Source organism: Haliotis rufescens, unplaced genomic scaffold, assembly GCF_023055435.1.
Source record: "Haliotis rufescens isolate VD_foot unplaced genomic scaffold, xgHalRufe1.0.p SCAF_17, whole genome shotgun sequence".
Taxonomy (NCBI): domain Eukaryota; kingdom Metazoa; phylum Mollusca; class Gastropoda; order Lepetellida; family Haliotidae; genus Haliotis; species Haliotis rufescens.
This window is the reverse complement of record NW_025963857.1, coordinates 28,465,443-28,522,812: the sequence shown is the minus strand read 5'-3', so window position 1 is coordinate 28,522,812 and position 57,370 is coordinate 28,465,443. Positions and strand designations below refer to the sequence as shown.

Here is a 57,370-nt window from a genome sequence, read left to right as displayed (position 1 = left end):
CAACCACATCCATTCCCACATCCAGGCCTTCACTCACAGCAGCTTACGCCAACCACACAAACACACCCGCTCATTCAAACACATCCAAACCCTCATTGACAACCGTTCAATCACATCCGAACCCTTACCCACACCGTCACACATTACCCTCACGCACACCCTGTTTCCCAAACATTCCCTCCCCTGTATCCATTCCCGCATACTAACTCCCTTATCTTCATTATCAACCACGTCCTCACTCGCATCCACATCCTTTCCCGCTTCCACAAAAAAGAAGCATCAACCACGTACAAAGACAACAAAATAACAAACCACTGTCCCATATACACACTCCCAACTCAACAACACACATGCACATACAATTAAACCCGACAATACAAAACACGCATACAGCACAATCTTACGGGCCAGTCACTCATCACAACTCACAGCATATCCATACATCAACCATACAACATAGCAAAACAAGATAGATGATAAGAATTATCACATGTATACAACTACCCAATGTATTGATTTATATCACATTTTCCTCTCCGAAACATTGAGAAGATTAATGCAGCAAGTGGTTTAACTAGATCGTCGCACTGCATTAAGAATACGGTTTGGTCTGCCGGAGACATGGTAATAAACGAGGGGTTAATAAGGGATACGTTCTGCCAAAGATTAAGTCTTAGATCTCTATAACAGTCACACGTTACCAAAAAAGTGAACTTCATCTTCAAAGGTTTGGCCGTTACATAATTTACAGACGCGTTCAGAAACAGGGGTTTTCGGGCGTGTATAACGGTCTCTTTCTAATTCTAACGGTAAAGTTCCACAGCGAAGTTTAGCTTAAGTGCTTCGTCGTGATCTACCCAGAATATGACGTACATAAAATGAAACATTCAGTGTATTTTTAAACATCCAAACGTCCTATTACCTGTAGCATAGCCAGTGTCATTCCAAAGTCCACGAAACCAGTTTTCTCTATCAAGTTCTATCAATTTTTATTTCAAAATTTTGAAATCTATATTACCAATATTAGACAAATCCAAGAATGGTAGCTCCAAAGAACCAAACATTCTTACAACTCTGCTGTCCCAGGACTTTCGGTATGATCAATTTCTGATACGAGCTATAATTCTCTGTGAGGGAGCTGAATTCAACTTCTTCCAGAAACGTACAACTTTAATTTTGTGTTTAGTAATAATCGATGACCAACCCATCTCACCTCTTACGGCCAAATTAGGAGTATTTCTTTCTGCACCCAAGAAAAAGCGACACGCTCTATTTTGGATGGCATTTACTAAATTCTCTGGTTCCCCAAACTGCCGCACCATACGTTAAGATAGGTTGTACAAGATTATCATACAAAGTACTGAAAACATCATAGGTCATTCTTCCAACTAATTTAAATTTACTTATAATTACACTGAGGGCTCTCCCAGCCGATTTAGCGATCTGTTTAGCTGTGAAATTTAAATCTAGGTGTTCCTGGAGCCAAAGTCCCAAATATTTATATGCATTACAAGTTTCAATATTCTCTCCTCCACAATGAAAACTGACACTGGAACGCGTAAAAGGCTGCTGTCTATAATGGACAATTTTAGTTTTTTTGTATTAATTTGAAGACGCACCAATTTTTCAACGCAATTTAGCATTCGTTGTAATGAGTGCTCGTCGTCGGCTATAAGAGCAATATCATCGGCGTATAAGAGTAAACTAAGCATAGAATCATCGCCGATGTCAACACCACTGTGCAGGTCATCAATGTCCTCAGCCAAGTCTTTAATGAACACGGAAAAGAGTGTCGGTGATAACACACAGCCCTGCTTCACTCCACTGTAAACAGGGAAATCCTCTGTCAAGTATCCGTTAACGGACACACAGGATCGAGTGCCATCATATAACGACTTCACTGCAGAGAACACCAAGTTTAAGTAATTTGTACCAAAGACATTCCCTGTTTACTCTGTCAAACGTCTTCATTGCGTCTATATAACATACACATGTAGAGCGTTTTTGAAATTTCCTATTATTAATAACAGAATATAAGGAGCATATATGTTCTTCAGTGTTCCGCTTACTACGGAATCCATTCTGCTCCTCGGCCAAAATACTATAACGTTCAAGCCACTTTGTGGGGCGGCCGGGTAGCCTAGTGGCTAGTCATTTAGGTGACAAGCATCGAGGGGAGGATATTCTCCTGTGTCACAGTTAATTTCAGATTTAATTTTCTGAAAACGAGCATCATTAAACGTATTTAATGGATCATCATTATATATACTGTTGTAACTTAAATTCCAGATATCAAGAACACCCTCCTTGTTTGTGATCACGCTTCTGTCATAAATTACCTCGCATGGGATAGAATTTCGCCTATCACCAGCAATACCTATTTTGCCAATAACTTTCAAAAATTCTCGGCTGTCATGATGTTTATATTTATCAAACAAGCGCTGTTGTTCTTGATGCAGTTTGTCAAAAACTTTCCGTTCAGACGCATATTTCTGTTTTAACATTTTCTTTCTTAAAGATAATTTACTTTTCAACCAATCCTGTTCGGGTAAACAAACAGAATCCCATTTGGATTGGAGGGCCTCACAGCAATAGAGTTTATACATGGATTTACCTTTTGTTTTACTGATATTGCCATGAGAAACAACACCAACATTCCTATCCAGCTCAGAATATATACATGACAAAAACTCAGTACAAGCAGCATTAACATCCCGCTGAACAGACAACTATGTCACTATCTTATGTATTGTCTCTGTTACCATGGCTAAAGCCTCCTCACTCTGGAGAAAGTCAACGGTAATGTTACGTTGATTATAACAATTATGTTTTGGGTCTCCAATCACACAGCCAGAAACATCCTTATGGCTAACTAGTCTGGGAGCTAATACATCACATACAAGCAAGGTGTGGTTGGGAAAACGCCTGGTTCATTCAAACCATTCACAAGAGATGACATTTTGATCACATCTTTAAAGCAAGGTAAGTTTTCATGTGTTGTTACAATATTATCTCCCTATGAACAGCCGTTTTTATCGTAAGTAAAGTCTTGATTCTCCACACGGCCGTTCAACATACACATATTACAGTTTATCAAAAAGTCAAGAAACAGATCACCATAACTATTTTCTTTAATGTCAATAACCATCCGATCACAAACCTCATCGACTCCTTCGATATACTTCATCTTGGTTCCAGTTCTTGAATTAAAGTCTCCACATATGCACATTAGTCTTTCATTTTGGAAAGTTCCCAACAAAGTCTAAAAACATTGTTCTGCGTCATGTTGTCTACTCGACCCAGTGGGAGGCAACTAGCACACGCAAAACACAAGTTTATAAGTATCTGTGCGGGATGTAAGTTTAAACCATATAATATCATCATGGTCAGTGTCTACAATAAAGTGGCTAAAAATTGAGTTTTTAAAAAAAAGGTCCCCGCCCCTCCAGATCCTCGTTTGGCTCTTACTTCAATATCACGCCGGTTCTTCCCGAGTGTATCCGTCTACCACTATATCCTCTCGATGCTTTAAGAAAGTCTCACAAACACCGAAAATATCATAATCCAAATCCCTCAACTATTACTTGATTCCCGTTTGACCATCCTCCACAATTCCTTTCTAACGACAAAAAACAAAGTATACCTATGGAGGTATTTGATGAAAATGGTTCATAACCGAACATAATCGAGAGCCCTCCCACTGGAAGGATTCCTAGAGTAATCTACTTAATAGTGGTTTGACAGGAACGTTTGATGATAGACATTATAGTAATATACAACAACACCTATCTACAGGACAGGAGCTACCTATTAATGATACTAGTGATGGACAACCAGACATAACAGACTTAAACAAAACAATTGATTTGTCAGTAGAGAAGGCTGTTATGAGTATGAAGAAGGAAAAAAGCAACAGGCATAGATGGTGTACCAATTGAAGTGCTTCAGAACCCACACTGTGTTGCCTTGTTCTTGGAACATAAGGGGCACAGGTCAATAATTAACTAAAACTAATTAAGTGTCTTTGTGAGGCGTGTACTTTCTACAAAAATGTACACAATTAGTTTTAGATTTTGAAAATCTAAAACCATTTTCTAATGACCACTTAAGGATTTATGGATCGAAAAAGATAGACACTGCATGTTGTTTGTTTATTATGCCTTTTTTTAACAAATGATTCTAAACGAACTAAATGATCGATAGTTCTTCAGTGTTGTATATGTGTAATGAGATTAAGTACGAAACAAGTCGATTATGGATCAGGCGTTCCATGATTTTGTAAACACCGCTGGTAAATGAAATTGGACGATAATTTGAAGGATCAGTATGATCACGTCCTTAGCATCACGCCACGATGTAGGAAACTTATACATTTCTGCTGAAAAATATAAGCCACATAAATACGTTCAAAACTTGATTACGACTACATCGTCTATGGTGGAGCATGTTAAAGCAATTTACAAAAATTAGATACAATCCATCATTAAGGCCTGAGGCTCTGCCGTGGAGCCGTTCGAATTACTCTATTCATAGTCTGTACGTGAAGGCGGATGAGCCATCCCTTAAACAAGGCCGTTTGAAAGTATCCTTATAATACATCACAAATATATTCAAATCAGTCAAATCCAGGATTTATTTGCACATTTTATCCTATTTGCGAAGATATTTACAATCAGATACTGGTAAACTATCGACAGTGACTGAACGGATGATATAAATCCTGACGGGGTCCCTGCAGGAAACAATTTGAAAGGTCTTGTCAGTCAGACGGTCTAGTCCCCATGGTCCCTAATATGGTGATCTTCCTTTAGTCACTGGCTATATGTAGCCCTTTTTATGTTGTGTTGTTGACTAATACTATATTCTTTTAAAGGTTTGTTATTTAATCTAAATATTATATGTATTATTAATGTATAACGTCTCATCACGATATGGCTGAACTATTGCCGATGTGAAGTTAAATATTAACTCACTCACTCATCTATCATTAATCACTGATATATGCATTTGGATGCAACCACGTACAATGTAGAATACAAAACCGTACATGTATATATCACTGAACATAGAACTAATGTCCTCTTGCAGAATATATATTTTATGGCACACAGATAATGAGTTTCTTTGGCAGACATGGGGAAAGTGCCGCAAGTTTCTTTGACCAACAGACTATCCAAACAGAGCAAAGACACAATGAAGCATGTTGGACCAATGTGACCAATGTGAACATCTGACGACATCGCCACAGAAGGTAGCAATGAGGTGAATTCTAAGTGATGACTGACTGGCCAATCAAAATGAAGAATGCTTGAGTTTATTGATCTCAGAGTTCTAAATCTATTGAAATGGCCGCAAAAACACAACTAGGTCGTCTACTTCGATGACAGACAATCTAATGTGATCACAATCTGATCTTTTACTTCCATGCATACGTCTGATATTAATATATTGCGAAATAAGCGGACTAAGAGTTCAAAATGAAGGGGTTTAATGTGTTGGAATGTCAGTGACAAATTCCCCGGATCAAAATGATCACACGAGGACATGCAAACCATTAGTCGGGGAACACGTACGATTCGGAAAAATGCACCCAGTGCATAAACAAAAGGACGCTGCACGTACTGTACGTGCAGCAGCACCATGAACGGTATTAAAGTGCAGGATTGATTGCCTGGCATCTGCGTCGATCGAACAGTGACAGTTCAACAACATGCCAAGATTAACAGAAGTGCAAAGAAACAACGCCATAGGTCGATTGCAGGCAGGGGAATCTCGATCAGCTGTAGCCAGGGTTTTCAATGAAGCGCTCAGCACCATAACAAGGCTATGGGATCGGTTTTAACCGCATGGGTTCAAAGGTCGGCCAAGGTCGGGACGACCAAGAGTAACCACTCCGGCCCAAGATCGCTACATCCGACTACGCCACCTATATGAAAGGACCACCACGGCCACTCAACCGCATCCCAAATACCCGGACTACGCAGAATCTCCGACCAAACCTTACGAAATCGTTCAAGAGGATCAGGTCTACCAGCAAAACGTCCTGTTCGATGCGTCATTTTGAGTCGACAACATCGTAAACAACGATTCTATTGAAGTCGTCAACACAGGGTAATGCCCCAACTGCGATGGAGAGATGTCTGGTTCAGCGACGAATCAAGATTTCTCCTCCGTCGAGGGGATGGAAGAGCACGGGTAGAACGTTACGCCGGAAACTGCGTACAGTAAGTGGACAGGTTTGGTTGGGGTAGCGTTATGATGTAGGCGGATATCTCTCATCAGGGAAGGACAAGTTTTGTCCATATCCAAGGCAAGCTTACGGCTCAGCGATACATCAACGAAATTCTCCTAACACACGTCCCCCCAATTACAGCGCCAACGGTGTATTCGAGCAGGACAACGCTCGACCGCATACAGCACGGATCACAAGAGCCTGTCTGCACAACAACAACGTTGATGTCCTCCCCTGGCCCTCCAGATCCTCCGATTTGAACCCGATAGAGCACATGTGGGATGAATTGGATAGACGCCGACGTCAACCACAACCCCAGACGTTGCAGCAGTTGGCTTTTGCGTTGCAGGCCGAGTAGGCTACCATTCCTCAGGAATACTCGTCTGTTCCATGGGCAGGAGATGTCAGGCCGTTATCGATTCCAACGGGGGAAATACGCTTTGTTGATGGTAGCTTACCTTCACCTTGGGCTTTCCCTATGTACCGATAACTGAGATGACTACAATCACCAAGTGTTTTCTCTACAACATTTTGGCTCAATACCTTGTACGGTTCCTCGTATATATGTATTTACCTACCTCACACAAATCTGGCTTTGCGTTTCTTGTTTTGAAGAGTATACAATGTTTATTCCTAATACAAGATATTTACCATCCCCAAGCCCACAAACGTAATAATCTCTATATATTAACGGGCATCATCACGGACGCATTTCTGTATACTAAAGGCCATCATCAAATGCGTCTTTCTGTATACTAACGTCCATCGTAACGAGCGTTTCTCTGTATACAGACAGCCATTATCACGCGCGCCCCTCTGTGTATTAACGGCCATAATCACAGACGTCGTTTTTGTACATTAACGATCATCATTGGGGACGTTTTGTGTATTTTAACGGCAATCACAACATGCGCCTCACTGTATACTAATGGACATCATCACGTGCGCCTTTCTGTATACTAACGGACATCATCACGGGTGCTACCGACTATCATCAGGGACGTCTCTTCTCAAGTACACACGAAACTAAATCTTGACCAAAAACGGCCGCCATTTTAATGTTTCACAATGACCTGTGTAAATCTTTTTCAGTCAAAATAATAACACGTGACACACAATGATTTCGTTTTAAAAAACCGTGCAGACAGTTATTTGACATAAGATTTGTCAAGTGGCTTTTTCGAGATATGTTAATTTTCATGTAATCTTGGAAATATATGGATATGAAACCCTTTCAATTTACAGTCTTCTCAACATTATGTTAATGTTCAAAACAACACTTGAGATACATATTACATTTTGTAGCATGCATTTGCCGCCACATCAAGGACCCTGATTTTCATAGAGACCCTTGAAAATATGAGTATCGGGCTCGAAGCAATTAATCCATGTACCTTCGCGGAAGAAATTATTCCATTCCATCATAATTTCATCAATTATACTGAATTTCCCCACTCTAGTCGTAATATTTTAAAAAAAAAACAACTTCAAATTTTACAGCCTAATCACTGTTTTACTATTGTTAATTGAGGGTGTAAATTGAGGACAAGTGTCAGTACTAACCCTGTTAATCACTTGCCTTCAATTGCTTATTGCCGCTTTGAACAGCCGGGCGTGTTCACGGATGTCTTGACAGGCTGATTTGTGACGCGTGAGCAGCTCAGATTCTAACAGTTCGTTATGAACATAAATATTGTCGTTGACAAACTACACATGGGGCCAAAAAGTTAGTTCGCTATATCCGTTTTTTCGTTACAAGCGTCTTCGTTATATCTATCAACTGTATATGGCAAAATATAGAGCAATTGCCCGGGGCCAAAACAAAATTCGTCATATCCGTCAGTTCGTTAAAAGCGTGTTACTTATAAACGTAGTTTACTGTATATTCATTTCAGATATGACTGAAATTCTGATGTACGTCGATACAAGAGCAGATGTTACAGGTACTTCATATGCAATACATTATATGTTCGCTGTGGCAAATTCAAGTTAATTCTTTAGACTGGGTGATGTAATGAATATAGATACGTTCCTGGTTATCTGTGATACATTAGTGTTTTACATGTCTGAGGATGAGGGCACATATAGACATTTTGTGCTGTTTCACCATTTGGCATTTGAGGGGCTAATAAGTCACTGGTAAGTCACAGAAAACCATGGTCTTTCCTGTCTCCGTGTACCATTTCAGCGGTCTCTATACGTAATAGTGGTAAGAATGTCTAAAACTTAAAAGAAAGGGCGACATTGATCTGGGCAATAACACACAACTTTGAGTGAGTGATTGAGTATGGTTTTACGCCGCTTTTAGCAAAATGCCAGCAATATCACGGTGGGATATTCCAGAAATGGGTTCACACATTGTACCCATGTCGCGAATCGAACCCAGGTCTTCGTCGTGACTATCGAACACTTAAACCACTAGCTAGGCTACCCCCCCCCCCTCCCCCCCCCCCCCCCGCTTCCTCACTTCTTTGAAACGATTGTCTGCTTTATGTTATGTACATGTAGTATTAAAATATATTTTCGCCAACTATTTCACTATAAACAACCACGGAGGAGTGACATATGAAAGGAAAAGAGGAGTCTTATCCCCAAATTTCACGTAGATCTTATCAAGGAGGATGTCCAAAATTTCACTTAAGATTTTTCACTTCAGATGCCATGAGCTTTGTTTTGACAAATTGTGGGATTATGGTGAAGTAAATACAATCATTGACATTATAGAACTTGGTTTTTTTCTGAGATTGGGAAACTTAAAACAATCCTTTGCGTTTTTGAGAATCCACATGCTATCAAATCCACTTGTTTCAACAATGCTCTATGCAGGAAGTAATACACGTCCACGGCACGTATTTTGATGTTGGGGAAAATGCGAAAAAAATGAAAAACACGTGCTGCTTGGGCAGCCGAAACTACGAGCACAGTAAGGGTATATAAATGATGCGGACGACATGTCAGACACTCACACTGATAAAAAAAAATACCACAGAAATAACAACTCGAGCGGGCCCTGTGTATGATACAGATGGGAGCCACCAATGCCCACATTGCCAGCACTTTTGGTTGGCCCCGTGTTGCTGTAACAAACCTGATGCAAAGTTACAGACAGACCGGACAGACATAAGGCAGGCCAAAAACCGGCAGACTTAGGGACACTGCGCCCAATGAAGACATGTACTTGCCTACCTTGCATCTCCGGAATCGAATCCTGAGAGTGACGTCATCAGCGATGAATGCCTTAGGGCATACAGTTAGTCGACAGACAGTGGCTGGGCGACTCAGGTCTCAAGGAATTAGGGCTTACGGACATTACAGAGGCCAGCTATTGACAGCGCACCATCGTCATTACAGATTGAAACAACGTGTTTACCGCAGAAGGTGAGAACGAACGGTGGCATGTTGCGTTTAGGAGGTCGTGCCGTATGGTGGAGGGCATGTTATGGTGTGGGGAGAAAATTTATAGGCAGAAGAGAACATCACTGGTAAACTGGTTACATGGATAACATTCTTCGTCCAATTGCCCTACAATTCTACAACAGCTGTCACGTCTTGCCCTTTATCAGCGTGACAACGCCAGACCCCATACAGCCCGAATCTACAGAATTCCTTGCAGCCAACAACGTCAACGTGTTGCCGTGGCCCTTGTTTCTTAGGTACATTTTCTAATTGTATAAACATCGTGTTGTTTAATTCTTGGAATATAAACAGAACCTTGTGGATCCGACCATATAAAGGTCCACACGTTATACATGTATATTGGTTAACTTGAATCTAGATGAATACACAGGTTATTTCCAATGATTTTATAAGGCACTCTGCTGTCAATTTCCAGCGCACTGTTTCTAACATGACACATATATGACCCCAGTCAAGAAAGCTTGTTCGGTACTTCTGTTTAGAAGGGTGCTTTGTGAGTTGGTATATGTCGGACAAAGATGCCTACACAGAGAAATGTGAGCGTTCACTTCGTCAGCTGATGCTGCTATTTAGTGTTACCACAGTATGCCCCTTGTTGTGACACCCAGCTATATCACGACAACTTCATTGTACTTAACTGGCTTCTCTTCTGTTAATCTCACTGGCTTCGTCTTTGTACATTAACTCTATACGATCACCCAGTATTCACCTGACGAAGGGACATGAAGTAGCTCTGAGACGTCGTTACAAAGAACGACAGAAGTAGGTTTTTTTTAAAAGAAGTGTCATGTATTCATGTTCTTCCTACTTCTAAATGCATATCAAAGATTTTATGTTATTGCTGTGATGTTATTACAGTTCGACTTGTCCTGACTCTGAGTGAGTATGGTTTAACGCCGCTTTTAGCAGTATTCCAGCAATATCACGGTGGGGGACACCAGAAATGGGCTTCACACATTGTGCCAATGTCGGGAATCGAACCTGGGTCTTCGGCATGACGAGCGAACGCTTTAACCACTAGGCTACCCGACCGCCCCTGTACTGACTCTGAATGTGCATTTCGAGGAATGAAAAATAAGGAGCAATATTTCGGACATATCACTGTGACTTTTGACAAGACTAGGTTGAAGCTGAACCAGGCACTCGACGTACATCCATGGGGTAGGGTGTCACGTAATGAGTTACTGGGGGACTCTTCTGACCAGTAATCGTCACAGCGGTGTAAAGTATGATAAGCATATAAGGGGCACTCGGATATCATATTGAACACTCAGATTCGGAACACATATATATTTAACACGATGTCCTAATGTGGTGTCACACAGAAAACTCTTATTTGTACATGCACTATTTATTAACAGACGTTTGCGTGTGTCAATGTTTCAGTATTTTCATGTTTGAACATTTATCAAAACAAGTGTTGGAATACGACAACCAATGATAAACCGTGTCCTTATCATTCACGGTTACTCACTAAGTGACAGTATTCCTTTTGGATCTTTATGCTTTATAAAATCCTGACATCGGTATGGAGAGTCAACTAACTTTAGACAGAAAAACTTTTTTTTATTTTCATTCGCATAAAACATTGTCTCCAACATCCACACCATAAGCTTGTCTAAATCACGTTACACACCAACTATATTTCTGTCCAAATTCAATTACACGTGCAACCATTCCTTCTGATTACTGTTGACGACCCATCTTTAGGCATCAATACACAGACACTGAGAGACAATGAAAGCTTAAGGCACAACCGGAATCACAGGCGCCATGTCATCTGCCTCTGTAGTTTCGCCATCAACTGCTGCTTCAATACTACCCTCTTCCTCCCCTTTCTTATGCTCAGTGCCAAGGGCAATCTCCCCACTGTCTGGAGACTCATCAGGTTTATGGTTGTTCTCATGACCTTCACCTTCAGCTGTTTCTCCTCCAGTGGTCAGTCCTTGTCTTTCTGGTACCTCCTCTGCCCCGCTTTTGGGGTTGTTTTCCTCGACTTGTGCATTAAAGTAATACTGGCACGTTGTCCGCCCACCGGCCGAAGGGAGGCAAGCGTAATATTTGCAGCACCTGTTGACAGCGTTGCATTCACTTCCGACTGGTCGACACTAAAAATAAACCAAGAAGTATTTCATTTATATTACAAGTTTATGATATAAGCGAATATGATAGACGAATAACGACATAAGCCGCAAGAATACTCATATTGCTATATTGTTTGATTCATATGATATACATGTAGCTTAGGACAGTGTATGTATTAGAAATCCTGATTACTTGCGTTTAGTGTTGCACTTTCGCTCTGACATTTCCCAATAAAGTATTATCAGTCTTCATATTTTGAATAAACCATTTTATTGCATTGGCTGAGTCATATGTTTCTTATGTACATGTATTTTATTGGAACAGTGTCCCAACCTGGTGATGGATTGTGGGATGTATATACATGCAAAATCCAAGTCCACTTTTCGATTCTGACTATACTGTAAGTACGTGTTTGTGAATGACTATCACATAGTGGTGACATCAGGCGTTCGCGAAAAGGTGGGCATTTCCTGCCCCCATCTTTAGCATCCGTCACAAGCACAGGCAAAGGCAAAGCAAGTCCAGTAAAAACGGGAACATAACAGTGAATTGCATCGGGCATACATTACACAACCACAAGGTTTCAGTATTAATTTAACCCTGGACACATACTCGATGGTCTTTATAACAGGTGTGTATTACGTGATGTTTAGCAAGATAATCCTCCAAATTTATCTTGAAAAAAACCAAATGACATGATCATGATGACGTCAAAACATATCTGCACTTTCTAATATTTATTGAACGATTGAAAGTAAACTTCACGCCATATCGCGAATTGGGAGTTATATGACAGTAAAACGGCATATAAATTCATTATTAAAATCATAAGAAAAAGAAGTAACCTGATTTTAGCAAACATTATTTTTATCTCTCGGCAGTGATACCAAAAGTGGACATATTGTAGCCATGGCTTATATGCTATTCTCGTAATTCCTTAAAATAAAATAAAATTAGTTGTACTGTAGATATTAAAAACATAGTATGTTTATCTCGCTTGAAGACGTGTATTTGACAAGGATTGATAGTGTGAAGCACAGATGCTTTGTGAGCCACGACGAAACGTTCTGATCAACTTAGCATATTGCACCAAGTTATTACATAACTGAAAAATATCAGTGCTTTGGTTATTACTTTCCAGATTTTACTGGAGATAATTTCATGTTACAGTAAACTACGGTTATAACGAACTCAACGGGACTAGTAATTTTAGTTCGTTATAACCGTAATTCGTTATAAGCGTGTTCGTTATAACCGTAGTTTACTGTACAATTAAATGTTTTAAATCTATGTCTTAAAAGGTTATTCTACACCACACGTCATTGCACCCCTGACAACACAACAACCTGTGAAGATGATGAACGACGAACTGCAGGGGAAAGTAATTGTTTCATTGTAACTGCATTGATTTGATCGTGGTCCCATCACGACACTTACCTGTGCGTTATCTGCGCTGCACCTGTACTGACCATTGCTGTATTGACACTGACCATTGTTACAACACGTACGGAATGGATCATTGGGGGTGCAAGTTTGGGATTCAGGAATACACTAAAAGAAAGAATAATGTCATAATTAGTCGAAACGCCGTTTGTTGTTTGACGCTGTTCTCAACATTTCAGCTATTTGACTTCGGCATGTAAATAATTGAGCCTGGACCAAACAGCGCAGTGATTGATGTTATGAGCAACGATCTACGTCGTCTGGGTACGATGACACGCTACCAAGCAAGTTACAGAGCCTGGCCACCCGATCCATTAAGACACACTGACCACAAGTATATCTTGCATGGGTCCAATTAAAATGGGGAACCAGCACGGGAACAGGCGCTGTTATTAAGAAGTGAATGAGTGAGTATACTGTGTGTCCGCTTTAAGCAATATCCCGGCGCGGGAAAACCAGAAACTTGCTTCATACATCGAACCCATGTGGTAAATCAAACCACGGACATTTTGAGTGACAAATCAAAGTTTTCACCACCAGCTGGTATAAGCAAGTCATTTGGCAAGTGTAAAAGAAACATGGCAAAGGAAGATTTTATGCAGTCAACAGTGAGCTGTTGATCCCCTAAACAACACGACTAAAATCTATGGGAAGATATTTAGTAGCAAACCCCCTCTCACGGTGTAACATGTTGTGCGGAATCATAATCGATTTTCGTAATTAAGTTACCTGTCCGTTCCCTGAGCTGCAGGTGAACTGTCCGTTGTTGTACTGACACTGTCCGTTGTTACAGCATGGCATCATGGGGTCATTGGGGGTACAGATCTGGTACTCCGGGACGCACTGAGATGTTGCAATGTTTATTGATTACCTCATATTGATACAGTATGTAGTAGATGATGGATTAGGTGCCCAAATCAAAATACTAAAAGATATATATTTTGTAAATTAATGTGTGATAGAGTGAGTTGGGCTTAACGCCTTCAACAATTTGTGAAAAGCCTCAATATTTCAGCTGCATAATGATAGCCTTGAAATAATCGTGTCTGGACGAATAAAACCAGTGGTTGATATTATGAGTAATGTCACACACTATCGGTGTACGAAGACACGCTACCAAGCAAGTCACCGGGTCTGACCACCCGATCATTTAGTCGCCCTGACAAGAAGCAAAGCTTGCTCGGGTCCAATTACAATGCGGAATCATCACGATGACATGTACTCTCATTGGCAAGTGAATGAATGAGTATAATGTCAGGCCGTTTTAAGCTACATTCCAGCAATTTCCCGGGGCGGGAAAACCAGAAACTGGCTTCAGATATCGTACCCATGTGATGAATCAAACCCGGTCATTTTGAGAGACAAATCAAAGTTTTCACCCCAAAACAACTCGACTAAAATCTATGGGAAGATATCCAGCAGCCAATCATCTCTCACATAATAATATGTTGCATGGAATCGCAATAAAGTCACCTGTCCGTTCCCTGAGCTGCAGGTGAACTGTCCGTTGTTGTACTGACACTGTCCGTTGTTACAGCATGACATCATGGGGTCATTGGGGGTACATATCTGGTACTCCGGTACGCACTGAAATGTTGCAATGTTTAATAATAAGCCTGAATATTGATACAGTGTGTGTGGTGCAGATGATGCATTAGGTGCCCGAATCAAAATATAAAAAAACAGTTATTTTGTCAATTTATGTATGATAGACTGAATTAGGTTTAATGTCTTCAGCAATATTTCAGCAATATGCCAGCAGTATCACGATGGGAGAAACCTGAACTGCGCTTCATTTTATTTCCATGTGGGGACTCAAACCCAGGCTTTCGTCGTACAAAGAGAAACATTTTAATCTCACGGATACCATGCCCACTCCTTTAATATACGTTTGTCACGTGGTGCTTACCCTCCTGAGGGAATATGGCGTCTTTGTTTTATTTTCTTATTTTCATTTCGGGAATGATATATATTTATTTATTTGACTGTCCCGAAAAGCCTCAATATTCCATCTGCCTAATGATGGCCTTGAAATAATCGTGTCTTGACGAAAAGAACCATTGGTTGATATTATGAGTAATGTCAAACACTATCGGGAAACAAAGACACGCTACCAAGCAAGTCACCGGGTCTGACCACCCGATCCATTTAGTCGCCCTGACAAGAAGCACAGCTTGCTCGGGTCCAATTACAATGTAAAATCATCACGATGACATGTGCTCTCATTGGCAAGTGAATGAATGAGTATAATGTCAGGCCGTTTTAAGCTACATTCCAGCAATATCCCGGGGCGGGAAAACCAGAAACTGGCTTCAGATATCGTTCCCATGTAATGAATCAAACCCGGTCATTTTGAGAGACAAATCAAAGTTTTCACCCCAAAACAACACGACTAAAATCTATGGGAAGATATCCAGCAGCCAATCATCTCTCACATAATAACATGTTGCATGGAATCGCAATAAAGTCACCTGTCCGTTCCCTGAGCTGCAGGTGAACTCTCCGTTGTTGTACTGACACTGTCCGTTGTTACAGCATGACATCATGGGGTCATTGGGGGTACAGATCTGGTACTCCGGGACGCACTGAAATGTTGCCATGTTTATTGATTACCTGAATACAGTGTTGTGTAAACGTACATTATGTATAAGGTACCGAAACAAAATATAAAAAATAAAGATTTTTTTTAACTGGTGTGTGTAAGTGAGTGAGTGAGTTTGGTTTAAGCTCCCCTATAACACTATTCCAGGAATATCTCGGCACGGGAAAACCAGAAACTTGCTTCATACATCGAACCCATGTGGTAAATCAAACCACGGACATTTTGAGTGACAAATCAAAGTTTTCACCACCAGCTGTTATTAGCAAGTCACTTGGCAAGTGTAAAAGAAACACGGCAAAGGAAGATTTTATGCAGTCAACAGTGAGCTGTTGATCCCCTAAACAACACGACTAAAATTTATGGGAAGATATTTAGTAGCCAACCCCCTCTCACGGTGTAACATATGCGGAATTATAATCGATTTTCGTAATTAAGTTACCTGTCCGTTCCCTGAGCTGCAGGTGAACTGTCCGTTGTTGTACTGACACTGTCCGTTGTTACAGCATGGCATCATGGGGTCATTGGGGGTACAGATCTGGTACTCCGGGACGCACTGAAATGTTGCAATGTTTATTGATTACCTCATATTGATACAGTATGTAGTAGATGATGGATTAGGTGCCCAAATCAAAATACTAAAAGATATATATTTTGTAAATTAATGTGTGATAGAGTGAGTTGGGCTTAACGCCTTCAACAATTTGTGAAAAGCCTCAATATTTCAGCTGCATAATGATAGCCTTGAAATAATCGTGTCTGGACGAATAAAACCAGTGGTTGATATTATGAGTAATGTCACACACTATCGGTGTACGAAGACACGCTACCAAGCAAGTCACCGGGTCTGACCACCCGATCATTTAGTCGCCCTGACAAGAAGCAAAGCTTGCTCGGGTCCAATTACAATGCGGAATCATCACGATGACATGTACTCTCATTGGCAAGTGAATGAATGAGTATAATGTCAGGCCGTTTTAAGCTACATTCCAGCAATTTCCCGGGGCGGGAAAACCAGAAACTGGCTTCAGATATCGTACCCATGTGATGAATCAAACCCGGTCATTTTGAGAGACAAATCAAAGTTTTCACCCCAAAACAACACGACTAAAATCTATGGGAAGATATCCAGCAGCCAATCATCTCTCACATAATTACATGTTGCATGGAATCGCAATAAAGTCACCTGTCCGTTCCCTGAGCTGCAGGTGAACTGTCCGTTGTTGTATTGACACTGTCCGTTGTTACAGCATGGCATCATGGGGTCATTGGGGGTACATATCTGGAACTCCGGTACGCACTGAAATGTTGCAATGTTTAATAATAAGCCTGAATATTGATACAGTGTGTGTGGTGCAGATGATGCATTAGGTGCCCGAATCAAAATATAAAAAACCCAGTTATTTTGTCAATTTATGTATGATAGACTGAATTAGGTTTAATGTCTTCAGCAATATTTCAGCAATATGCCAGCAGTATCACGGTGGGAGAAACCTGAACTGCGCTTCATTTTATTTCCATGTGGGAACTCAAACCCAGGCTTTCGTCGTACAAAGAGAAACATTTTAATCTCACGGATACCATGCCCACTCCTTTAATATACGTTTGTCACGTGGTGCTTACCCTCCTGAGGGAATATGGCGTCTTTGTTTTATTTTCTTATTTTCATTTCGGGAATGATATATATTTATTTATTTGACTGTCCCGAAAAGCCTCAATATTCCATCTGCCTAATGATGGCCTTGAAATAATCGTGTCTGGACGAAAAGAACCAGTGGTTGATATTATGAGTAATGTCAAACACTATCGGGAAACAAAGACACGCTACCAAGCAAGTCACCGGGTCTGACCACCCGATCATTTAGTCGCCCTGACAAGAAGCACAGCTTGCTCGGGTCCAATTACAATGTAAAATCATCACGATGACATGTGCTCTCATTTGCAAGTGAATGAATGAGTATAATGTCAGGTCGTTTTAAGCTACATTCCAGCAATATCCCGGGGCGGGAAAACCAGAAACTGGCTTCAGATATATCGTTCCAATGTGATGAATCAAACCCGGTCATTTTGAGAGACAAATCAAAGTTTTCACCCCAAAACAACACGACTAAAATCTATGGGAAGATATCCAGCAGCCAATCATCTCTCACATAATAACATGTTGCATGGAATCGCAATAAAGTCACCTGTCCGTTCCCTGAGCTGCAGGTGAACTCTCCGTTGTTGTACTGACACTGTCCGTTGTTACAGCATGACATCATGGGGTCATTGGGGGTACAGATCTGGTACTCCGGGACGCACTGAAATGTTGCCATGTTTATTGATTACCTGAATACAGTGTTGTGTAAACGTACATTATGTATTAGGTACCGAAACAAAATATAAAAAATAAAGATTTTTTTTAACTGGTGTGTGTAAGTGAGTGAGTTTGGTTTTAGCTCCCCTATAACACTATTCCAGGAATATCTCGGCACGGGAAAACCAGAAACTTGCTTCATACATCGAACCCATGTGGTAAATCAAACCACGGACATTTTGAGTGACAAATCAAAGTTTTCACCACCAGCTGTTATTAGCAAGTCACTTGGCAAGTGTAAAAGAAACACGGCAAAGGAAGATTTTATGCAGTCAACAGTGAGCTGTTGATCCCCTAAACAACACGACTAAAATCTATGGGAAGATATTTAGTAGCCAACCCCCTCTCACGGTGTAACATGTTTTGCGGAATCATAATCGATTTTCGTAATTAAGTTACCTGTCCGTTCCCTGAGCTGCAGGTGAACTGTCCGTTGTTGTACTGACACTGTCCGTTGTTACAGCATGGCATCATGGAGTCATTGGGGGTACAGATCTGGTACTCCGGGACGCACTGAAATGTTGCAATGTTTATTGATTACCTCATATTGATACAGTATGTAGTAGATGATGGATTAGGTGCCCAAATCAAAATACTAAAAGATATATATTTTGTAAATTAATGTGTGATAGAGTGAGTTGGGCTTAACGCCTTCAACAATTTGTGAAAAGCCTCAATATTCCAGCTGCATAATGATAGCCTTGAAATAATCGTGTCTGGACGAATAAAACCAGTGGTTGATATTATGAGTAATGTCACACACTATCGGGGTACGAAGACACGCTACCAAGCAAGTCACCGGGTCTGACCACCCGATCATTTAGTCGCCCTGACAAGAAGCAAAGCTTGCTCGGGTCCAATTACAATGCGGAATCATCACGATGACATGTACTCTCATTGGCAAGTGAATGAATGAGTATAATGTCAGGCCGTTTTAAGCTACATTCCAGCAATATCCCGGGGCGGGAAAACCAGAAACTGGCTTCAGATATCGTACCCATGTGATGAATCAAACCCGGTCATTTTGAGAGACAAATCTAAGTTTTCACCCCAAAACAACTCGACTAAAATCTATGGGAAGATATCCAGCAGCCAATCATCTCTCACATAATAACATGTTCCATGGAATCGCAATAAAGTCACCTGTCCGTTCCCTGAGCTGCAGGTGAACTGTCCGTTGTTGTATTGACACTGTCCGTTGTTACAGCATGGCATCATGGGGTCATTGGGGGTACATATCTGGTACTCCGGGACGCACTGAAATGTTGCATTGTTTAATAATAAGCCTGAATATTGATACAGTGTGTGTGGTGCAGATGATGCATTATGTGCCCGAATCAAAATATAAAAACCCCAGTTATTTTGTCAATTTATGTATGATAGACTGTATTAGGTTTAATGTCTTCAGCAATATTTCAGCAATATGCCAGCAGTATCACGGTGGGAGAAACCTGAACTGCGCTTCATTTTATTTCCATGTGGGAACTCAAACCCAGGCTTTCGTCGTACAAAGAGAAACATTTTAACCTCACGGATACCATGCCCACTCCTTTAATATACGTTTGGCACGTGGTGCTTACCCTCCTGAGGGAATATGGCGTCTTTGTTTTATTTTCTTATTTTCATTTCGGGAATGATATATATTTATTTATTTGACTGTCTCGAAAAAGTCTCAATATTCCAGCTGCCTAATGATGGCCTTGAAATAATCGTGTCTTGACGAAAAGAACCAGTGGTTGATATTATGAGTAATGCCACACACTATCGGGAAACAAAGACACGCTACCAAGCAAGTCACCGGGTCTGACCACCCGATCCATTTAGTCGCCCTGACAAGAAGCACAGCTTGCTCGGGTCCAATTACAATGCAAAATCATCACGATGACATGTGCTCTCATTGGCAAGTGAATGAATGAGTATAATGTCAGGCCGTTTTAAGCTACATTCCAGCAATATCCCGGGGCAGGAAAACCAGAAACTGGCTTCAGATATCGTTCCCATGTGATGAATCAAACCCGGTCATTTTGAGAGACAAATCAAAGTTTTCACCCCAAAACAACACGACTAAAATCTATGGGAAGATATCCAGCAGCCAATCATCTCTCACATAATAACATGTTGCATGGAATCGCAATAAAGTCACCTGTCCGTTCCCTGAGCTGCAGGTGAACTCTCCGTTGTTGTACTGACACTGTCCGTTGTTACAGCATGACATCATGGGGTCATTGGGGGTACAGATCTGGTACTCCGGGACGCACTGAAATGTTGCCATGTTTATTGATTACCTGAATACAGTGTTGTGTAAACGTACATTATGTATTAGGTACCGAAACAAAATATAAAAAATAAAGATTTTTTTTAACTGGTGTGTGTAAGTGAGTGAGTTTGGTTTTAGCTCCCCTATAACACTATTCCAGGAATATCTCGGCACGGGAAAACCAGAAACTTTCTTCATACATCGAACCCATGTGGTAAATCAAACCACGGACATTTTGAGTGACAAATCAAAGTTTTCACCACCAGCTGTTATTAGCAAGTCACTTGGCAAGTGTAAAAGAAACACGGCAAAGGAAGATTTTATGCAGTCAACAGTGAGCTGTTGATCCCCTAAACAACACGACTAAAATCTATGGGAAGATATTTAGTAGCCAACCCCCTCTCACGGTGTAACATGTTTTGCGGAATCATAATCGATTTTCGTAATTAAGTTACCTGTCCGTTCCCTGAGCTGCAGGTGAACTGTCCGTTGTTGTACTGACACTGTCCGTTGTTACAGCATGGCATCATGGGGTCATTGGGGGTACAGATCTGGTACTCCGGGACGCACTGAAATGTTGCAATGTTTATTGATTACCTCATATTGATACAGTATGTAGTAGATGATGGATTAGGTGCCCAAATCAAAATACTAAAAGATATATATTTTGTAAATTAATGTGTGATAGAGTGAGTTGGGCTTAACGCCTTCAACAATTTGTGAAAAGCCTCAATATTCCAGCTGCATAATGATAGCCTTGAAATAATCGTGTCTGGACGAATAAAACCAGTGGTTGATATTATGAGTAATGTCAAACACTATCGGGGTACGAAGACACGCTACCAAGCAAGTCACCGGGTCTGACCACCCGATCATTTAGTCGCCCTGACAAGAAGCAAAGCTTGCTCGGGTCCAATTACAATGCGGAATCATCACGATGACATGTACTCTCATTGGCAAGTGAATGAATGAGTATAATGTCAGGCCGTTTTAAGCTACATTCCAGCAATTTCCCGGGGCGGGAAAACCAGAAAATGGCTTCAGATATCGTACCCATGTGATGAATCAAACCCGGTCATTTTGAGAGACAAATCAAAGTTTTCACCCCAAAACAACTCGACTAAAATCTATGGGAAGATATCCAGCAGCCAATCATCTCTCACATAATAACATGTTCCATGGAATCGCAATAAAGTCACCTGTCCGTTCCCTGAGCTGCAGGTGAACTGTCCGTTGTTGTATTGACACTGTCCGTTGTTACAGCATGGCATCATGGGGTCATTGGGGGTACATATCTGGTACTCCGGGACGCACTGAAATGTTGCATTGTTTAATAATAAGCCTGAATATTGATACAGTGTGTGTGGTGCAGATGATGCATTATGTGCCCGAATCAAAATATAAAAACCCCAGTTATTTTGTCAATTTATGTATGATAGACTGTATTAGGTTTAATGTCTTCAGCAATATTTCAGCAATATGCCAGCAGTATCACGGTGGGAGAAACCTGAACTGCGCTTCATTTTATTTCCATGTGGGAACTCAAACCCAGGCTTTCGTCGTACAAAGAGAAACATTTTAACCTCACGGATACCATGCCCACTCCTTTAATATACGTTGTCACGTGGTGCTTACCCTCCTGAGGGAATATGGCGTCTTTGTTTTATTTTCTTATTTTCATTTCGGGAATGATATATATTTATTTATTTGACTGTCTCGAAAAAGGTCTCAATATTCCAGCTGCATAATGATGGCCTTGAAATAATCGTGTCTGGACGAAAAGAACCAGTGGTTGATATTATGAGTAATGTCAAACACTATCGGGAAACAAAGACACGCTACCAAGCAAGTCACCGGGTCTGACCACCCGATCCATTTAGTCGCCCTGACAAGAAGCACAGATTGTTCGGGTCCAATTACAATGCAGAATCATCACGATGACATGTGCTCTCATTTGCAAGTGAATGAGTGAGTATAATGTCAGGTCGTTTTAAGCTACATTCCAGCAATATCCCGGGGCGGGAAAACCAGAAACTGGCTTCAGATATCGTTCCAATGTGATGAATCAAACCCGGTCATTTTGAGAGACAAATCAAAGTTTTCACCCCAAAACAACACGACTAAAATATATGGGAAGATATCCAGCAGCCAATCATCTCTCACATAATAACATGTTGCATGGAATCGCAATAAAGTCACCTGTCCGTTCCCTGAGCTGCAGGTGAACTGTCCGTTGTTGTATTGACACTGTCCGTTGTTACAGCATGACATCATGGGGTCATTGGGGGTACAGATCTGGTACTCCGGGACGCACTGAAATGTTGCCATGTTTATTGATTACCTGAATTCGATACAGTGTTGTGTAAGCGTACATTATGTATTAGGTACCGAATCAAAATATAAAAAATAAAGATTTTTTTTAACTGGTGTGTGTAAGTGAGTGAGTGAGTTTGGTTTTTAGCCTCTATAACACTATTCCAGGAATATCTCGGCACGGGAAAACCAGAAACTTTCTTCATACATCGAACCCATGTGGTGAATCAAACCACGGACATTTTGAGTGACAAATCAAAGTTTTCACCCCAAAACAACACGACTAAAATCTATGGGAAGATATTCTGCAGCAAATCATCTCTCACATAGAAACATGTTGCATGGAATCGCAATAAAGTTACCTGTCCGTTCCCTGAGCTGCAGGTGAACTGTCCGTTGTCGTACTGACACTGTCCGTTGTTACAGCATGGCATCATGGGATCATTGGGGTTACATATTTGGAACTCCGGGACGCACTGAAATGTTGCAATGTTTAATGACTACCTTATATTGATACGGTTTGGTGAAGATGATGTCAATATATAGAAAAAAACATACTTATTTTGTAAATTAATGTGTGAGTCAGGGCAGGAGAAACCAGAACTGAGTTTCACATTATTCCCATGTGGGGAATCAAACCCGGGCTTTCGTCTTGTCGAAGCGAACCACTTAACCACTCTGTGCGTGAAAAATGAATATTAAAGGAGCGGGCATGACAGCCACCATGCCCACTTCTTAAATATTTATTTTTAACGCTGTGCTCACCCTCCTGAGGGAATATGGAGTCTTTGTTTTAATTATTACTTGCATTGAGAGAATGGTATATAGTTACTTGTTTGCCTGTCGTGAAAAGCCTCAATATTTCAGCTACATAACGGTGGCTCTTGAATTATCATGTCGGGAGGAATAAAACCAGTGGTTGATATTATGAATTATGTCCCACACCATCGGAGTTCGAAGACACGCTACCAAGCAAGTAACCGAGTCTGACCACCCGATCCATTAAATCGCCCTGACAAGAAGCACGGTTTGCTTGGGTCCAATTACAATGCAGAATCACTACGGTGATAGGTGTTTCATTGGCAAAGGAATAAGTGAGTTTAATGTTAGGCCGTTTTTAGCAATATTCCAGCAATATTCCGGCTCGGGAGAACCAGGCTTCTTACTTCGTACCCATGTGGTAAATCAAACCAGGTCATTTTGAGTAACAAATCAAAGCTTTCAGCACCAGGTATAATGAGCAAGTCGCTTGGAAAGTGTAAGAGAAACGAGGCAACGGAAGCCTTTAGGCAGCCAATAGTGAGCTGTTGATCCCCCAAACAACACGACTAAAGTCTATGGGAAGATATCCAGCAGCCAATCATCTCTCACATAGTAACTTGTTCCATGGAATCGCAATAAAGTTACCTGTCCGTTCCCTGAGCTACAGGTGTACTGTCCGTTGTTGTACTGACACTGTCCGTTGTTACAGCATGGCATCATGGGGTCATTGGGGGTACATATCTGGTACTCCGGGACGCACTGAAATGTTGCAATGTTTATTGATTACCTTATATTGATACGGTATGGTGTAGATGATGCATTAGGTACCCAAACCAAAATATAAAAAAAACATTCTTATTTTGTAAATTAATGTGTGAGTCACGGCGGGAGAAAACAGACCTGTGCTTCACATTGTACCCATTTGGGGATTCAAACCCGGTCATTGTGAGTGACAAATCAAAGCCTTCACTGACAGTGTTATTAGCTTGGCAAGTGTAAAATAAACAAGGCAACGGATATTTTAAGGCAGTCAACAGTGAGCTGTGATCCCCCAGACAGCATGACTAAAATCTATGGGAAGATGTATAGTTGCAACCCTCTTCATGGTGTAACATGATGCAAGGAATCATAATTGACTTTCGTAATAAGATTACCTGTCCGTTCCCTGAGCTGCAGGTGTACTGACCGAAGTTGTACTGACACTGTCCGTTGTTACAGCATTGCATCATGGGGTCATTGGGGGTACATATTTGGTTCTCCGGTACGCACTAAAATGTTGCAATGTTTAAAGATTACCTAAATATTGATACAATGTGGTGTATTCGTACATGATGTATGAGGCACCAGAATTAACACACACAAACTATTCATATTTTAAAAATTAGCCTGTGAGTGAGTGAGTTGGGTTTCAAGCCGCTTTCAGCAATATTCCAGTGGGAAACCAGAACTGAACTGCACGTTATAATCATGTGGTGAATCGAACCCGGGCTTTCGTCGTAATATGTACACTACATGTAAGCGAATCTTTTAGCCACTAGGCTAACATGCCTCCTTCTTTACTATTCTTTTTTATCACGTGGTGTTTAGACATTTGAAAGAATAGGAATTCCTTGTTTAAATACATATTTGCTTTGAGAGAACAAGAAAACCCATTCGCCACCTTACTTTCATTTTAGAAATCAGTCACAATCTCTATCTTTATTATCAGAACTTCTCACTCTCATGGGTGACATATCATTCGGACGTCTTATTTTAGAATCGGTTATTTCGAACTGGACACAAAACGTAGCATCGGGAGTGAATTGGTCCATGGCATATTGTCAACAAGAATGGAAATATAATACACTGGATATAGTAATCGTTAATGGCAACTTACCTGTCCGTTCCCAGCACTGCACATGAACTGTCCGTTACTGTACTGACACTGCCCGTTGTTACAACACGATTGGAGCGGGTCGCTGGGACTACATCTTTGATTTTCAGGAATACACTAATAAACCCAACAGAAAGCTGAGCTGGTTACAACTTTCCCACATTTAAAATAATGAAAACATGTGAGTGAAATTGTTTATAGTTAACAGTATTCCAACTTTATAATGGTGGTCACTATACAAACCAGGGGTCGATAGCACGATCAACAATACATTCTGTCTGGATACGGTGGTGTTAATGCTCAGCCAATTCACACATCATAACGATTCGGTCCCCATTTTAGTCAAATTTTAAGAAAAGCATTGCAGACTAACGGCTGTTTTAAGACGGACGAACACAGCAGTGTGTGCCGTTTTCATGAGCATATTAGTAATTAGAATGCATGTTGGTGAAACCCTGTTAATCCGGAAGGTACCGTTCTGAGTAAAACCGTTCGAATTATTACATGTTTGGACTTACGTATTATTTGGTAAGACAAGAATGTTTAGTCATTTCGTAAAATGGCTGCGATCTCTAGTCATTTGGATTGCTTGGTTTCACTGTCGTCAGATAATCAAGACTATGTGTCTCACCTGTCCTCCAATGCTGCAGGTGTATTGTCCATTGTTGTACTGACACTGTCCGTTGTTGCAGCATGGCATCATGGGGTCATTAGGGGAACAGGTTTGGTACTCCGGGACACACTGAAATGTTGCAATGTTTAAAGATCACCTGAATATGATACAGTGTGGTGTATTCGTACATGATGATTATGTATCTGAATAAAAACATACAAAATAGACATGTTTTTTTGTAATTCGTGTGTGAGTGAGTGAGATGAGTTAATGCAGCCTTCAGCAATATTCCAGTGGGAAACAAGAACTGCGCGGCGCATTATACCTATGTAGTGAATCTAAAACTGAAACCTGAATGTTTGCGAATGTAGACACGTGAGATCAGATACTAAACAGCTGTAATTATTGAACTAAATTTGTGAAACTATACTTAGTAAAAAAATTTAGGATCATAAATATGTTTTCATTTAATTGTGCTCAGTCTTCACTGCAAAACATATTCCTTAACATACACATGACCCTTGACTTGTTTTGTTGAGTATATTTTCTATTGTTTTATATATATAAACCTGGAACACATTTAAATTTACGGAGCTATTTATTTACTGTTTTGACAAAAGTATTCTTCAAGTTTGTACATGAGCTGTTTTTTTAACAACGCATTTAAATACATTACTTACCTGCATTCACCTGCGCTTTAAATTACAAGTGTGTATATATTTGTAAGTTGAAACAAAACATTCAATGCCGAATACTTCGACCGATATGTTTCATTCATATCATCAGGGAGAATCCTCCGCTTTGTGTTTTGTTTGTAATATATTGGACTGTGCACTCGAATTGCAGGTGCTTTTTTATTTCCCTTTGCTTACCTGATTGGATTCCTGACAGGTAGCAAAGTTAGAACCAGGTTTGTATGTACACTCAGTGTTCCCACAACACCTTATTGATCCGGGTGTGCATAGACTACCACTAGTTAAGCACTGAAATGTATAAGATTGGGTTTGAGACATTGAATAAGAATGTGATTTGGGTTCAACAGCTTAGTGATATCCCGCTTAATCTGGGAGGAAATCCCGGAGGGAAGCAAGTCCTAGACGTTTACCCCTTTGGTGAAACCCACGAGCACTGAATGGTGCTTGCAACTCTAGAAACACAATCGGGGCGAACAGCAATTCGAACCCACAATCAAAGGTTTCTGGCGTGCCAAGGGACGCAAATCTGCAGTCAATTTCGACGCCATGGATGACTGGGCCACTCGTGTCCCCGGATTCAATTTGCAAATGTCTCTGTGGGAATATGGGCGTCGAACGAATTGCAGCCGTCTTCTGCTTGACTCTTTTACTCTAATTTCGAAATCTAGGCAGTGTTAATGGCCAGTTTTTTTCACTTGAGTGTTAAAGGTTTTTTTTGGGATTGTTTGTTGTTGACTTTGACTTTTTGAAGGGAGGGGCAGGCCAATTTATGATCAATCATATTAAATGTCATTGAAGCTTAAAAAACCTTACATATGTGTCATTATAGGCACTTGATACGCACCAGATTGAGAAATTCTTAATATTGATGCTCAGCTGTTATTTTAGTTTTAGGATATACAGAAGTACTATACTATTTATTCGTATTTGGACTAAGGAATGGACGTGTAGTTATATCATTGCATACCGACACCTTTGAAGAATTGGAGCAATGCACATACCCCACCAGCTGTTCTGCATACATATCCGCTTCCCTCAAGTGTGCACAGACCAGTGTTACAGCACTGCTGATTTGAGCCCGGAGAACAGGGTTGAGACTCAGGCGTACACTGAATGAAAGAATCATGGACTGTTGACTAGCAAAGCAAAATAATTCGTATTTGAAACTTCATCGGTTCTTGATTTTTTTAACAATTTAACTAGAATTGATGTTCCCGATCTGTGTCAATGCACAACGTTATATATGAACATAAAAAAATGAACGCACATGAACGTGCTACATGTTATCACACAAGAAACAGCTTTTAGACAATTGTTTTTTGACATATCTGTAAATCTATAATCATATGTAAATACAGCTCTCCAACGGCACCATTATTATCCAAATGATCTTTGGGACGTGTCTGTTACTCTTTAACTAACTTTAACCTTTAACTACACCAACTTACACTATCGATTGTTTAATTATTTGCTGGAAAAATGTATTAGTGTCTGTATCGAAATGTGGATTCTAAAATATATTTATTAATGTATTCATCGAAAAGGTAATAATCAACATGTTCTGATCATTCAAATGTTCAAATATGTTGACATAGAGAACAAAATTCTCATGTGCTTAACAAAACAGAAAGGGAGTTCCATTGTGACCTGTATATACCACATGCTACTTGGATCTTCAAACCTTTCTATATGAATCGCTGCCCATCGGCATTGAAACACAAATGTGATAATAGAGATGACAGTTCTCAAAATAATATTCATATTCACTTCTCAACCTTAATACAATGCGAAGCAGTAGTGGAAGAAACATTATTGCCTACCATTTGTCCATTTCCTTGACAAGTGTTTCCAAACCCAGATGGCGACCTCGTACATTGGTATCCAGGGCAACATTCATACGTTGCATAGCATGCCATGTTGACAGGGGTGCACTGAAATATGCAACACAGTCGTGTTATAAAGGACGCAGCTAAGGGCATGTCGGCAACAGAACAAATTTACCAATACAATGTACATATATAACACAGTTTGGTTCATAAAAAATGAGCATTTCCAAACAAAGCTGGATGTAAATGGATACATGTCATTATGAATATTATGACAGTTGAGGGTTTCTGTTATGTGTGAAGTAATATACCTTCAGAATCACACATGTATTCTCCTTATAGAATCCCTGACATGTCACATCATTAATAACCTTTGATATAATTTCTCACATATGTGAGGATACAACTCAAATATGTAGTGTCAGCGATCTCGTCAACGACCTTCAAGTCTCATGGACTAACGACCAGAGGATTCAACTCACATATGTAGTGTCAAAGATCTCGTCAACGACCTTCAAATCTCATGGACTAACGACTAGAGGATACAACTCACATATGTAGTGTCAAAGATCTCGTCAACGACCTTCAAGTCTCATGGACTAACGACCAGAGGATACAACTCACATATGTAGTGTCAAAGATCTCGTCAACGACCTTCAAGATTCATGGACTAACGACCAGAGGATACAACTCACATATGTACTGTCAAAGATCTCGTCAACGACCTTCAAGTCATCTCCAAGAGCTCCTGACTTAGTTGAGGTTGAGTTTTCGGCGGCTGCCACACCACATACAAAGAGCAAAACACACAGAACGCCTGGCATCTTGTCCTGGAAATATAAAAAAAATGTTAACATGCGAATAGTAAACGTCAATGCCCGAGAACAACCAGTATCGATCATCCGACGAAACAAAACAGGCAAAATAGCAGTGAATTTTACGTCGGGATCAACACAATTTCAGGAGGTTGGTAAAAATTCGAATTTGGAGCAACGAAACATCGGCACCTGATGCCAATCAATCAGCACGGTCGCCAAACTTGATCCTGTTTAGTTGACTATTACGACATCCTGAGGAGACATGAGGACCTATTATTTCTCGAAACTAACAGGGCTGTCTGTACACCTTGAAAAAAAATCTAAAATGTGATTTTCTATCTTATAGTCAGTGAGTGAGTTAGCATGGTTTTACGCCGCTTTTAGCAATATTCCAGCAATATCACGGTGGGAGACACCAGAAATGGGCTTCACACATTGTACCCATGAATCGAACCTGGGTCTTCGGCGAGACGAGCGAACGCTTTAACCACTAGGCTACCCGACCGCCCCTTTCTATCTTATAGATGTTCCCTAACGATATAGTTTACCTCATAGTAAGTTAGTAATACATTTTATGTCAGGTGAATTGGAAAGAATTGCAAATATTAGTACGAGAGTGAATTAGAAACATATTACTGGTATGCATATTCAAAAGTAAAAGTGATTGAAGATCAGTTGTTGCTTTTAAGATTGTTTTAATAACGATGTCAATATTAATTATAGTAAAGACATTTTGTAACTATCGACATGATTTATTTTAATAAATTTAGTTATTGCATAAATCTATTTTTTTGCCAACCAAAACATCGATCAATGAACAGGAACTGAGACTTTTGTACAGTACGTAATCCATGAAATAACAATTCAGATTATTATTAGATATTCTGACAACATATTTGTGTGGCAACAAAGACCAACGTGCAACACACCCATATGCGAGTATATTTACCTTAATAAGTGAAAGTTACAATGGTTGGTGAACAGGCACTAGCTACTGCCCTTTTAAAGCCAGCGCTGAACAGTAAGATTAGCATCATTAAGATTTGTAATCAGATAATGTCGTCACGATGTCAAACGCTCCCTTTGAAACATTACTTTGATTGTAGCAGATGCACTGTATTTTGACATTATCATTTCAATCTCTCTCATCAATGTCACTAGCGCCGCCTACTTGTTGCTATGTTAGAACTGCATGTACACTTAACAGTTTTGATGACAATTAAAATTATTTACTTTTTGATAAAAAGTGATATCATATAAAATATCAGTTAAACATTAATCTTTTGAGATTCATTATACATTCATAATTTAGTAAGATAGTGATATGATGCAAAACTGCAATGTGTTTTGGCACCACTAATTCAATCTGCATCATTATATCAATTTCCAGATGTTATAAGCAAGAGTTAAAGTGTACATGTACCGTTAATTTACCATTTGCGTTCTTCAATAAACAGTATGACATAATATATCAATGATGAGAGGGGACCAGAGACAGATCGATATCACATTGGTATATTCTTTAAGAGTCTGTCGAAGTACAGCATGTGGAAGTATTTAACATGAGATTACAACATGTCGGCATATAAATAAAATATATGTTTGGATTAACATGTATTATTTCTTGTTATAGGTATTATTTTAAAAGCTTATGGCCCCGTTTTGTAACGCACCAATGTGTTATCATTCACGCACATGAGGCGCAGTGAAGTCACACGAAAAGTTCATCAAATATGTTTAAAAAGAACTAGATCGGTATTTCTTTATTGATGAACATTAACAAACTCTTTTTTTCAAATGTTGTATACTTGGCACACGGCTTATGCCCGAGGCTTCAGGTAATGTAATAAGCTTCATTGCAAGCTGTCGTTAGTGATTGTCACTGATCGTGTCAGGGAAGCGGTCCGTGTTATACATACTATTATACGCGGCGTCAATTGCAGATATAATCATAACATCTGGGTCCAGCTAAGTCGCGATGTTACACAATTTACCAATTACAAATTGACATAAATTAATGCCTTGCTGTAAGATGTGTAGTTTCTGTAGATATCGGCACTCGTGAAGAGCAACCTCCTCGTGGTGAGTGCTGGGTAGCGCTAATAGCTCTTCCCCCGTGTGGAACCGGGGTAGAATATTTCCACAGCACCCCATTGCTGGTCGTAAGAGGCGACCAAAGTGGGCAGCCCGTTTGCCGTGGGTTGCGTCCCTGTGTCGGCGGAGGACGGGAGTCTGGTAGTTGAGGGCACTGGTTCCTGGAACTGTGTTCCTTTGCCCAACACACTACTTCGACCCTTACTTCGCCTAGACGGGTGGTAAGATGGGCCCGGTCTTATCAATCGGCTGGTCATGCCAGGCACTGTGCGTAATATTGTATGTGCACTCCTGTGTTGTATTATAATGTATATTTTGGACTTGGCCAAGCATACTTTGTATGAATTACCAATTTTTGATGGAATAAATTGCCTAGAGTCTTACGCCAGAAGGCGGTGGCTCATGGGCCAATCTGGTGATGTTGACCTCTGTATTCTGTATGTCTCCAGTTTCTTGTCATGGACTGAACCTTCCTGGCACTACATCTGGTAGATAAATATAGCTATTCAAGTCATATTTGCTGGAGTATAGCATCCCTGTATCCCTGGTGTTTGCATCCTGGATATCCGGTGCAATATAACACTGTCCTTGTTGACACTCGATGGCGGGTGGGGAACAGGGGTGCTGAATCATATTCTTTCATCATGGCTCAACAACAATCTGGTTCATCTCGCAATGAAAAAAAGAGACGATTAGAAGACATTGATATTTCGTCTGGAAGTACTTCTCAAAATATTGATACCTGGGCTAGGTTCCTGGTTATTGAGGCTGCTGATAACCTGCCTATCAAATTAAATCCTTTTGCCATTTCTAAGGCTGTGTCCGGTATTTGTGGTGAGGTCAAGAACGTCACCCGTCTCCGTAGTGGTTCGCTTCTGGTGGAGTGTGCACGGAGACAGCAATCTCTCAATCTGTTGTCTATATCTACATTTGCCAATATTGAGGTTGCTGTGTCTGTGCACAGAACTTTAAACTCTTGTCGAGGCATTGTTCGTGACAGGGCTCGTTGTCTGTCCGACATGTCTGAGGATGAAATTGCTACTGAATTGGAAGACCAAGCTGTAACCGCTGTAAAACGTTTCACGATTAAGAAAGACGGTGTCATCACGAACACCAATACCTATCTCATGACGTTTGCCCAAACTTCCCTTCCACAGTCAATAAAAGCAGGTTATATGAACATCGGAGTGGATGTGTATGTCCCCAATCCGCTCCGATGCTACAAGTGCCAACATTTCGGTCATGGTTCAAAATCCTGTCATAACTCTGTGGTATGTCATCGTTGTGGTGACAGCCATGAGAGCATTGACTGTAATCATGATCTGAAGTGTGCAAATTGTTCAGGCCCACATGTTGCTTCATCAAAATCTTGCCCTGTGTGGCAAATGGAATCCAAAATAATGAAAATCAAATGTGAAAAAAACATATCCTATCTGGATGCCAAAAAACTATTCAAAATTCAGACCACTACCCCCTCAACTATGTCCTATTCCGCTGCAGTCTCCCGCTCTGTTACAACATCTACTATTTCGTGTCAGACTGACTTGACATGGGTCACGTCAGATCAACCAGTTGATACTATTCCAATCACTCAGCCTATTCCTACCATCAGTGTATCCAGTTCAGGATCTCAGACTGAGATTCAGTCTGAGAAACCTTCACACACGTCAGTCAAACAACCAGTCGTTGTTCATTTGTCGACTAAAGAAAAAAAGAAATTGAAGAAAAAACAACTGCCAATCGTCCCTTCACCTTCAGAGGTTCCTTTACAGAACTCCTTTGGGCCTCTGGACATGGAGGTTACTCTGTCCTCACAGGACAGGCGGGGGAGTAGTTCCTCCTCACATTCACGCGAGCGATCTCCAATTGAGCCACCATGACTCAATTGTCTAATATAATGCAATGGAATTGCAGAGGACTTAGGCATAATTTTCATGAACTACAGTTATTAACAAGTGATTTAAATCCATCAGCAATTTGTTTACAAGAGACGTACCTTAAAAATACAGATAAGTTTGATTTAAAGCAATATAGTTCATATCATTCCTTCTCTCCTCCAGGAGATAAAGCTACTGGAGGTGCTTCTATTTTAGTGCGGCGGGGCGTTGTTCACAGTCCTGTTCCGCTTGACTCGACTCTGCAAGCAGTTGCAGTTAGACTAACACTGCATATTGCCTTCACACTTTGCTCCTTATACATTCCTCCTTCTTCAAATCTTCAGCGAAATGATCTACAAAAACTATACGACCAACTCCCAAAGCCCTGTGTCATCATGGGTGATCTAAATGGGCATAATCCTCTATGGGGAAGTTCAACCATTAATCAAAAGGGAAAAGTAATCGAGGATTTTGTTTCCGATAACGATCTTTGCATTTTTAATGATGACTCCGACACTTACTTGCACCCTGCTACTGGTACCTATTCATCTTTAGATCTGTCTTTGACGGATTCAGTTTTGTTGAATGAATTCTCATGGTCTGTCCATGATGACCTATGTGGGAGTGACCATTTCCCCACGGTGCTTAAACCAATTAATCCCGCTGATGATCCACCTTCACCTCGATGGAATTTTGTGAAGGCTGATTGGCTTTTATTTCAATCTTTATGCAAAGATAAATTACTACCTACGTCTTTTCAAAATGTTACTGACCCGATTCAGTTGTTCTCAGATCTACTGAATGAAATTGCTGATGAATCAATACCTAAGTCCTCTATCAACCCACGTGTTCGTAAACCGTGGTTTGATGACACTTGCAAACAAGCTAGGAAATGTCGTAAGAAGGCGGAGAAGTACTTCCGTAAACATCCCACTGTCCATAATTTAAATATTGTAAAAATTTCAAATGCCAAGGCAAGACGTCTATTTAAGCAAAATAAACGTCAATCCTGGCGGACCTATGTCTCCAAAATTAACTCTCGTACCCCTATGTCCAAGGTATGGAATATGATTAAAAAGATCAAAGGCAAGGGATCAAATTCTACAGTTAACCATCTGAAGGATGGCGATACTTTGTTAACTGATAAATCTGCCATTGCCAATAGCATTGGTGAAACTTTATCTCATCATTCTTCTTCATCTAATTACGCTCCTGAATTTCAAAAATATCAGCTTCAACAGGAAAAGAAAAAAGTAAATTTTACATCTGATAATGGTGAAGATTACAATGAGGTATTTTCACTACATGAGCTATATACTGCCTTAGGGCAAGCTCATGATACAGCAGCAGGCGCTGATAATATTCATTATCAGCTGCTGAAACACTTGCCCGAATCATGCCTTGAAACTATGTTAAATATATTCGATGATATTTGGACATCTGGGATGTTTCAAGCTTCATGGCATAAAGCCATTGTTATCCCCATTCCCAAACCTGGGCGGGATCATTCTGATCCATCAAATTACCGACCTATCTCTTTAACTAGCTGTGTTTGTAAAACGATGGAACGCATGGTAAATAATCGATTAGTGTGGTACTTGGAAACAAATAATCTTCTTTCCAATATACAATGTGGTTTCCGGAAAAATAGAAGTACTATCGATCATTTAGTGCGTTTAGAATCGTTCATTAAAAATTCCATTGTAAATAGACAACATGCTGTATCGATCTTTTTCGATTTAGAAAAAGCTTACGATACAACATGGAAACATGGTATTTTAAAAGATCTTCATGATTTTGGATTAAGAGGCCGTCTGCCTCATTTTATATCCCAGTTTTTAACAGACAGGCAATTTCAAGTCCGAGTGGGTACAACCCTGTCTGATCATTATAATCAGGATCAGGGTGTCCCACAAGGCAGTATTTTGTCTGTCACTTTATTCAGTATAAAAATTAACAGTTTGTCAAAAGTTTTAAATGATTCAGTTGATGGATCACTTTTTGTGGATGATTTTAATCTATCTTGTCGGGGTAAAAATATGCACACAATTGAAAGGCAATTACAATTATGTCTTAATAAAATTAACAAGTGGTGTCTAGAAAACGGGTTTAAATTTTCCAAATCAAAAACTAATTGCATGCATTTCTGCCGAAAATATAAACCGCATAAGGACCCTGAACTATTTCTGAATGGCACTCCTATCAAAGTTGTTAAGGAAGCCAAGTTCTTGGGACTTATTTTTGATCATCACTTAACTTTTCTCCCGCATATTAAATACCTCAAAGCTAAATGCCTGAAGGCACTCGATCTATTAAAAGTTGTTTCTAATTCAAAGTGGGGAGGGGATCAAACAACCCTCTTACACTTGTACAGGTCACTAATTCGTTCCAAACTTGATTATGGCTCCATCATCTATGGTGGAGCCTGCAAAAGTAATTTACAAAAACTAGATACGATACATCATCAGGGTCTGAGGCTTTGTCTTGGAGCCTTCAGAACGTCTCCCATTCACAGTCTCTATATAGAAGCAGATGAGCCTTCTCTTAAACAACGCCGACTAAAATTATCTCTACAATACATCACTAAATTATATTCTAATCCGTCAAATCCAGCTTTTGAATGTATATTCCATCCTCTCTACGAAGATCTTTACAATAAGAAATCGGCACTCCATCCACCACTCGGAATTAGAATAAAATCTGCAATATCAGCTTCAAATATTAAACTCCAAGATATAGCTCCTACTCAACTTTTCTCCTCTCCTCCTTGGCAAATGGTAAAGCCAGAGGTAGACCTGACATTAACCAAACTTAAGAAATCAGATACTAACCAATTAATATACCAACAAGAATACCACCAACTTAGAAACAATTATGACACTTATAAATCTATATTTACCGATGGATCCAAGGATGGTGGCACAGTTGCTAGTGCCACTGTCATTGGATCCAGAACAATCTCTTCCCGTTTACCTGATAACAGTTCAATATTCACTGCAGAAGCAAACGCCATTTTTACAGCACTTAAATATATCAGTAATCAATCTAAACATAAACAATTCATACTGGCTTCAGATTCTCTTTCATGTCTTCAGGCAATTAAAAATATGTCTTCAAAACATCCACTTTTAATCCAAATTCTTGAGTTATTTAATGATCTTGCTACTGGCCAATATGACATCGTCTTTTGTTGGTTACCAAGCCATGTTGGTATCAAAGGTAACACAATGGCCGATGCTGCTGCAAAAGCAGCCCTCAACAAATCTGTGACACCACTTCTGATCCCATACACTGATTTTAAACCCTTGATTCGATCTTACATCAGAGATCTTATGCAACAGAAGTGGGACGCCCAAGTAGGTATCAATAAATTACATGAAATTAAACCAAATATCGGTTACACCTACTTGGGCTGTCAGTCCAGATTTGAAGAGGTCATTATGCGACGATGTCGTATTGGCCACAGCAGATATACGCACGAATATTTATTACAAGGTGAGGATCCTCCGTTTTGTATCCCTTGTGATGAAAGAATCACGGTCAAGCATGTCCTGCTTGACTGTGTTGATTTTTCCATCGCAAGGGATAAATATTTCAATGTAAAAACAATTAAGGACCTTTTTAATGATGTTAATTCTCGTTTAATATTATGTTTTTTAAAGGAAATAGAGCTTTTTCATAAATTTTGATGTGTTCAATGTATTGTTTTACAAATTGGTAGTGCGAAATTCATAACTTAGATTGTTAGTGGCTGTACCCTTGAGGGGGGTTGAAGTAGCGTAAAATTATTGTCCCCCTAAGAGGGTATGTAAGTCCCAAATCATTCGAAGTATTTTTCTGCACACTAGGCTTTTAAACGTAGTATCTTCGTTATTTTAATCTAAGGCTTAACTGGTACACTGTCGCCAGTGACTGAAGGGATGATATAAATCCTGCCGGGGTCCATGCAGGAGGCAAAAGTACTGTAAGTCCCCATGGTCCCCAGTATGGTGATCTCCCTTCAGTTGCTGACGATTTCTAGCCCATTTTTAAATTGTGATGTTCATTAATGCTTACTGCCTTTTAATATTCTCAACTAGTTTTAAATCAAGTCTGTGATATTCTAGTTATTCTACTGTCCTTCGTTGACAGCTTTTTATTCAGTTTAAATATATGTATCATAAATGTATCATAAATGTAATTTCTCGTCACGATATGGCTGAAATATTGCCCATGTGACGTTAAATAATAACTCACTCACTCACTCACTCTGTAGATATCAGATTACCTGTTCTGTATAAAAAAGGGAAGGGGCACGTTTTCTGTATCCATATCCTTCTCACAGACGAGCATACAAGGTAAGGGTAAACAGTTCGATTCATTGATGTTTTGTTTTATTATGCCCCAAAGTGAGATTGACCAATCAGAGAGCAAAAGTACTAACCCCACATGAACACGTATACCGTAAGTAAAAATCCAAGATAGTTGTCGTAAGAGGCGACGTCATCGGTTGGTCAGGACTTGGTTGAAGGTTGTCATCGTACCTCAATTGCGTAGATCGATGTTCATTATGTCAATAACTGGATTGTCTGGTCCAGACTCCATTATTTACAGGCCGCCTTCACATAGCTGGAATATTGCTGAGTGCGGTTTAAAAAAACAGCAACAACAACAACATAAAAAAGAACAACAACAAAAAGACACTCATAATCAACGGAAACTTCTGCGTGTCTCAATGTTTATGGGATTAAATACAATTTTTGTTGGGTAAAGCGGTCGCATGTTCTTTGAAGGGAGTGATTCAGAACATTATCAACTGAACTGAACTTTCAGGCTAAGAACTCGTCAGCAACCATGAATACCGCCCGGACTGGTGTCTTCCTCCTCCTTGTAGCTGTTGCCATGGCTCGACAGGAGACGTATTTAGTGGGTGTCGTGAGTACACCTTAAGTTACCATTTCAAAAAACGATGTCTTTAACAATATGTAACAAGCCTGCATCTATTTGATGCTTGGCCAATTAGTAGTGAGTGTGTAAGTGTGCTTTAGACAATCTTTCAGTTATATCACGACGTGTTAACGTAATGTGGGAGGAAAGACTTCCATAACGAGGGACGGTTAAGGGACGTAACCCTACACCGACAACTGTTGTGTGTTTGACCATTGAGCCAGCGGTACCGCCGATCAATGTTTATAACTTGTTTAAGACTGGGTTCGATGCAAGAACGATTCTTGTCCCTGTTACTTCGGGTGGCCAAGACGTCAAATCGCTATTATGAGTTGCGTCTCTTGGGCACACCAGAAATCGATGAATTCGAATCCCGGTTCGACCCGATTATGTTTCCAGGTTTGTCAGCACCATACTCGTGCCTGAGACGTCCGGCTTTCCTCCAACACTAAGCTGACACGCCGTGATATGACTGGAATACTGTTCAAAGCAGCGTTAAACCCAACTCACTCACTCACTCACATATGATAGTATACATTTACCGCTATACATGTGTGCTAAAGGCATTGGTGTTTTCTGGTTGTGTCAGTAGATGGTCATTTACTTGATGGTATTGTATGTTTTGATTTAATTTTATTATTTAGTCAGAAGTTTGGATGGTTGAAATAATTAGGAGATAAATAAACTGTGTTGCAGTGTACAGCTAGGTTATCTAGCGGCTTAATTTGGAACGGCGATAAGGAAATATTACCTGTCATGTTTATCCTTTCAGTGCAAGAATATGTGGCAGAGATGTGAGATGGGAAACTCCAACGGTTGCTGTGCTGGGCTCTCGTGTCGGGGAAGTAACGGAGTAACGAGATGCGAGAGAAACTGGGGTAACGGTGGAGTGAGTATTCATCCTGAACATTTCTAAACTGTTCTACAGATAGTACAAATGCACCAATGCTTACGATACATAATATGTAATCAGTATCAGTTAGAAGCAACGAACCTCTTATGACTTATGATCAAAATCGTTGTAGGGAACTATAGGTATTAAAATATGATTAACTGCCATGTATGAACACGTTAACGACTTTCCGGTACATCCTCAGTGAAGTGCAGAGGTGGTTTGCATACTACAATCATGTTAATGAAGACACTCTGGGCGTACACTAATAAAACAAGAGTCATCAGGAGATGACTTATCCCCTGTTATTGGGCAATTCAGAAATGGAGTTTGGCTTTAATACCCCACTTTTAGTTCATTGCCATTGGATACCTTCAGTTCACTGAAGCAAAGCTAATGCTGTTCAGTATTTTTTGATATCCCAAAATCATCAAAAGGCGCCCGTTCACCACCCTACTGATCTGTACAGACAGTTTTATTCAGAAATGTTCAAGACTTTTGGAGTTCTGTCCTGGAAACGAGTACTACCCTCGTTTTCTGTACAGGTGCATCTTCTCGTCATTACAAAAACATAAAAACAATTTGTTTAACTATCCCAAATTATCAATAGGCTTCTTCACCACTAGACTGATCTGTATAGCGAGCTTCAACAAGAAATATTCAACGGTTTAGGAGAAACGGGAAACAGGCGGACGGACGGACATGCTCATCGTTTTATGCTCATATCGCTAAAAATGTGGTGCTGAAATGGGTTTAACGACGCTTTTGTGTGTGCATTTATATGTGTGGCTGCTTGTTCTAGTTCAGCCATGCAGACTTACGCTGGTGTTATAGTGCTAGCCCCCTGAGAGGTTCTGTTAATACTCAATTTATGGTTCCTCTGCTTGTATTTCAGTGCCGCAGCCGTAATGAGGAATGCAAGATTACCGGTGAGAACTCCATGAAATGTTGTGAGACCCTTCGTTGTCAACCGGGACCAATGAACAAAAAGATGATGTGTCAGTAACTACATTTACCACCTCTTTACCAGCAATCACATGATCACAGTTTATACTTGTACTAATTGAGTATGACTAATAAAACGTTGTGTTTTATAAACTGCAGTTGTTGTGAAATGAGAAAAGACCCCATGGCTGGGCTTGGCGTCTGTGTCCATGTTTGACGGCTTTTCAGTGGGTCAGATTGAATTCTATTTCTGCTTTAACATCCTGGTAGTTGGATGGGTGACCGCGTTAGGCAGCTAAACTCCTGAAGGTTTCCAGAGCTTTGGTCTTGTCCCACACTGATGCACCTGTAGCACAAGTGATTACTGCTTAGGCATGTGACTTAATTCGAAATGAGTCTTTCAGCAGTGAATAGGTACCCGGTAGGATATGGTAATGTGATATGGATGTTTAGCTTCTAGCGTCTCACAGGCAGCATGGATTGTATACTCCACAGGGAGCTGAGAAAGAAGTACACACTGATCCTCTGACCGGGCTGAAAATGTAGGCTTTGATTACGCTACGGGCGTGGATTCGGCGCATTATAAATATGCACATTAACAATAATATCATGTCCGTGGCAATGTTTGCGTCTTTGCGATGCGTTACATAGTCCTTTGTGTCGCTTTATGGTATTTAATCGGTAATCTGCATAGCGTTTTGTTCTACGATAACGAAGATGGCAATAGAGCACACTGGTGTAGCAGGTTTTGTATTAATTTAGTAATTAGTATAAGGCACGGTGCAGATGAATGAAACCATATTTGTCGAGACGTACATACATGCGTACAAATTCTCAGGAACACATCTATTTTTTGCACGTGTACATACGTGCAAAAATAGATGTGTTCCTGAGAATTTATATAAATTACACACTATCATACAGTTTCTTTAACCTTTTTTTCAATATGAATAAGAAGGTTCCATACTCAGTGAAAATGTCCGGATTAACCAAAACCCAGATTAATAATTTTCTGGATAAACGAATCAGGGGAGCGAAATAGCCCAAAGAAGAACGTTCGGGACGTGGCCATTAGGATTTCTGTACTAATATAGTTTCAATCTAATTAAACATCACGTCATTCACATGAGTTTTAACACATATAATTGAAGAAAAACGTATTATTTTTGTTTGTCCATTCTCTCTTCCCGGGGCTAGAGTGTCCACTAGCTGATATCAAATTATAGTTTTACCCTTTACCCTTTCAAGCCGTCTTTTCGTGACTCGATCTTTGCCACCCAGTGTAGATTAGATCACAAAGGCACAAAGGACGATGTAACACATTGCAAAGACGCAAACATTGACACGGACATGATAATATTGTTTATGTGCATATTTATAATGCGCCGAATCCACGACCGTAGCTCCTTTAATGAAAACGCGATATCCAATCAGATCGCTGTTCTTATTTTGAATGGCTTCATAAAGATGGCGACTACCATAGAAGATTCGAGATTTCGTCCTTGACAAACAAACAAAATTGACAGATTACCACAGTAAAGGTACTTATTACTGCTGCATTTCGGTCTCACAGTAATTGAGACTCAAAGGCTGCGCTGTGTCAAGTTCTTTTTGTTTGTTGTCTAACACTGCACTCAGCGATATTCAAACGATATGACGGCGGTCTAAAAGATAATTGAGTCTGGACCAGGCTCGCAAATGGGATACGATGACATGCATCACCACAGGTCAGCGATCCCTTTAGTCGTCTCTTACGACAAGCATGGCTTGCTGAAGATCAATTCTAACCCGGATCTTCACCGGTCTGTATCAAGTGACGCTACACATCCCTTTAAATAATATACTCAGCAGGAGTCGTCTACAAATAGTTCAGCATCACAGTCACTGCAATAAGCGTTCAGTCATTCGAGTTAAAATACAATGAAGTTTACACTCAAATGTATGAAAAGACACTATTACAGTGTACGACAAATGAGTAAAGAATTCGAAACTGAATTGTTGGAATAAGTGGCCATAGCGTGCTGATCGAGTCACGAAAATTTGGCTTGAAAAGGCAAGAGTGTAAACTTTTGATATTGGCTTGTGGACACTCTTGCCTCGGGAAGATGTCCCATTGTATGAGAGAAAGAGCGCGTTGCGTTTAACGCCGCTTTAAACTTTATTCCAGATACTGTTATATCACGGCGTGTCAGCTTAATATTGGTGAAGCAGGTCTCAGATGTTCACCATTTTGTTGAAACCCACGAGCACGGGTATGGTGCTGACAAACCTAGAAACGCAATCGAGTCGAAACTAATGATAGGTTTCAGGCGTTTCAAAGGGAGGCAACTCTGCATAGCGAATTGCAGCGCCTTAGACGACTGGGCAACCCGTGCACCCTCAATTGTATGAAGAATTTTACAATCTAAAATAGCATACATGTAACTAGTTTACCTTATTAGAACGGTCATTTTTTCAAATTTCTATCTGCAACATAAGAAACTAATATGTTATTCATGTCAGGAAAATATTTGAATAATGTGTTCAAAGTTCGTGGTGGATTAGTGTAAATGCGCGTTTCGTACAAATGGTAATGTGTCAGCTGGCCTTGAAACATTGAACAAAGCACACTGCCGCAATGCGTTGTTGAAATCTGATGCTTGACAAAAGGCCTTCTCAACTGCCATGAAGGCACGGGCGGCCCAATCGTCTAAAGTGTAAAGACTGACAATGCGTTAAGCCATACTCTCTCAATCAACAAGATGAGAACATTTCACACCCACGAGATGCATTCTACACTGGTGATTTATTTAGGAGACGTTATTTCTTCCTAGAATACTTCATGAAACATACACAGGCATTTTCTTATCTTGAAGTAACATGAGGTATAGGGGCCGTTTTTCCCATAGGCATATATTTATATATTTCAGAGTCTGGATATCTGGGTCGTCAATCTATATTGTTATTGTAAATTCAAATGTTAACACAAGATTTTGGTCAGTTCCGAATATCTGCCGAAACAGTTTTCATGGGGCAAAAAATGCAATACAGTGATGACATTGATATGAATGGATGGCTGAAAACTCCGTGATGACATTAGGTGTTCGCGAAAAGGGTAAGCATGTCCTTCTCCACAGGTAGCATCGTACGAGTGAGTGAGTGAGTATGGTTTTACGCCATTTTTAGCAATATTCCAGCAATATCACCAGAAATGGGCTTCACACATTGTACCCATGTCGGGAATCGAACCCGGGTCTTCGGCGTGACGAGCGAACGCTTTATCCACTAGGCTACCCGACCGCCCCTAGCATCGTTAGAGGATAGGAATAGAGGATTTAGGAGTCATGCTGGAGACATATGAATCATTATGTGGTGTGGTCGAAGATATTGAAGTCCATGTGTATGTGACCATGTACAGCATAGAAGACTTCAAGACATAGCTCATAAGGGAAAGTATAATACTACACGTCCCAAGTTAAGCCCGAAGTTTTACATCTAACTGAAACTAATTCACTTCAGCATGTTTCATATTTGTGAATTGGATTGAACAAACTCAAATGTTATAAAAGTGCGAATGTGTTTTTGTACGCGAATATGTGTGCGTGTGTGCGTGTGTGTCATTGTATATTGTCATCAATATCATATAAATTAGATGCAATTCAAGATATCAATTCTCCTTGTACAAATTGGGTAATTTGTGTGTGTGCATCATATGGGAAGCAAGGAAGGCGCGCAGTTGGTGCCCAAAGCGATGCCGATGTATCAATTCGTAAACTTCAAGTGACACTTGCTTTCAGCTTTTACAAATTGCCTTGAACCTCTGAGCCTGTGTGAATTTGTCAGTTAAGTAATAAATTGGCCAGTTTAATAATGAAGAACAGGTAAAATGACATGTTGGAATGTTTCAGCTTTCACCTTTTCTTCTTCTTTTCTCTACTCATTAATCAATATCAAAACACAGTGAAAGACCTAATCTACGGTTTCAATCCTGACATTTGGTGAATTTTAAATGGAGATTTCACAGACTAGATAGGAATGAATTGAAATCAGCTTCCCCGGAATACTTTTTATTATCATATCTGCTCCAAAAGGGAGCATTACCTCCACACTAAGCAGAGGAAGCGCGAGAGCACACATCAAAAATGCTGGGTGTATTGCTTTTGGTTGTGTCTACATCGGCATACCACTCCTTTATGAGGAGGTATACCTTTGAGCATTCAACCATGACTATATCGAGGGAAACGGTTAATCAAACCGCTTGGTCTGTAGATGATGGTTCAGCGGGCTTATTGAGGTGCATCATCCGGTGTCTCCGTGAGAAGAAGTGTGTGATGGTGTTGAAAGATCCAAGGTCTCTCAAGTGTTCAGGGCTGACAGCCAGACCGCAGGTGCCATCCGGAAGAAAAGATATTACAGCAGCCATTTATTCTGTGCGTCAACAAGGGAAAAAGCACGGTAGGGCTTCGATAAGTATATTGATTTTTTATATCAATTATATCAAATCTATATCAAACAATATTTGAGGTGATGTGGGATGAAATGGGGTTTAAGATTATTGCACTTATATAGCGACGTACGTGCACGTGTGTGTGTGTGTGTGTGTGTGTGTGCGTGCGTGTGTGTGTGTGTGTGTGTGTGTGTGTGTGTGTGTGTGTGTGTGTGTGTGTGTGTGTGTGTGTGTGTGTGTGTGTGTGCGTGTGTGTGTGTGTGTGTGTGTGCGTGTGTGTGCGCGCGTGTGTGCGCGTGTTTGTGTGCGTGTGTGGATGTTTTAACTAGTCCGGATTAATCCCGATTGATAGTGCTAGCCCACTGAGATACCATGCCGCAGTTACGCAGAATACGTCACTCAGACACAGTACCGGGGATCAAGCCCACGACCTTCCGCTCTCCTGGCAGACGCTCTAACAGCTAGACCACGGATGTAAACAAATATATGAGGAGGAGATCTAGAGGTATATTAATGTAACGTCATATCGGCAGTATTTCAACGATATCGTGACGAGAACGGTTATATAGAGATACGGATATATTTCAAAGGATAGTAAGATGTCAGCACAGACAGTATTTGAAGAATATCAACTATCTGAAGTGAATTTTTTCAAGAAATGTTGAATCAATATATCCATAGCATATACACACTTTCTGAGTAAAGTACAAATTCTCATACTTTTTTGGGTTGACTCCTGTCATTGCAAACACGAAAACGTCGTTTTTTTCCGTATATGGTCATTGGACGGAAAAACGACGTTATTTGGACGTTTTCAAACCATCGTTTTTCCGTCCAAATAACGTCGTTATTTGACATCGGAATTTACTGGGAGAGAACGATAGCGTTAAGCTCCTCCCTTTCTTGATTGACATTGTCAATCAAGCAACAGCGTCTACCGGTATTTCTACTTCTCAGATTTCATTGGTCAGTCCCCGCGTGTTAGATTACAGGCCCGCGTTTGACGCTGCACTCGAAGCGCTTAGCGGAAGTACTGAAATCAATCGTTCTGCGCATGCGGATTACTTAATGCCTTGACCAAATTTTCCGTTCTGTGCATGCGCGACCTCGCGTATTGTTTCCTAGATTTAATGTCACCACTATTTGACAATGGTTCATAAACACAGTCACGTGAAGGTTCGGAATCGTAACGAGTAACTCCATTTAAATTGAAGCGGATTCCCAGTGATATGGGAGATTCCAAGATGAAACTATTCTATGGCTATCTAGGCTGCCACCCAAACCGATCTAAACGGGACCCGATAGCTTATTGTATGCTATATAGTCATATGGAAGTGGACAAGAACTATACATTGTATTCCGGCCGATTGTTCTTGCATTTACTTTTAAGTCAGGAAAATATATATACTATTAGTATGTTACCGTTCTAAAGTCAACCTCTCACATAACATTATATTGTTCATAGTATCAAAGTTTAATCAACAATATCAAGAGCAGCGATTTAAACCACTGAAACGCCCAAACACAAGGCTGTTATCAAGCGCTAGTGCAGACGTGATGCATCGTAAAAACTGTATCGTGATGTCTTCAGAAATTCAATTATACTACGAGATAGTACGGCTAACGCTGACTCACCGGTGGAACAAAGACAATATCGCTAATACAGATATAACGTATTTGAATGTTAATACTAAAGACAAACAATCATTATTTTTGCAGTGACGATATAACACGTATACACGTTTATTGTTAACTTTCATCAATTTTGCTCTTCATTTTAATAACTTTGTTTTCACATATATATATATGTAGCAATACCCGACAAGCATGTCATACATAATTATGGGGCAGTTTTCAATCTTGTACTGACTTACCCTGGTGTTAATGAGCGAAGTTTATTGGCTTGTGTGTAAAACCCCGTTTTTCTGGTAATCCTATTATTACTTAGTTTATTTCTATCTAATGACACCCTGTTCTCTGGATCATGGCTCCGTGACTATCCATAACAATTAAGATGAACATTCAGTTCAAGTAAATGAATGAGTTTGTTTTGACGCTACAGTCAGTCAAAAAACCAATGCTGTGAGGTTTGATAACACACTTCTACCATGTCGAACATCGTGGATCCTCATTTTCTGCCTAAAGAGAATCATAGTTCATATGCTAATCCATCTGCGAATACCCTCCCACTCAAGATGACCTTACTTGTTGCTAAATCTATCATCTATCACCCTAATCTCACCCGCCCCCATCCCCCACACGCACGCACGCAAACACGCACACACGCGCACACACACACACACACACAAACAAACAATTGACCTAAATAACCTGGACAGGAAATACTGCTGATAGCCTCTGGTCAACTCAGCCGCGCCACCGCAGAATGTTCGTCCAACTCTGCAGGGGGCATTCTCAGTGGCTTCAAACGCGCTGAAATGTTTTCGCCTTGCATCCAAGATGGTGGACAAGTGAAATCGTATGAAATTTGGCTATTTTAGGTCCTATCTCTTTTTTGATTACCCAATAAAGTCAATTCATAGTTACACGGTTGTGAAGAAGCTTACAACTTTATAAGACTTATTCATCTCATTCCAAAAAAGCTACTCGCGCTCACATAAAGTTGTAGTTATTATGTCACTGTTTTATTTCTTTAAAAATATATTACATGTTCAACAATAACAATTAAGATGAACATTCAATTTCCGATATAAGTAAATGAATAAGTGTGTTTTACGCCACAATCAGTCAAAGACCAACGTTGTCCGGTCTGATGACACACAATCTACCAGGTAGCACATTGTGTACACCCTATCCCCATTGAAGTCTCCACTGTGGGTATTCCTGGGGACGAAAAGGCCCCATGTACCTAGGAATTTCATCAATACATTCATGCGCGGCATTCTCTGCCTAAAGAAGATCATATAGTTAACATGCTAATCCAACTCGAACTACCATCCCGCTCAAGATGAATGTTTTATGTAACATCCAACAGGCCCACATTTACGCACGCACGCACGCACGCGCACACACATATTTGGATTTACCAATCCCTGAATTGAGAAGACGTGCGTTACGAAGCTCCTCCAAGTCATCATCAATATCCGTATATGTCTGTGATATCATTACCCATTCAAAGCCGAATATACATTTATTGTGTTTTCTTGACAACAAATGTTATAATTGGGATAACACTTTCTGAGTAAAGTACAGATTCTCGTACTTTCTTGGGTTGAGCCCCGTCCGGGATTTGAACCCACACTGTGAGTGAGGCACCCAATCGATCTTACCCAGCCACCGAACCAAAAATGTTAGTCCAGATGACGTATACTTTCTGTACTCCTCTGACAAGAGAAAAATGGCACGGCTTCTATGACCGAAAGCTTTGAACCAACAATGCCTTTAAGAAAGTGGTCAACAGTAACACACATTATATTTGGATACCACCTTCTCAGTAAACTACATATTTTTAGGGTGGAGATCATAGACGTTGATGGTTGATTATCAATGGACAAATTAAAGCCTAAACTTAACTTATGAATGATTGGTAATGGGAAATGGACAATGGGCAAACGGGAGGCGGGGTAATCAGCGCCATGCCAGTTATCTGTTGGCTTCCCTTGTTGCATTCCCTTCTTTGCTATCTTTTTACTTTTGTTGTTCTTACAGGTACAAATATATGTTCTCTGCCTCATAGCATTTAATAATATGCACCTGATGAAGGAGAAAGTATATATTCCGAAACGCAGTGTTCCTCCGTTGACATCCATAAATATTTTTCCTTGTGTGTATTAGTTCTTAATGCCCTTCAAAGACTCAATCTAGCTTTGTTTTTAAATGTGGTGATATTTGCGTAGAATATAATATGGTCATGCCTATATACATTTGGGTCTTTGTCTACATAAGCATTTAGACATACAATTTAGAGCTAAGGACATTGCTAATTCTGAATTCTGGCATGAAGTACACGTCATAGCAAGCTGTGATCTTTATTCATACTTTAGATATTCGTAATGGAGATCTGTAACTGAAGTTTACCGTAATCTTCGGCAACTCTCACCTCCTGACCAGTTGAACGTCATAGTGCATTCAGATGCCATTGTAAAATTCCAGGCTGCCCCTCTTTCTGTGATGTTTTGACGGATGAAATCTATTGCGTTATAATAATCTCTGTTTGCTGATATATAATATGTACATGTTGTAAAATATTTACGATATTTTAAACGTGTAATTCGAAGCATATGCAATGCAATGTGAACATAAGTGCGGATGCACGAAGGCGGTTATAGTCATAGTTATACTGCGATGGATGTAGGGGAATGGTAGGGGGGTGTATGTATGTATGAAAGCACGAATACCGATACATGAGGGCGGATATAGTTATAGTTCGAATTGGGGAATGGTGACAGGATGGATTATGTATGAAAGCATGCGCATGGATCCATGATGGCTGACGTAGACATAATGGTGGGGAAAGAAGAATGTGATGTGTGAGTGTGTGTGTGTGTGTGTGTGTGTGTGTGTGTGTGTGTGTGTGTGTGTGTGTGTGTGTGTGTGTGTGTGTGTGTGTGTGTGTGTGTGTGTGTGCGTGCGTGCATGCGTGCATGCGTTGTGATACGAGGGTTGGCGAACATGTTGTCAGATGATTGTTTGAGTAAGTTAAGTGGTTGAGGATGTGGCAGGTATGAGTATTGATACATGCAGACTTGGGATTGGGGGACTGGGTGTGCCTGTACTGAGGTCTTTTGTTTCACTCACTTATAGTGTTTTCTTTCACTCAAATACTGTTTTACGCATTTTAATGACTGCAACTGTAGTGACTCAAAGGTCATACTGGCCGGGCATTCAACATATCTACCCCAACTACATACGTAGCCATTTTTATGGTGTACAATTCTTCTTCTACCTCACACACACACACACACACACACACACACACACACACACACACACACACACACACACACACACACACACACACACACACACACACACACACACACACACATTAATTGTTTTATTAAATGTATCTTCGAGAGTCAGTAAGAAACTAGAAATAACTGCCTTTGTTCTGTAAACCTCACCAAGTTTCAACTTTCGCCTCTTCCTTTGTGGACTGAGGTTTCACATTTGTAAAATGATCTCTCTTATCTGTCTGTACCATCAACTTAACTGCCCTCACCCCCTGCAGTTTTCCCGTCCCATATTGCCAAGCAGGTGACCCACAAGGAGGAATACCGCCCTCCCTCAGTCCAGTGATACTGTGCCTTGCACAATATGTTGGGGATACGTAGCCTTGCTGTGGGCAAACATTTTGTAACAATTTGGCAAACTTTGATATGTAAACAGCAAATATTATTCAGTTTTATTTCAACAAAAACGGAAACAATCGGATCCTACTTATTTTGTGGATACCATAACAATAAATCAAGCCAATAGATCGTTTGAGCTGGCATGAATATAAAAAATAATTAGCAAGTCGATAGTCATAATTCCCTCTGTTGGTCCCACGTGAAATGTTCTTCATGAATAGAATAGATGGCTGATAGACGTTCGACCGAATAATATCATTTGCTAACTTCAACTGTTCATCTAATTTCCATGAATGTATGTTACATAGTTCATATGTTCATGGGCTTCTTCACTAAATGTATAGTGTGGAGGACTACTTCACTTGAGGATAAGTAACATAAATAATGATGATAATTATGATAGTATTGCCATTATTATTCCTTCAGATTATTAAAAAAAAGTTATTATGTTTTCATAGAGAGAAAGAGGTATGGAGATTGTGAGATTATTTTTAGCATCGGATTTGTTAACATAATTCTTAAAGATATTATGTTTTGTTTGTTTATTGTTAAATGCTGCACTCAGCAACGTAAGGATATTTAAACATTACATTTAGGTTCAGTTGTATTTTTATATTTGTATCATTTTGCAAATGTTACAGAGACCTGATAAGGGATATATAATAATGTATAGTCGCTATTCTTAAAGTAAGAATATGTTAGATTTATCAACCAGAAATATTGCACACAAGAGGATAATCATATTTCATGACACTATTCAACGTCGAAGTCAACGATATTTGTGTATGTTATTGCTACATGACACGGATACGTCATGATAAAGCAATTAGAAATTGGCATTTGATGATATAAGATAGCTACGCGATAAATCACAAAGAACAAAGAAGGAAGCGATAATTATTTCACGATAAAACATTGTTCTATCATGACGTCATTTATTGAGATTCGAACATGCACTCGCAACTTGAAAAGTAAAATTTGTAAATTTGACCTTATTTTTGAGAGGTATGTGTCTAGTGAGTTGTTCCCAATAAATTTTGCTGGAGAATCCGAAAATGAGAGTGATATGACAATCGGTATTGGGAGAAAAGGTACAGATGATTGACGAGAAAATTGTGAGAATATGCGGGACCAAACTCAAATCCTAAAATGGTATTATCTAGCATGGCCGCTGTCGGATTCTATTCAAGGAATCATCATTATTCAAGTACGGGTAAATATTGTAAAGCGTGTATTGTTTCCTAATTTAACACCCTAAAAGAGGCTTACGTAATGTTGGTATCTCATATAGAAATAAATGAGTCTCGGTCGTTGTTTATCGTACAATAAACAACTCCCACTCGTCGTTTGTTTCTTAATAACATGACCATATACACTAACATTATATCTTTTCATGTTTATCGGTCAACAAAAGCGACATAAGCATTTCCATTATCATGAGAAACCCTTGCGAATTTTAAAGTAGCGCCAACTGCACCATTGCGACAACATCAGGAGCATGTTTCATGATTCATCATAATAAATGATGACATTGGATGCTCGCAAAAACGCGAGCTCATTCAGATCCACTAGTTGCACCCGCCACAAACACATCCAAAGGCAAGCCAATCGTTCACCCGAAAAGGCAGAGAATTGCATCTGATATCATTTTTGTCATTGATACGTCAAACCTGGAAATGCCGTCTACACGTCCAACACAAAGCCCAAGCCAGGACCCAAATCCTTCAAACCCGGCCAAAGTTCTGTTAATTACATACATTTCCCCCTAACCTTAAATAATCTATACTAGTTCTGAAGTAAATCGTATTTACCCGTATGAATCGTCTTATGTTATTTATTGCCGATAAACAGAATATGCACACTTTCTGAAAGTACTGTGTGATAAGTCACGCACCAAACCTATACTCTCGATATACATGCTGCTCTTACTTAAAAAAGAATATTGGGTTAACAAGATACGTATATTAAAGTACCATGCTTTCCTGATGTGCTCTCATTCTAATTTGAAATAATGGCATAAATAGTTACCACTCATCTTTCAATATTTTTCAAGTTTGGGTTAATCACGAACATATGTACAACATCTTTACTTACTTATCTTTATACTTAAAGGCATCAGGTTTGTCTGTCATAAGACCCCGAAACAAATATGTCCAACACAGCCCAATATTTGGCTCTTGGCTCCTTGTTCTTATATTTTATAAGTATTGTTTAAACAACTGTTTTTTTCTGTAAAATATGTTCATTTCAGAAATTAGATGTTATTCTAGCATTAGGTCTGTGGTACGTTCACTGCATCAGCATTACATTAAAACGATATTACATTATATAAATCCATACAGAGGAAATGCTTAACATTTATGTTCTAAGGAAGAGTGCAGGACGACTTGCTTTATACATATAAATGTGGACATATATGTATGGACATTTGGATGATACAGATATACCTCCTTAAAGATAGTGTTCGTAGATGACTGTAGAAAATGGAATAATTATGTGAGTAATCGGGTTAATACCACGTTCAGCAATATTTAGCCATATTGCGATATTGGTTTCCAACATACAAGACGGACCATGAAATTATGACTTGAATTTGGACCTGGCTTTCTGGTGTGATGTAACACCCCAGAATCTCCGGTAGAAAAAGGGCTCAAAGCACGAATTAAGATCACGAGATGATACTGATATATGCATCTGGACATATATTTGCGTAGTATTACTACCTTAATTCATCAGTATATATGTATTTTGCAAAAAAGGATATTATAGGATCGACGCTGACATGCGCATATAACCTATTCACCAGTGCTGTAATATTTCATTTCTTCTGACACATATCGACACGAGAAATTAGATTTAAATTTAAAAGGAGCCCGAGTGGGATAGAAATTTGAGTCTGAACCTGTTGAACAAGGCTTGTTTCATTTTGGGCTATAGCATTGCCGCAAGGCCTTGGCGGAAGGAAACACCTGTTTGCACCCATCAGATACCAATCACAACTTCTCTCTCCAAACGAAAACAAAATACGATAAATGTCGGAAGTGTATCCTTCTTATTTTTTATTTAGATACATGTTTTAACTTTAAAGTAATTATATGTATCTCATGTATTATTGGTATCTGTTATGCTGGTACCGTTTTGTTGCCATTGTGTAGCTTTTGTGGAGTTATTATGAATATCAAATACATGCCTTGAAATATGGACTTGTGAAAGAACTCATCATTGAATCATTTGCATTTAAATTAATGCATATACCATTTACTTGGCGTGTATGGACATATTATCAATCTACTTATACACACTTATTATGGACATATACAGAATTTCATTGTACTTTATTATTTAAAAAAATACCCGTGAAGATCCGGGTTAGAATAGGCATTCAACAACCCATGCTTCTACGAAGGCGACTTGGCTCGCTGACTTGGTTGATGCATGTCATCGTATCCCAAATGCGTAGATCGGTGCTCTTGATGATAATGACTAAATGTTTGGTCCAGACTGGATTATTTACGAACCACCGTCATAGAGCTGGTATATTGCTGAGTGCGGCGTTAAACAACAAACAATCAAACAAAATCTATATAATTATTAAACACCTTCCAACAATGAGAAATTAAACTTATATTTTCTAAATATTCTGTTATTTTTATAACATAATTTGATTCATAATTAAATTATTGCGTTGCTTTCTTCCCTGTCATTCAATGTGCATGTTCAAACCCCTAAACTTTTAATATTTCATTTTCATAAATGGCTACGTTAGTGCGTTGCCTAGATCTCTCGTTACCTACTCACAAGAATAGATTAAAATAATTTGTTTTACTATCATATTTCTGTTTATCTAATTCATAATACGAAATTGATAATTCATTTATAATAGTATAGATCATATTCGTGTATATCACTATCTGATGCTAAGGTTTTATTTCAGAAAATATAATTAATTCAAAATGTAGAAAAATACACAATTTGCCATTATTTGACTTTTAAACTGTACAAAGTATGATATAATGATCAGAATACCTGTAACGGGTAGTATTTAAGAAAGAAATATTTGTCGAGAAGTCCCATTTTTCAGATATGCCCTTCAGTAGTATTATTGCATATCTCCAGAGAGAGGTTTACATTGTAGTTCTCATTATTTGTGGATAATTAAAAAAGCAACATAGAAAATATATATGCTACCATGACGAAATAATACAGAGTATACATAACTCGCAATTCTATATATTCAGCAAACAGCCCAAAACCGAAACTCCACAACATATCCGATTACACTGATTAAGGCTGTCCCAGTTCTCCATGCGATACTGACGCCCGTTCGTCTCCCAGACCATACAGAATAAATTTAAAAGGAATCCAGCTCAAGTCTAGAACGATTTGGCAAGCCTAGATTGCCTTAATTCTATCCATGAAAGTAAGCATTAATAAAAAAAAAATATTGTTCTTGTCTGCTTCAGATTATATTTTGTAGATACTTATTTTAACTAGGAAAATTGTACTGACACCGGCGCGGTCCCTATTGAAGCTATCAATCAGAATTTCGAATTGCCGTCCATTGTTCGATGTCAATACATCGATGACAAGTGAGGATATCATAAAGTAATCGTTGATGCCGCGCTACACTTTGATAAAAATTATAATCAAGTTGACTGGTGTGTACATTACTACAGTGAACATGTACATGATCATGCCCTAATAATCAAATGCCGTAATGTCAAATACTAATGTATTATTGTGTGATGAATTTAACTGGATCAGTGGTAACATGTGATATTAATATTCCATCAATTTCTTTCCTGGTTGGTCCATCCATGTCTACAAAATGAAAATAATACAATTAAAATGGAGCATAGAACAATTCTTAATTTCAGGCTAGAGCTAGGGAAATCAAGACTTTCACAATCATTATAGACTTGAGTTGGTCTCATGTTTTACATTATTCTCTTGGGTCAACGTCACAGCTCATACCATACACTAACAAGACCAGCTTGCCCCCCGCCGCAGCGCCTGGATTTTGGTTATATCATCTAACATGGCCAACTCTGCTCTTAAGTAAACAAGAACCTAATCAGCGAGGGGTCCTTTGTCATCCCTATGTGGCTGCTTATGAAAATTTGATATCTTTTCCCAAAGACCTGGTTAATAATATATTTTCTGCTGAATATTCGAAACAAATAGAGTGAGTTGGTACTACATGTACATATGTATACGGTTCTATTTTAAATGACTGCAGCGCTCCATTATGAAAACAATTTGTTTTAACGCCGCTCTCAGCAGTATTCCAGTGATATATGACGGCGGTCTGTTGTATATGAAATATATGCAAATTGAATCTTGAATCTTGAAAGTTGTAACATGTCCGCAAATAAGTATCACATGCAGTATACAGTATATCAACTGCAATATACTGTATACATCAGTATACAGTGTGTCGCGAGCTCTGTGCTGGGCTGGAGCACACATTTCTAGACTAACATCTAGTCTCTGAAACGAACATATCGTACATAAAAAAAACAGTTGTTCAGTAATCTTAATAAAAATATAACAAAAAGGAGCCCAGTGACTCTCTTCATACTGCAGTGATCTAGACTTGCCAAACATTATAGACTTGCATGGGCTGTATTTGATATATATTTGTATCAGGGTCTGTAAGACAGACTAACACATTTCCTACGCCTCTCCCTTCGGCAAACACATCACGAGGGTTGCAACGAGGTCACAGGTCAGGCGTGCACTCGTCAGCTGTCTAATACGGTCAAGAGTAAGATCTTCCGGAAGACCACTGCACTGGAGGTATGTGGATTATTGAGGAGGTACTACATGTTTGGAACTGGGAGTTGAACACTAAGCACTTTTAGAGAAGAGCTCACAATAAAACGTTATGGACTCGAGGACGGACTTGTGTTTTCATTTCAAGACGTACATTTATCAGGTTGAACTTCCTAACTGTAACAATAACTGAACTTTACGCCTTTTATACACATTTGTGATGGGGCGACAATGCGACAACGAGACATATTTTGACCTTGAAAATGTCGCGTTACGGCATCGTCGCCCTTTTGTAAAATAAAGAAAAGGATTATCAAAGAGCGACAATGCGAAAAACGCGACAATGCGACAAATGGCCAATTGTCGCGCTTTTGTTAATTTTGACACGTTTTGCTTGTTTTTGTAAAGGCGTCAATGCGACAATGCGACAACGAGACAATGTCCCTTCCATAGTAATCCGTGCAAATAAAACTGAGTAATGAAATAGAAGTCTGACATGCCAGTTAAAAGATAGAGTGTTGCAGCTTCTGATTTCATAGATCTTCAAGAAGGGTTATCAATAATGGGATGGGTGATGAGTTCAACTGCATACGCTGTGATTAACAATAATGCTCCGAGTCAATACATTTTGTCAAATGTATGACATGTATTACGTGAATGAACATATTGTTTATACTCGTCCATGTTTTTGACGGACAAAATAATTTACATGCTCGGTAAAACTGAGGACGGGCATCATTGTGTGTTTCCGTGCTTTGTTCAGGTGAACAATTGACTTGTCCTTGCATGTTTTGTGACGGGTGCCACTTGTGTGGCAGGATACGCTCACCCTTTCCCGAACACCCATTGGATGACCTGAACCACTTCGGTTTTTATCCCACATCAGTCTGATACACCATGATATAACTGAAATACTGAAATACTGTACAGTTGAAAATGATGTTTAATGCGATTACCGTAGTGTGTTACTGCAACTGTTCATATTTTGTGCAGTGATGTTATGTAATATGTAAAAGAAAGCATATTCAATTATCCAACTGATTTGAATAGAATATACTTGCGTCAGTGTATTTTGTTAACGCCCCAAATCGTAATTTAAACACATAAAATAACAGATCACGCATGGTGCCTTGACTTACTACTAGATTTAATGGGCCACCCCGGAATAAAATAGTTCCCCCCAAAGCGAGGAACATATGTTTTAGTATGTTTACAAGAAATATATTCCAAACAATATCCTCATTAGATGAGAAGATCTTTTGCAGAATTACCTCAGTAAGTCAATTACAATGACAGAGCGTCGTAATACATTTACATCAAGTACAATACGTCAAAATGGCCGACACGATAAACGTGACGGGAGATATTTTCGAAGTTGTTAATTAACCTGTGGCTATTTCAAGGCTTTGGCATCACTGATCAATTGGCCGATCATTGAAAGGTGATTGTGAAGTTGTGTCAAATATATACTAAGGTAAATTCATAGATATCTGTAAATTGTCACTGCGACAGTTTGGATTTTTTTCGTGTTTTTTCTCTCTGGGATGGGTTGCAGCGAGGTGATCCTTAAATGGGCTTGCAACCACGCTTCTGTATGAATTCGTACCAGGGAATTCCAAGGGTTTTCCCCAGGAATGTGGAAGAATTTAGTGTTTACGCCTTTTCAAGAATACAGTCACGTGAAGAACGTCGTGTGACCGACCTCGCGCCCAAGTCGTATATCTTGCAAACTTCACATTAAAAAATTAGTTATTGTTATAACCAAATGAAACACAACCCATTATCCGATAGGGGTAACTGTACATAGCCGTTACAACAATAAACTTAGTAACAT

The 57,370-nt window shown here is 39.7% G+C and overlaps 2 protein-coding genes across 8 annotated transcripts; one reads left to right on the top strand and one right to left on the bottom strand.

Moving 5' to 3' along the window:
• Positions 1 to 11,334: 11,334 nt before the first annotated feature.
• LOC124138607 (neurogenic locus notch homolog protein 1-like) lies at positions 11,335 to 29,297 on the bottom strand. 7 transcript variants are annotated; one of them, XM_048397287.1, is made up of 23 exons: positions 29,167 to 29,297; positions 28,466 to 28,576; positions 27,647 to 27,754; positions 26,823 to 26,933; positions 25,969 to 26,079; positions 25,341 to 25,454; positions 24,619 to 24,732; positions 24,110 to 24,223; positions 23,065 to 23,178; positions 22,589 to 22,702; positions 21,589 to 21,702; positions 20,845 to 20,958; positions 20,276 to 20,389; positions 19,276 to 19,389; positions 18,532 to 18,645; positions 17,963 to 18,076; positions 16,963 to 17,076; positions 16,219 to 16,332; positions 15,649 to 15,762; positions 14,651 to 14,764; positions 13,907 to 14,020; positions 13,172 to 13,285; positions 11,335 to 11,757 (listed from the first exon to the last, which is right to left on the bottom strand). In XM_048397287.1, exons 1-23 carry the CDS (start codon positions 29,293 to 29,295, stop codon positions 11,395 to 11,397), a joined length of 2,871 nt encoding a protein of 956 aa, XP_048253244.1. In that variant the 5' UTR covers positions 29,296 to 29,297; the 3' UTR covers positions 11,335 to 11,394. The 7 variants fall into 7 exon arrangements, with proteins under 7 accessions (XP_048253244.1, XP_048253247.1, XP_048253246.1 ...); XM_048397290.1 differs by lacking the exon at positions 13,907 to 14,020; XM_048397289.1 differs by lacking the exon at positions 14,651 to 14,764.
• An 8,283-nt stretch (positions 29,298 to 37,580) lies between these two features.
• On the top strand, positions 37,581 to 40,106 carry LOC124138608. Its single transcript, XM_046505343.2, has 4 exons — positions 37,581 to 37,597; positions 38,073 to 38,174; positions 38,959 to 39,075; positions 39,974 to 40,106. Exons 2-4 carry the CDS (start codon positions 38,094 to 38,096, stop codon positions 40,082 to 40,084), a joined length of 309 nt encoding a protein of 102 aa, XP_046361299.2. The 5' UTR covers positions 37,581 to 37,597; positions 38,073 to 38,093; the 3' UTR covers positions 40,085 to 40,106.
• The last annotated feature ends 17,264 nt before the right edge of the window (positions 40,107 to 57,370 follow it).

Coding starts and splice junctions, on each gene's coding strand:
- LOC124138608 (XM_046505343.2), top strand. CDS start 38,094: ATGAATACCGCCCGGACTGGTGTCTTCCTCCTCCTTGTAGCTGTTGCC. Junction 38,175..38,958: donor AGACGTATTTAGTGGGTGTC/GTGAGTACACCT, acceptor TTATCCTTTCAG/TGCAAGAATATGTGGCAGAG. Junction 39,076..39,973: donor GAAACTGGGGTAACGGTGGA/GTGAGTATTCAT, acceptor CTTGTATTTCAG/TGCCGCAGCCGTAATGAGGA.
- LOC124138607 (XM_048397287.1), bottom strand. CDS start 29,295: ATGCCAGGCGTTCTGTGTGTTTTGCTCTTTGTATGTGGTGTGGCAGCC. Junction 17,077..17,962: donor GCAGCTCAGGGAACGGACAG/GTGACTTTATTG, acceptor GCAACATTTCAG/TGCGTACCGGAGTTCCAGAT. Junction 14,765..15,648: donor GCAGCTCAGGGAACGGACAG/GTGACTTTATTG, acceptor GCAACATTTCAG/TGCGTACCGGAGTACCAGAT.